Source organism: Salvelinus namaycush, chromosome 21 (assembly GCF_016432855.1).
Source record: "Salvelinus namaycush isolate Seneca chromosome 21, SaNama_1.0, whole genome shotgun sequence".
Taxonomy (NCBI): Eukaryota; Metazoa; Chordata; class Actinopteri; order Salmoniformes; family Salmonidae; genus Salvelinus; species Salvelinus namaycush.
Window position 1 is genome coordinate 45,311,511 of NC_052327.1, and position 60,948 is coordinate 45,372,458.

At 43.0% G+C, this 60,948-nt stretch overlaps 2 protein-coding genes across 4 annotated transcripts; one reads left to right on the forward strand and one right to left on the reverse strand.

Moving 5' to 3' along the window:
- The first annotated feature begins 2,240 nt into the window (after nucleotides 1-2,240).
- si:dkey-103i16.6 (uncharacterized protein LOC557125 homolog) lies at nucleotides 2,241-39,348 on the forward strand. 2 transcript variants are annotated; one of them, XM_039017772.1, is made up of 8 exons: nucleotides 2,241-2,457; nucleotides 35,551-35,788; nucleotides 36,018-36,239; nucleotides 36,349-36,581; nucleotides 36,896-36,996; nucleotides 37,256-37,417; nucleotides 37,709-37,921; nucleotides 38,097-39,348. In XM_039017772.1, exons 2-8 carry the CDS (start codon nucleotides 35,559-35,561, stop codon nucleotides 38,328-38,330), a joined length of 1,395 nt encoding a protein of 464 aa, XP_038873700.1. In that variant the 5' UTR covers nucleotides 2,241-2,457; nucleotides 35,551-35,558; the 3' UTR covers nucleotides 38,331-39,348. The 2 variants fall into 2 exon arrangements, with proteins under 2 accessions (XP_038873700.1, XP_038873699.1); XM_039017771.1 differs by lacking the exon at nucleotides 2,241-2,457 and adding an exon at nucleotides 17,454-17,918.
- Nucleotides 39,349-44,836: 5,488 nt separating this feature from the next.
- ric8b (RIC8 guanine nucleotide exchange factor B) lies at nucleotides 44,837-60,452 on the reverse strand. 2 transcript variants are annotated; one of them, XM_039018223.1, is made up of 10 exons: nucleotides 60,254-60,452; nucleotides 59,316-59,363; nucleotides 58,584-59,204; nucleotides 56,597-56,691; nucleotides 52,005-52,155; nucleotides 51,674-51,772; nucleotides 51,224-51,368; nucleotides 50,927-51,071; nucleotides 50,520-50,639; nucleotides 44,837-45,615 (listed from the first exon to the last, which is right to left on the reverse strand). In XM_039018223.1, the coding sequence occupies exons 1-10, from the start codon at nucleotides 60,335-60,337 to the stop codon at nucleotides 45,507-45,509; spliced, it is 1,617 nt and encodes a 538-aa protein (XP_038874151.1). In that variant the 5' UTR covers nucleotides 60,338-60,452; the 3' UTR covers nucleotides 44,837-45,506. The 2 variants fall into 2 exon arrangements, with proteins under 2 accessions (XP_038874151.1, XP_038874152.1); XM_039018224.1 differs by having other exon boundaries at nucleotides 51,674-51,769; nucleotides 60,254-60,449.
- Nucleotides 60,453-60,948: the final 496 nt, after the last annotated feature.

Consider the following 60,948-nt stretch of genomic DNA (forward strand, 5'->3'; position numbering starts at 1 on the left):
ATCTTAGATTGTAGGATGGCCGGGGTGTTAAGTATATCCCAATTTAGGTCACCTAGCAGTATGAACTCCGACGATAGATGGGGGGCAATCAATTCACATATGGTGTGCTGCTTTCTGTGGTGGTGGGGCAGCCAGCGGAAAATAACGAGTGTAGGGGTTGGTAATGTTCTCTAGTTGCGCCGTGATTGGCTCAGTGTTTTGTCACTCATGGTGAAACTACGTCACCGAAAAATCTACAGGGAGAACTCGAAAATTCAAACATTTTTACATTTACATTTTAAGTCATTTAGCAGACGCTCTTATCCAGAGCGACTTACAAGTACATACATTCATACTTTTTTTTTTTTTTTTTTGTACTCAAACCCCTTGTGTGCTGCCATAGATTTACATTAGAAGTGCCCATCCAATAAGGCTCAATGTCATTGGCCATAGATAAAATGACATCAAATAACATTATACCTACCGTAGCTATCTACCGTAGCTACTTTCAAAATATTAGCTAGCAAGCTAGACAAACAGTCATCGCCATGAATCAAGTCGGCAATCTACTGGCAAATCCTTTTCAATCCTTGTCATATGAAGCAAAATTATAGATAAAACGCATCGGTGCTCATCGGCCATTGGACATAAACATTACACAACAAGTTGGAAATGGCAAATTCAACAAAGAGTGGTTTGGAAGGAATCAGTGGCTAATTGAAAGCATTGCAAAGCAATCACTAGCCTGCTATTCAGTGGAGAGCTGAATAGGATAAACCTTAAAAGGATAAACATTCACATGCAACACCATGGGCCAGGAAAGATTGAATACATTGGCCATGCTGTCAATCCAGCATGACTTCTGCCGTGTTAAAAACAACTGGAAACTCGGAACTGGGAAATCTCAGACTTCAGTGAGTTCAAGACAACTGGGAACTCTGACAAAAAACAGGCTTCGACTGGGAAAATACATTTTGAATGTTATTCCAACTTGGAATTCCATGTCAGGAACTCAGGCCTCTTTCCAGAGCCCCGACCTGAAGATCACTGACGTCATGATCCGACCTTGTTTTTTTTCAGAATTTCCAGTTGTCTTGAAAGCATCATAAATCCAGAGATTGCCAGACATTGATGACAAAGTTTGATGACAAAATTTGCCCACAAGAAGGACTGCGGCGCCACCTTCCTGTTCAAGTGAGCACAGCACAACAAGGTGAGTCCAAAAATGTTTTGTATGCCGCTGCATAAATTATGTAATATGCCAGGGAGATATGTATAATGTAGCTAAGAAAGTAATACTAAGTGTATGTTGTGTAGTAAGCTGTTAGTAGCCCATGTGCCTCACCCTAATAATTTGGTCCCTTTCCCCCTTATAACTTAGCCTACTGTTCTGAGCTTGTGGTGCACATGTAGCCTATAGCCTGTTTTAGACAAATGTAGTCATTGAATATTTTAAGAGCTTTCATTGTCTGCTTATATGCCCCCTTTATTTATCCTACAGTTCTGACTTGGTGTACAGGGACAACACTGTAAGAACAGTCCATGTTCTGAATTCTGTCACTGTACATTTCAAAAGTGCGGAACAAATAGTTATATTGACTACGTCTGTTTTACCTCACTCAATAATGTGTTAATCGAAATGACGGATTGCCTCTTATTCTCATCATTCTCTTATGCCATAGTTTGTAAATTTCAATTGTCAATAAAAACCACATTTGTTTAAAAAGGCAATAAATGAGGCTGAATTAACTGTTTTTGCTGCCAGACAAGGCTCCACTGATAGCCAGGTGTGACTGTGTTAAGGATTCACTCCATGGTGCTGAAAAGAAAGCCCTGCTGTTGGGACAGCTTTATGTAGGCCCTAACAGTTTATGGGCACCGTTTGTCACCTTTATAGTGCAATGAATGTATTGTTTAGTGTTGTGACTTTGCTGGCATGCATATAAAAAATGTTGAGTGTGCCCCAACAAGATTGACATGCTAAAATCGCAGGATAGTAACTTTTAAAAGTGAGATTTTCATTGGACATTTACACTAACATATTTATAAATCCCTAGGCCTTATTCAAAATAGACCATGTTTTGGTACTCAAATGCAAGTAGGCCCACTGTATAATAAATAAAACATCAAAAAGTCTATGCCGTTTCTAAATTTCAGAATTTTGGCGGGAGAGGGCAAACCATTTCAAATCGCATATGCACAGAGAAGGATTTTCCCGCACTGAAAGCTGGAAGTGACGTACTTCCTTCGCGGTAAATGGTGTTGCATGCGACAGATGCCAGCTGAGAAATACAGCAACACAGAAATCTAAACAGGTGCAATTCAAACTTTCTTCGGAGCTGGCCAAGTAGAAGTTGTCACTATGTTGCACGCGTCACAGTCTGCATGTTGATGTAGAACATCCCTTGTTGCGCAACAACTTCAACGCGCGCCTTCCATCCCATCAGCTTTCTAAAGTTCCGCCCTCTGGAAAGACAGGTAATTTTACATGTTTATCGAACATTGCCTTCAGTTTGCGTGTTGATAAAATCATAAAAATGTGCCTACTTCGTAACTTAATTTACATGATTTTGTGCAAGATAAGGAATAACGTTAGTCTCTTACAAAAGCATTGACAGCAGAGCCTACAATCCTGCCTTGAAAGCCTACATGTTGTATTCGACATCTATTCTATTTAGCTAGCCTGTCTGTTTGTTCAGTGTTTTGATAGCCGCAGCCATACTCTTGACCTGGTTACCAATGCACTTTCTATTGACATATCCTCCTGAATTGTTGTTACTTTCTGATCTGTGTATTTTTTACTACCTTGTTGCCCAACGCGTTATTAAGAGACGCTATCTTACCTCTGAAGTTGCTACAGATTTGATTGTGTATGAACAATACTCCACCACCTATTCTGCCTTCCTCTTGTGAGGATTTAGTTGATGACTTTAATAGCAAATTAAGCGCAACCATTAATGCCATAGCTCCAGTAAAGTTGAAAAGGCGCCACATCCAAACGGAGAGCCCCTTGGATGAGTGAGGAAACTAGTCAATTAAAGATACATTTCAGAAAGACAGCAGAAGCAGAGAGAGTCGAAGTTGGTAGGGCCATTATGATATTTTGAGTAACTTGGCATATATAACAAGGCAATTAGAAATGACAGACTGGCTAATTTTTCTAACATGATCACTATTAATCTGAATAATTTGAGAGTGCTCTTCTCGACCATAGATGGCTTGATAAATCCAACCCCTGCAAGCCTATGCAAACTTTCCTCCACATCTAAATGTGATGGGATGACAGCATACTTTTAGAGATAACCAACATTAGGCTGGGTATCAGTCAAGCAAGACCTGATGAGAAGTTTGATATGTGCCCTAGCCTACCACGCAAAGGCACTATAGATTTATTTTCCCTGGTTGACACAGACATGCTCAGGAAAGTGATATCACAATTTAAGCCTTCTACCTGCCTTCTTGATACCACCACCTTCTTCAAAACAGTTTAAATTGCATATCTGAAGAATTGTTACTCACTTCCTGTTCACAGGCACTTTCCCCACTGCACTAAAAACGGCTATGTTGAAACCCCTTCTGATGAAAAGTAATCTAGATTCTTTAGCTCTTAGCAATTGTTGGCCAATCTCCAGCCTTCCATTCTTAAGAAAAGTTCTGGATAAATTGGTTTTCAAACAGCTAAATTATTTTTTAAGTGCCAACTATATTTTGGAAATATTCCAATCTAGTTTTCATGCCCACCACAGCACAGCGACAGCCTTAGTTAAAGTGGTAAATTATCTTGGAGCCAACACAGATGCCAAACAGCTCTCTGTCCTTGTAATCTTAGATTTAAGTGCTGCATTCGACACTGTTGACCATGATGTCCTTCTGGACAGGCTAGAAAGTGGGTTGTTATCTCCGATTCAGTTTTAAATTGGTTTAGGACCTCACAACTTCTTCCAGCTAAATCAAGACAAGACCAAGGTACTTATTATTGGAGCCAAAGCACAGAGAGAGACTCTAGCTGCACATTTTAATTCACGGGCAATAAATATAAAACATCAGATAAAAAACCTAGGTGTAATTATTTATTCGGAACTAAATTTCGAATCACACATTAGGAATGTCACCAAAATAGCTTTTTACCACCTGAGGAACATTGCCACGGCGCGGCCGTTTCTCTCTCAGGCTGTAGCAGAGACCCATGCTTTTATTACAAGCATGCTTGTCTAATGTAATGCTCTCATGTCTGGTCTACCCAGTAAAGCCATTGGTCAACTGCAAAACATACAGAATGCTACAGCACGGGTACTGACCAAGACCAGACGGAGAGTACACGTTACTCCGGTTTTAAGGTCTCTGCACTGGCTGCCTGTGAGTTTTAGAATTAATTTGAAGATTCTTCTATTGGTTTCTAAATTAATCTACGATTGTGCACCCCAATACATGTCAAACATGCTTTTAAGTTGTGTACCCAGTATGTTCCTCAGGTTCTCCGGCACTGGCTTTTAACTATCCCAAAGCCTAGGACCAAGAGGCATGGAGAGGCAGCCTTTAGTTACTATGCCCCCAGCCTCTGGAATAGCCTGCCAGAGATCCTGAGGGGGGATGAAACTGTGGACATATTTAAGAGATCTTAAAATACATATTTTTATGTTTGTTTTTACTTACGGTGCTTTTTAGTTATTCAGTTTGTCAGTCTTAAAAACATTTTTTTATCTTGTTATTTTTTTTGTAGTAAGTGTTTCAGCTTTTATTTTCAATGTTTTTTTAATTTGTTTTTTTCCCCTGTAAAGAACATTGTTGCATTCCAAGTCTATAATGTACTGTCTAAATAAATCTTGATTTGATTTATGACACAACAATCACTTTATTATGTAATAATAATGATACATGGGACTTATATAGCACTTTTCAATTATCCAAAGTCGCTTTACAATATGTAGGCCTACCTTCATTCTAAATCACAATCAAAGTGATTGTTGTGTTATGAAGATACACTACATGACCAAAAGTATGTGGACACCTGCTTGTCGAACATTTAATTTCAAAATCATGATCATTAATATGGAGTTGGTCCCCCCCCTTTGCAGCGATAACAGCCTCCACTCTTCTGGGAAGGCTTTCCACTAGATGTTGGAACATTGCTGCTGGGACTTGCTTCCATTCAGCCACGAGAGCACTAGTGAGGTCGGGCACTGATGTTGGGCGATTACGCTCGGCTCGCAGTCTGTGTTACAATTTATCCCAAAGGTGTTCGATGGGGTTGATGTCAGGGCTCTGTGCAGGCCAGTCAAGTTCTTCCACACCGATCTTGACAAACTATCTCCGTATGGACTTCGCTTTGTGCACAGGGGAATTGTCATGCTGAAACAGGAAAAGGCCTTCCCCAAACTGTTGCCACAAAGTTGGTAGCACAGAATTGTCGAGAATGTCATTGTATGATGTAGCATTAAGATTTCCCTTCACTGGAACTAAGGAGCCTAAACCATGAAAAACAGCCCCAGACCATTATTTCTTCTCCACCAAACTTTAGAGTTGTGCATTTGGGCAGGTAGTGTTCTCCTGGCATCCGCCAAACCCAGATTCGTCCGTCGGACTGCCAGATGGTGAAGCGTGATTAGTCACTCCAGAGAACACGTTTCCACTGCTCCAGAGTCCAATGGAGGCGAGCTTTACAACACTCTAGCCAATGCTTGGCATTGCACATGGCGATCTTATGTTTGTTTGAGGAAACCCATTTCATGAAGCTCCTGATGAACAGTTATTGTGCTGACATTGCTTCCAGAGGCAGTTTGGAACTTGGTAGTGGGTGTTGTAACAGAGGACAGACCATTTTTATGTGCTTCAGCACTTGGTGGTCCCGTTCTGTGAGCTTGTGTGGCCTACCACTTTGTGGCTGAGTCGTTGTTGCTACTAGACGTTTCCACATTACAATAACAGTACTTAAAGTTCACTGGGGCAGCTCTAGCAGGGTAGAAATTTGACAAACTGACTTGAACTGATCCTATGACGGTGCCACATTGAATATCACTGAGCTCTTCAGTAAGGCCATTCTACTGCCAATGTTTGTCTATGGAGATTGCATGGCTGTGTGCTCGATTGTATAAACCTGTCAGCAACGGGTGTCGCTGAAATAGCCAAATCCACTAATTTGAAGGGGTGTCCATACTTTTCTCTCTCTCTGTGTGTGTGTGTGTAATTCCAAAAGAAACGCCATCTTGATTTAGAGTCAGGAATTAACTAATATAATGTAAAACACTACAGATCTGGGTGACCAGGCTAATAGTATTGGGAATCACTGGGAGGATTAGTGATAGCTAGCCCAAGATGTACTCTTAAGGAGCCTAACGTTACCATTGCTCCTTAATGTCCAAGGACCTTATGTTATTTTCAGAGGTAGGCTGGCTCTGGCAGCCAAAACAGCCATATGCATTCTGCAATATGGACGGGAATAACAGTAACCTAATTTTCTTGACAATATTTTACATAAAACATCTTACTGTGCTGTTATTTTTAGTTTTATAAACTCAGTGGAAAACATTCTCTTCATTCAGCGCCACTCTAATCTTGAGGAGCGTTTCTTTAAAACATGCATCCAATCCCCTTGATCCCTTACATAATAGATGTATTTTATATAGTGCTTTTCATACAGAATCTTCTGCTTTTAAAAAACAAACAAAAACATATGAATGAAGCTGGCAGTTCATGGGAGATGGTTTTCCACAGCCAGATAAAATGACTCACCAATAATACTAATGTACAGCAGTGGAGGCTGCTGAGGGGATGACGGCTCATAATAATGGCTGGAACGGGGCGAACGGAATGGCGTCAAACACATGGAAACCATGTGTTTTGTATTTGATACCATTCCACTCATTCCTCTCCAGCTGTTACCAGGAGCCCATCCTCCCCAATTAAGGAGCCACCATCCTCCTGAGTTTAAATCTGCACTAGCCATCTTCATACTCAATATCTGCAGCTTTACTTGTAATATCTTAGGAAGCCAGTAGATGGCAGTGCAGCCTAAGAGCCCAGCCCCTGTTATCAGATATGTGCTTGTTCGACAGTGCAGGCAACTGCTTAATGACTGATCTACAAATCACCTTGCATCATAAATAACAACTTATTATTATTTGTAGAGTCAGTCAGTCACAATTTACATCATGGTTTTGACGCTCTCTAACACTTCCAATGACACCATTCATTCCTATGTAAAAACTCAATAGCGCATTGAAGCCAAATTAAATCTGTTAAAATGGCGTCTCATAGAGACATAACATGCACAGTTAGAGCTACTCCAGGAAGTGACTTTGCAGGGTAGCTCAGTGCTGCCCCTCTCATTGTGTAACTCAAGTTGAAGGCCGACTGTGGGGCCCTGCAGGCTGCCATTAGCAACTAAATGATCCTTAACTTCTGTGTGCAAATTATTATTTATTTTAATTTAATTTTAATTAAATAATTGGTTCAAGGACATAAGTCTGGTGTATAAGAAGCAATTATTGGTAACGTGATTGTCTTAGAATGTTTATTTTACTTAGATGAAGATTGACCATGAAGATTTTTCCATTTACTATAATGGTGGATCCTGTTTTCTGATAACGATGCCTGCAGTACCGCGGTCGACCTTGAACCGCCGTGGCTTCAATGAGAGGGGGCAAGCGTTCTCCACTGGGTAGCAGTAAAACTTCAAGTTCACAGTTCCAACAGTTTACATACCTGTCCAATGAGTAGTATCCAAGGATGTATATAAACCCTGGATTGATGATGCTATGTATTGGCCATTGAGAGGCTTTGAAGCCACCGGTCGACATATTGGCACTAGGGTTGGGCCGATATATGATTAAATCGAATGTCGTGATATTTGACATTGACGATACATCGTGACTCGCAAAACGATATATCATGATGTGAAACATTATACTCTATTTGAACTTTTCAATTCAAAACAGTGCAGTTTTATCAGTTGGCCTGTATCAATATGTTGAAAAGTAAGTCTTAATTAATTTGCTTCTTATGGCTGCAATCCCGTTAACGGGATCGATATGACAACAGCCAGTGAAAGTGCAGGGCGCCAAACAGAGATCTCATAATTAAAATTCCTGAAACATACATGTATCTTATACCATTTTAAAGGTAATCTGTTGTTAATCCCACCAAAGTGTCCGATTTCAAATAGGCTTTTCAACAAAAGCACCACAAACGATTATGTTAGGTCACCGCAAAATCACAGACAAACAGTCATTTTTCCAGCCAAAGACAGGAGTCACAAAAAGCAGAAATAGAAATAAAATGAATCACTAACCTTTGATGATCTTCATCAGATGACACTCATAGGACTTCATGTTACACAATACATATATGTTTTGTTCGATTAAGTTCATATTTATATCCAAAAACCTCAGTTTACATTGGCGCCATGTTAAGAAATGCCTCCAAAATATTCTGAGAAATTGCAGAGAGCCACATCAAATAACATAAATACTCATCATAAACTTTGATGAAAGATACATGTTTTACATAGAATTAAAGATACACTTGTTCTTAATGCAACCGCTGTGTCAGATTTCAAAAAGCTTTACGGCAAAACACAATATTCAATCATCTGAAAACAGCGTTCAGCCACAAAAGCAAGCCATACAGTTACCCGCCAAATTGTGCAGTCAACAAAACTCATAAAAAGCATTATAAATCTTCACTTACCTTTGCTGATCTTCGTCGGAATGCACTCCCAGGACTCCCACTTCCACAAGAAATGTTCGTTTTGTTTGGTAATGTCCATCATTTATGTCCAAATAGCTATTTTTGTTAGCGTGTTTGGTAAACAAATCCAACGTCAGGATGCGCGTTCACTAAAAGCTGACGAAATGTCCAAAAGTTCCATAACAGTCAGTAGAAACATGTCAAACGATGTATTGAATCAATCTTTAGAATGTTTTTAACATAAATCTTGAATAACATTCCAACCGGAGAATTACATTGACTTCAGATGAGCGATGGAACAGAGCTCCCTCTCATGTGAACGCGCATGGTCAGAGCATGGTCAGGTCATGGCAGACCTGACTAATTCCCCTCTCATTCGGCACCCCTTCATAGTAGAGGCATCAGACAAGGTTCTACAGACTGTTGACATCTAGTGGAAGCCGTAGGAAGTGCAAACTCATCCATATCTCGCTGTGAATTCAATAGGATCTTGGTTGAAAATCGACCAGCCTCAGAATTCCCACTTCCTGTTTGGATTTTTTCTCAGGTTTTTGCCTGCCATATGAGTTCTGTTATACTCACAGACATCATTCAAACAGTTTTAGAAACTTCAGAGTGTTTTCTATCCAATACGAATAATAATATGCATATATTAGCAACTGGGACTGAGGAGCAGGCAGTTTACTATGGGCACCTCTGTGCACCTTTCATCCAAGCTACTCAATACTGCCCCTGCAGCCATAAGAAGTTAAATAAGCCTTATGTTTTTCTATACTAAGGTTGTTTAATTAAAATGTGACTATAATATCGTAAATAAGCACAAATTGCAGTCTGTAAGTATCTAGTCATTAACGGTGCGAACCGATTCTGACGGATATCACGATATTTGGAGTAGCATATCATAGAAGAGGTCTCCCCAAATATCACCTCATCCTAATTGGCACACCCCAGAAGGAACAGTCCTCCATGGGAATGAATGGAATTCTACAGCATTTCAATTAAAGGTTTCATGGACAAAGTTACATGTATTTTTTTGGTTGAAGTGGGTACAGTAACATTACTTATCTCAAAAAAAGTATACGTTAAAGGTGCAATAATATTGCAAATTTGCAAGTAACTATTTCACTGTACCGTTTACACCTTCTGTATCCTGTGTATGTGACAAACTTCGATTTTATTGATATAGTGTGTGTGTTTACCAGAGACAGTAATGTTAAGAACAACATATCCTGCATCAAAGTCAGATTAGGATAAAGGCCAAGGACTAGTGTGTATTTTCGCGACTACTTTCACCTCTTTTAGTCTTGAAATCTTTGGTTGTTTACTACATTGCCTTACTCTCTGTTTAGCACATGGCCTCACATGTGAATCCTTAGAGATGGGTGGGGCTAAGGCTTAAGAGGCTGTGAACGATGCTGAATGGGTGTAGACAAAGAAGAGCTCTCCAGTAAGTGTACCAAAACATTCAAGGGCCATTTTCTCCAAAGTGGGGTTACAAGTTGATCACTTTCCCATTGTTCCTCAACTGCAGTGTATGAAATGCCATTTTCTATCTCTGAGTCTGTACTTTTATACAATGTAAAAAATAAAATAAAAACACAATTTCAAATTATATATATAAAAAAAAAAACTTTTTACCCCTTCTCCCCAATTTCGTGATATCCAATTGGTAGTTGCAGTCTTGTACCATCGCTGTAACTCCCTTACGGATCTGTTGCTTTTAAAAAACAAAAAAAAACAAATGAAGGAAGCTGGGAGTTCATGGGAGATGGTTTTCCACAGCCAGATAAAATGACTGTCACACCAATAATACTAATGTACAGCAGTGGAGGCTGCTGAGAGGAGAACGGCTCATAATAATGGCTGGAACGGCGTGAACGGAATGGCATCATTGATACCATTCCACTCATTCCTCTCCAGCCGTTACCAGGAGCCTGTCCTCCCCAATTTAAGGCACCACCATCCTCCTGTGATGTAAACTCATCAAAAAAAGAAACGTCCTCTCACTGTCAACTGTGTTAATTTTCAGCAAACTTAACATGTGTAAATATTTGTATGAACATAACAAGATTTAACAACTGAGACATAAACTGAACAAGTTCCACAGACATGTGACTAACAGAAATTGAATAATGTGTCCCTGAACAAAGGGGGGGGTCAAAATCAAAAGTAACAGTCAGTATCTGGTGTGGCCACCAGCTGCATTAAGTACTGCAGTGCATCACCTCCTCATGCACTGCACCAGATTTGCCAGTTCTTGCTGTGAGATGTTACCCCACTCTTCCACCAAGGCACCTGCAAGTTCCCGGACATTTCTGGGGGTAATGGCCCTAGCCCTCACCCTCCGATCCAACAGGTCCCAAACAAACTCAATTGGGATTGAGATCCGGGCTCTTCGCTGGCCATGGCAGAACACTGACATTCCTGTCTTGCAGGAAATCATGCACAGAACGAGCAGTATGGCTGGTGGCATTGTCATGCTGGAGGGTCATGTCAGGATGAGCCTGCAGGAAGGGTACCACATGAGGGAGGAGGATGTCTTCCCTGTAACATGCAATGACAACAAGCTCAGTCCGATGATGCTGTGACACACCGCCCCAGACCATGACGGACCCTCCACCTCCAAATCGGTCCCGCTCCAGAGTACAGGCCTAAGTGTAACGCTCATTCCTTCGACGATAAACGCGAATCCGACCATCAACCCTGGTGAGACAAAACCACGACTCGTCAGTGAAGAACACTTTTTGCCAGTCCTGTCTGGTCCAGCAACGGTGGGTTTGTGCCCATAGATGACGTTGTTGCCGGTGATGTCTGGTGAGAACAGGCCTACAAGCCCTCAGTCCAGTCTATTGCGGACAGTCTGAGCACTGATGGAGGGATTGTGCGTACCTGGTGTAACTCGGGCAGTTGTTGCCATCCTGTACCTGTCCCGCAGGTGAGATGTTTGGATGTACCGATCCTGTGCAGGTGTTGTTACACGTGGTCTGCCACTGCGAGGACGATCAGCTGTCCATCCTGTCTTCCTGCAGCGCTGTCTTAGGCGTCTCACAGTACGGACATTGCAATTTATTGCCCTGGCTACATCTGTATGCCTCCTTGCAGCATGCCTAAGGCACGTTCACGCAGATGAGCAGGGACCCTGGGCATCTTTCTTTTTGGTGTTTTTCAGAGTCAGTGTCCTAAGTTTTCATAACTGACCTCAATTGCCTACCGTCTAACAGACTGTTAGTGTCTTAACGACCGTTCCACAGGTGCATGTTCATTACTTGTTTATGGTTCATTGAACAATCATGGGAAACAGTGTTTAAACGCTTTACAATGAAGATCTGTGAAGTTATTTGGATTTTGACGAATTGTCTTTGAAAGACAGGGTCCTGAGAAAGGGACGTTTCTTTTTTTTGCTGAGTTTACCTTTGCACTAGCCATCTTCATACTCAATATCTACAGCTTCACCTGTAGAATCTTAGGAAGCCAGTACATGGCAGTGCAGCCTAAGAGCCCAGCCTCTTATCGTCTACGGGCTTATTCGACAGTGCAGGCAACTGCTTAATGACTGATATACAAATCACCTTGCATCATAAATAACAACTCATTGGGAGAGGCGAACGTCGAGAGCCATGCATCCTCTGAAACACGTCCCTTCCAAGCCGCACTGCTTCTTGACACACTGCTCGCTTAACCCAGAAGCCAGCCGCACCAATTTCAGTTTATGACAAAACAAGCAGTTTAGAGAATCATTGAACCATCTAAACCTCTGTGAAATAACTTTTCAATCACCAGCAATATTGTATTTCCAGATGTTTGAAGTTGGTGTACAAAACCGAATGTAAAAGATGCAAAAACAAAACTTAAGAATGGGAAGCATAGACAAAGAGCACATAGAACAGATCTATCGCTTCTTATATTTGCCTTTGATGAGTGACAGATCCTTAACTCACATTTCTATGTGAATTTGGTCAGGTCACCTAAAAAGTTACACTATTCAGCTATTAAAGCTTTTTTTATACATTTTTTATTTGTATGTTTAGCTCATATAATATTTTAAAGTATGCATTAACCTCCACGGAATTGGTGCCCGCCACACTCCTCCCCCCCCACGGGACGACTGAGCTAATGTGATTAGCATGACGCTGTAAGTAACAAGAAAAGTTCCGAGGACATAGACATATCTGATATGGGCAGAAAGCTTAACTTCTTGTTAATATAACTGCACTGTCCAATTTACAGTAGCTATTACAGTGAAAGAATACCATGCTATTGTTTGAGGAGAGTGCACAGTTATGTACTTCAAAATGTATCAATAAACCAATTTGGTACATTTGGGCAGACTTGATACAACATTTTCAATTTAAAGTTTTATTAAGTTTTCTTGTTTTTCAATCAACCAACAAAACACATTCCACATTCACAGATGTGACAGACTTTAAAATGTATTTATTTTTTTAAATATATAATACAAATAAAAAAAATAAAAAGTTATTTATTTATATATATATTTATATATATATATATATATATATATATATACACACAAAGAATAATTATTACAAAATTTTAAATTTAAAACTTGCAGCAGCACTATCAAGGTTCTTATTAGCTATTTCCAGCCTTAGCTGAGACAATGAGCAAATAATCAGTTTTTAGATTTTACAGCACCTTACACAACATGCATCTGCTCATCTCCCTAATCGCCCCATTCACTCTGTCCAATTTGAAATATAGTTGAGTAGTGGAGACCAGAGTCTATCAAACTTGGGCTGTCTCTTGCGGAGGTCATAAGTGAGCTTTTCAAGAGGGAGAAAGTCAACAATCTGGTCAATCCACATTTTAAATGTAGGAGAGGTATTAGAGGCCCACAATAGAATAATACATTTCTTAGCAAAGTATGTAATGGTCATGGTCATAAGAAGATAAATACACGGGGTCATATCAAACTGTACATCTAGTATTTTCTGTGCAGCAGTATGTATAGATTGCCAAAATCTGGCAATCTCTCTACAGCTCCAAAATACATACATATAGGTTCCACTTTCAGAAGTACATCTTTTACAGTTAGGAGAAATGTCTGTTTTCATTCTATGGAGTCTCAAGGGAGTGTAATAATTTGTAATTAGATTCTTTCATTTTTACATTAGTAGAGGAGCAGTATACCTTGTCGCAAACCTCCGCCCATAACTCATCACTGATAGTCAGACCAAGGTCCTTTAACCAGATTATTTTCAAAGGCGTAAAGGAGGAGCCTCCTTTCTCAGAAAGGAGTCTATAGATATAAGATATTTTGCCTTTTAATGGATTGTGCTGTGACAAGAACGGTTTCAACTTCATTCAACTGAGTTCTAAACCTCCTCTTGGAAGTAAATGAGGAAATGACATGTCTAATTTGAAGATATTTAAAATAAAATAAAAAAATTAAAAAAAAAGGGATTTTGGCACATTGAATTCACTGCGGAGCAGTGATCTTGAAAGGATTTCAGTGTAGTGGTCTTCTGATGAAATAGGTCTAAAAAGGTCCTGATTCCTAGAGTATGCCATTCCTAGAGTATGCAAAATCCCTGAGGCATCCCTCAGGGCTTTTGGCAAGTCTGGGTTGCCTACTATAGGTGAGTGAGAACATATTTGGGAGGAAATGCCCAGGTATTTCTTACAGTCCCTCCACGCTAGTAGGGTGCTGTAAATCACAAAGGTTTTGGCTATGTTGCCCACTTCACTAAAGTTATTAATGAATATAATTGAGCTTAGTGGCAATGAACCACAGGATTGGGCTTCTATCTGAATCCACGTTGACTCTTGTCTGTTTGTGATCCATGTTAGCATGTTGCAGATTTGGGCAGACCAGTAGTACAATTGAAGGGAGGGAAGGGCAAGACCACCCTTAGATTCAGGTTTCGATAGAGTGGAGGACTTGATCCTAGGTTTTTTATTGCCCCATATAAATTTGGTGATGCGTTGGTTAGTTGTTTTGAAAATAGAAGCTGGGAGATAGCATGGGAGCATCTGAAATAAATAGTTCAGTCTAGGGAGGATGTTCATACGGATGACATTTATTCTTCCTACTAAGCTAATTGGGAGGGAGATCCAGGTTTGGAGATCGTTCTTGATTCGATCCAGGAGTGGAAGATAATTCTCCTTGAAAAGGCTATTCAGATCTGGTGTTATGAAGATCCCAAGGTATTGAAACCCCTGTGTCTTCCATTGGAATGGACATAGTGTCTTCATAGAGCTGGTGAGTGTAATATTGAGAGGGCAGACAGTGGATTTGTTAAAATTGATCTTATAACCTGAAAACGTGCCATACTGAGCAATTGTGTCTAAAATGGGAGGAAGGGATTTCTCAGGGCTGGATATGTTGAGCAAGACATCATCCGCGTAAAGCGAAATCTTGTGCTGCAGGCCGCCTGCAGGAACACCTATAATACTTGGATTGCTCCTTATCAACTCTGCCAGAGGCTCCGCCCCCAACAAGTAGAGCAGGGGGGACAGCGAGCACCCTTGTCTTGTGCCCCATCCCAAAGGGAATCTGTCAGAGTTCAGTCCGTTAGTAGTCACCATGGCCTTTGGATGAGAGTTTGGTGATTTGATCCATTTAATAAAGTTTGGGCCCATATTGAACTTTTCTAAGACTGAGAACAGAAAGCTCCACTCCATCCTGTTGAACGCCTTCTCAGGATCCAGTGAAGCCAGCAGGACAGGGGTCTTCTGTGCATTTACTTGATCAATAATAGCAAAAAGACGGCGAATGTTATCAGAAGAGTATCTGTCTCTAATAAATCCAGTTTGGTCCGCTTTTATTATTTTGGGAAGAAGAGTGTTTAGTCTTTTGGCGAGCAATTTGGTAATTATTTTGTTGTCAAAATCCAACAAGCTTATGGGCCGGAAGGAGGAGCAGGATAGAGGGTCCTTGTCTTTTTTGAGCAACACTGTAATGCGAGCTGTGTGCATTGAGTCTGGGAGAACTCCGTTTTTGCAAAAATCCTCCAGCATTGGCATGAAAATAGGGCTAAGCTGGGGCCAAAAAGCTTTGTAGAACTCTCTGGGGAATCCATCTGGGCCTGGGGACTTATTAGGTGGCATGGAGGTAATTGCCTCCAGGATCTCCTCAGGAGTGAAGGGGGAGTTGAGATCTTCTTGGTCGGTCTCTGATAGTTTAGGTAGCGATATTCCCTCTAGGAAGGAGTGGAGTTCTGCCTCCGTGTGTTTTCTCTCAGAGGTATATAGTTTGCAGTAAAAATCATGAAAAGTTAAATTGATCTTTTTTGGGTCATATGTGACCTCGTCATCTGCTGTTCGGATAGCCATAATTGTACGCTCTGACTGCTCTTTTTTTAATTGATAAGCAAGCAATCTACTAGGCCTATTGCTATACTCATGGTATTTCTGTTTAGTAAAGAAAACTTTTTTTTAAATCTCCCAAGTATAGTCCAAATTCAGTTTGGCTTTGGCTGCTTTAAGTTGACTCCAGGAGGTGCTGTCTGGGGATTGCTTATGTACTTTTTCACAGCGTTCCAGCTCCCTCTCAAGATCTAGCCTGTGTGCTTCCATTGCTTTTTTCTTAGAGGAAGCATATGCAATTAGATGACCTCTTAATGTGGCTTTAGCAGCGTCCCACATTGTGGCCGGAGAAACAGGAGAATCTTTGTTGTCTTGTGTGTAGTTGTCTATCCATGTAGTTACCAACGTATGGAATGCTTCGTTTGATAGCATGGAGGTGTTGAATTTCCAGCTCTTTGACCTCGGGATGTTTTTGCAGAGGTCAAAGCGGAGGTGGACAAAGGCGTGATCCGAAAGTGCTATGGGTCCGATTGTACACGTGGATGAATTTATGAAACTCTTTGGGATAAAAATGTAATCTATACGGGAGTAGGTGTTATGGACATTAGAGTAGTATGTATAGTCCATAGATGAGCTATTAGTCTCTCTCCAGATATCTATCAGTCCCATCTTTGCAGATCTAGGATTTGTGGTGGGGACTTGAGATGATTTGTCTAGGGTTGGGTTAAGGGTACAATTAAAATCTCCAGCCAGCACTCTAAAGGAAACACAATGCTCATTGAACAGGGTTATCATTGTTGATATGAAAGCAGGAGTATCTGTGTTAAGGGTGTATATGTTTAAGATAGTAATTGGTTGCCCATACATTGACCCAGTTATCAAAATAAATCTCCCCTCCGGATCAGATATGTTTTTGTCAATTATGAATGGAACATTCTTATGGATAAGTATGACTGTACCTCTACTGTTTGATTTGAAAGATGAGAAATACACCTGTCCCACCCAATTTCTGCGTAGTTTGGCATGTTCGGCATCACAGAGGTGTGTCTCTTGTAATAGCGCGGTGTCTGCTTTTTCCTTTTTTTAGAGCACATAGTATCTTTTTCCGTTTTATTGCATGACCTAGACCGTGGCAGTTCCATGTCAATAGATTTAAGGTACTAGTCATCGTCATCGAACAGTAATCGAACTTTAGTGCAAGTCATCTCTGGGTAAAGGTGGATAGTAGTTACAGCTGCGTTCACATAAAAGAAAAATAAATGGTTTACATAAAATAACAATCTCTAAACACCCCAGCCGAGTTCCCAAACAACTCGACATATCCCATTGGATCTATTACCCCCCCCCCGCTCAGTCACAATTCTGTGTTCCAAAAAAAAAAACGGGAACAGTTAGCAACGCACAACGTCTCCCCCTCCCCACCAAAGAAATGCCTCATCCTCTCCGCCCCGCATTGAGTAAATGATAACGTAGCCCCCATCCAGACCACATTAAAAGAGGGAGAAAATAAAATCAATAGCCCAGCCTACATATACCTCCCCCAAGGGACATAGGGAACCACAAGTAATAATAGCAACAACAAAAAAAAGTAAATAAAAGTAGGCTGAAACGTTAGTAGGCCTAGGTTATGCTATAGAGCCTATCCCTCTCAGCTAAAGGAACATAAATGTAGATTAGATGGCTATAATGACATTTAGCGGGGCGGGTGGGTCTTTGGATATCGGCTATATGTTGTCTTACCTCCTTTAGTAATAACAGTAATCGCATTTAGTCATTGGTCCATTTCTCATTGACCGGGATTGTCTTTCAAAAAACGTTTTGCCTCTTCGGGAGTTTTGAAGTGTCGCAGGGCTCCTTGGTGAAGAATCCTGAGCTCGTTTGGGTATTTTAATCCCCTAAAGATGCCTCGATCAATGGAGTATTTCTTCACCTCGTCAAACTCTCGGCGCTTTCGGCATATTCCAGCTGACAGGTACTGGTGTAAGGTGAGTTTGGCGTTTCCCACTGTAATAGTGTTGGTTTTCGCCACCTGTAGGACTCGTTCCTTGTCGGTGAATCTCAGGAAACGTATGGTGATTTGGGCGCGGTGGTTGTCTGGCTGCTGGTGGGGGCATCAGTGCTCGGTGAGCTCTATCGAGTTCTATGGGCCTGTCGGTGGACAGGTGGAGCCACTTGGGAAGTTTGTCTTGCAGGTAGCGGATCAGTGGCATGTTTCCCTCTTCTTTTTCGCCCAGATTTAATAGAACACAATTATTCCTTTGCCCCCTGTTTTCCAGGTCCTCTGTTTTCTGTTCCAGCTGCTCTATTTTTTTTAAACATATGCTATTGTTTCCATGGCGTCTGTTAATAAGTTTTCCGTGGATAGGATTCGCCCCTTCTGCCTCGTCCAGACTGATGAGTTTCATAAGAAAGTCCTTAGTTCTCAAGTACCCAATTCTCATACTTGAGTAAAAGTGAAAGTCACCCAGTAAAATACTACTTGAGTAAAATTTTTCAAGTATTTGGTTTCAAATTCCTTATATTAAGCAGACCAGATGGCACAATTGTTCATGTTTTTCTAATTTTCAGATAGTCAGGGGCACACTCCAATCCTCAGACATCATTCAGAAACATAGCATTTTCTATTTAGTGAGTCTGCCAGATCAGAGGTAGTAGAGATGACCTGGGATGTTCTCTTGATAAGTGTGTGAATTGGACCATTTCTGTCTTGCTAAACATTCAAAATGAGTACTTTTGGGTGTCAGGGAAAATGTATGGAGTAAAAAGTACATCATTTTCTTTAAGAATGTAGTAAAGTAAAAGTAGTCAAAAATATAAATAGTAAAGTACAGATACCCCAAAAAACTACTTAAGTAGTACTTTAAAGTTGTTTTACTTAAGTACTTTACACCACTGCCATCTGCCCTGGCCTGTCTCCCCCTGCCTGGTACAGGTACTCCTGCTGCACTCCCCCCTCTCTCCCGAGCTTTCACCTGTCTCCAGCACACACGCAGTGTTGGGCGAGTGACTTTGAACTTACAATGGCTAGCCCCAAGTTGTTATTTTTCTCTTGTGCCTTATGCTATTTGCCTCATGACTCCTGCGTGCTTTGTTGACTATGAACTTGCTTGTTTACCCAACTGTGGGACAGACTGTTTGTTCCCATACTCAGAACTCTGACTCACTATTGGTTACACGGACTCTTGGTCTCCCAAACTATTCTAACCACCTCTCGCCGGTTTTGTATTCATGTTACCTGATGAAATTGCTGTACAATATGATTTTGTTGCCATCGAATGCACATTCAAATGTTATAAATCAACACTGCAGAGCTCCCCCTGTCTTCTGCCGTGCCCTGATTGTATTACTGCTGATTTATATCTGGAAATGTGCATGTACACCTTTGTCCATCTACTGTTGCTAGCCCCAATTCTGATTTGTGCTCTCATATTTGGGGTGGCAGGTAGCCTAGTGGTTAGAGCGTTGGCCTAGTAACCGAAAGGTTGCAAGATCGAATCCCCGAGCTGACAAGGTAAAAATCTGTTGTTCTGCCTCTGAACAAGGCAGTTAACCCACTTTTCCTAGGCCGTCATTAAAAATAAGAATTTGTTCTTAACTGACTTGCCTAAATAAAGGTAAAAGTAATAAATAAATAATAATAATAAATTAAAAAAATCTGCTTCACTGATTTCTGCTCTTATATAAAAGCCTGGGTTTTCTGCACGTTAACACTAGAAGCTTATTACCTAAAATGGATCAATTGAAAGTGTGGGTTCACAGCTCCAATCCAGATGTCTTGGTCATTACTGAGACGTGGTTAAGAAAGAGTGTTTTGAACACCTGATGTTAACCTTTCTGGTTATAACCTTTTTAGGCAAGACTGATCTTCCAAAGGTGGTGGAGTCGCAATCTTTACCAAGGAACACCTTCAGTGCTCGGTTGTCTCCACCAAGTCTGTTCCCAAACAATTCGATTTGCTGGTTTTACGCATTGAACTTTCAAGTAACTCTTTGTTGACTGTTGCTGGGTGTTATTGGCCACCTTCAGCACCGGCCTGTACCTTATATGCCCTAAGCTCTCTCCTGGCCCCTTATACGAAGTCTGAATTTGGCCTGCTAGGTGACCTAAACTGGGACATGCTTAAACCACCTGACCAAGTCCTAAAGAAATTAGACTCCCTAAATCTTTCTCAGATTATTACCAATCCCACAAGATATGACTCCAAACACCCAGAAAAGGCTAGTCTTCTTGATGTTATCCTTACAAATAATCTTGATAGGTATTAGTCTGGTGTTTTCTGTAATGACCTTAGTGATCACTGTTTTACAGCCTGTGTTCGTAATGGGTGCTCAGTGAAACAACCTGTCCTGATTTGTCATAGACGCTTGCTAAAAAACTTTAATGACCTGGCCTCTGGAAATTGGTATAGCATCAGCATCAGCTTTTTTGATATTTTCAGTGGTATTGTTAACAAATATGTGCCCATAAAGAAAATGAGAATTAAAAACCTGTTCAGTCCCTGGTTCGACTGGGATCTGGCAGTTACTCCACCTCAATAATTTTATTTGGCAAATCGCTAGACCATATGCATACTCAGGCTGACTGGCTCTCGTTCAGGCAAATTGGAAATAAGTGCACTCAGGCTATACTGAAGGCCAAAATTAGTTACTTTAAGGAGCAGTTCTCTCTCTGTGGGTCTAACCCCAAGAAGTTCTGGAAATACGGTTAAAGACCTGGAGAGTAAACCCTCCTACTCACAGCTACCCATGTCCCTTAATGTTGACGATGTGGTTGTTACTGACAAGAAGCACATGGCTGAGCTCTTTAATCACCACATAATTAAGTCAACATTCCTATTTGACTCTGCCATGCCTCCTTGCCTGTCCAACATTTCCTCATCTCCCACCCCTTCTAATGTTACTATCCCCAATGCTCCTCCCTCTTTTTCCCCTGCCCGGCTACAAAGTTTCTCCCTGCAGGTGGTCACTGAGTCCGAAGTGCTAAAGGAGCTCCTTAAACTTGACACACAAAAAACTTGATCCGTTCTTCTTTAAGGTTGCTGCACCTGTCATCTCTAAACCCATCTCTGACCTTTTTAACCTGTCTCTCCTCTCTGGGGAGGTTCCCATTGCTTGGAAGGCAGCCACGGTGCATCCTTTTATTTGAAGGGGGAGATCAAGCTGATCCTAACTGTTATAGGCCAATTTCTATTTTGCCCTGTTTATCAAAAGTGTTGGAAAAACTTGTCAATAATCAACTGACTGGCATTCTTGGCATCTATAGTGTTCTCTCGGGAATGCAATCTGGTTTCCGCTCAGGTTATGGATGTGTCACTGCAACTTTAAAGGTCCTCAATGATGTCACCATTGCCCTTGATTCTAAGCAATGTTGTGCTGCTATTTTTATTGACTTGGCCAAAGCTTTTGATATGGTAGACCATTCCATTCTTGTGGGCCGGCTAAGGAGAATTGGTGTCTCTGAGGGGTCTTTGGCCTGGTTTGCTAACTACCTCTGAGAGTGCAGTGTATAAAGTCAGAACATCTGCTGTCTCAGCCACTGCCTGTCACCAGAGGAGTACCCCAAGGCTCGATCCTATGTCCCATGCTCTTCTCAATTCACATCAACAACATAGCTCAAGCATTACACGGAACCCAAACCGGCTGCGCGCGTGCGCCATCGTGCATAAATGTATTTTGTCCCCCTACAACAAACGCGATCACGACACGCAGGTTAAAATATCAAAACAAACTCTGAACCAATGACATTAATTTGGGGACAGGTCGAAAAGCATTAAACATGTATGGAAATTTAGCTAGTAGCTTGCACCTGCTAGCTAACGTTAATTTGTCCTATTTAGCTAGCTTGCTGTTGCTAGCTAATTTGTCCTGGGATATAAACATTGAGTTGTTATTTTACCTGAAATGCACAAGGTCTTCTACTCCGACAATTAATCCACACATAAAACGGCCAACCGAATCGTTTCTAGTCATCTCTCCTCCTTCCAGGCTTTTTCATATTTGAACTTATATGGTGATCGGCATCTACACTTCATAGTATTACCACGACAACCGGCAAAACAGTTCGTCTTTCAATCACCCACGTGGGTATAACCAATGAGGAGATGGCACATGGGTATCTGCTTCTATAAACCAATGAGGAGATTGGAGAGGCAGGACTTGCAGCGCGATCTGCGTCAGAAATAGAAAGAAGTTTTATTTTAACCCTTGGCATCGCAGACGCTCGTTGGCATGCGCGAGCAGTGTGGGTGCAATAATTGAATAACATGGATTTCTAAATTTTATTTTGCGACGCTCGCTCATGCGACGTGTCCGGTTTGGTCAGCATGTTAGGAAGCTCTCTCATCCATTTATATGCAGATGATATTCTTATACTCAGCTGGCCCCTCCCCGGATTTTGTGTTAAACGCTCTACAACAAAGCTTTCTTAGTATCCAACAAGCTTTCTCTGCCCTTAACCTTTGTTTTGGAGGTGTTCAGAACAAGGTTATGCGGTTTGTTAAGAAGAAAGCCCCTCTCCCCACCGGTGTGATTACTACCTCTGAGGGTTTAGAGCTTGAGGTAGTCACCTCATCATACAAGTACTTGGGAGTATGGCTAGATGGTGGGATTCTGGCTCCCGAGTGGCGCAGCGGTCTAAGGCACTGCATCTCAGTGCAAGAGGCATCACTACAGACCCTGGTTCGATTCCAGGCTGTATCACAACCGGCCGTGATTGGGAGTCCCATAGGGTGGTGCACAATTGGCCCAGCATTGTCCGGGTTAGGGTTTGGCTGGGTAGGCTGTCATTGTAAATAAGAATTTGTTCTTAACTGACATGCCTAGTTAAATAAAAAAATATTTTAGAAAAATGGTACACTGTCCTTCTTCCAGCACATATCAACGCTGCAGGCTAAGGTTAAATCTAGATTTGATTTCCTCTATGGTAATCGCTCCTCTTTCACCCCAGCTGCCAAACTAACCCTGATTCAGATGACCATCCTATCCATGCTAGATTACAGAGACGTAATTTATAGATCGGCAGCTAAGGGTGCTCTCGAGCGGCTAGATGTTCTTTACCATTCGACCATCAGATTTGCCACCAATGCTCCTTATAAGACACAATACTGCACTCTATACTCCTCTGTAAACTGGTCATCGCTGTATACCCGTCACAAGACCCACTGGTTGATGCTTATTTATAGAAACCTCTTAGAATTTGTTATTAACTGACTTGCCTAGTTATATAAAAAATAGTGTATATTTAAGTCATTGGTAGTATCCAGTAGCCTATGATTTGAAGCTAGTGTGATTTAGATTTGGTGGTAGTTTGAGCATTTTTAAAAATATTTTCCAAAGGAGTTTACCATATTGAATATTGAGACGAGCATAAACAGATGACAAATGACAATCTTACTTAATCTTACACTTTGAACCTCCATTTCCTCTGTCCAATTTCATTAAGGTTTGAGTGTTGCCTACATTTTACTGCTCTTTTCTGTCATTTAACTACAGAGAGGAAGAAAATGCATGCTTTGAATTATTCTGCTGGCAGTACTTCATTAGAATAAGTAACTGGACAAGAGTCATTAGTTGTAGTCATTTGTGTTGACTTGGAAATCACACTACTCAGCAACAAGGCTCTACCCCCCCCCCGTCTCTCTCTCTCACTTGCTCTCTCTTTGAGCAAACAATATATACCCAACACAAATTAGTTGCTTTGTGCCAATTGAGAATCCAACAAAGATGTAACACTAAGTGAAATGTCATTAGTGCAGGGGTGGGGGGAAAGAACAGACACTTTTGCCTCTTCAGAAGTCTTCAAGAGGTCTCCATGGTGACAGAGCTGCCTGTCAATTCCAATCCTTGCCATAGAGGGGCAGCATTGATCAACAGGTGGACCAAGGGGAAAAGTGGACTTTGGCAGCAAGCAGAGAGTTAATGCTTTTAAGTTAAACGTTTTACTGCCTGTCACTTTGTCTCAGATTGTGTATCAGACTGAGTAGCTGTTAAAACCCACCAGGATTTTGCAGGGTTCACTCTCTCTCAGCAACTGTAGCCTTGGGGTTATTAAAGACACATCAGCTCCAAATGGTGTCCATGGTAGAACACGGTGTTCAGCTCCAGCATTGGTACTAGTTAGTGTGCCACTTCTTTTTCACATAAGCCTAATTCTTCTCTTGGGACCTCTTGCAGAGTAGCGGGTGAAGGCTATGTTGAGGAGAGGTGTGTGTGGTGGGATTCTGGATGGATCTACAGGAGATGTTAGTCTCTCTCTGAGTTGTAAAATGATAATAGAGCTGGGCTGTTTTGGGGGGGTGAGGCAGGGTAAGGGTGGTTAGCAGAGTTGAGGAACAGCTCTAATTAGATTACTGTAACCCCCATACGTGGGGCCACCTCACACCTGGTGGTCCTTGCACCCCATCCCAACGCTGAGGCAGTGCCAGGGCACTGGGGAGAGGATTTGGACTGCGGGGACTGAGCTTTTGGTTGGCGAGAGGTGGGAGAGCTGCCCCAACTCAAAGGCCATGTCGAGGGGAGGGCTCTCAAATCCTCTCTAAATCTTTTGTCATTTATACAGGGATTTATTTGTCATTAAAGAACAATCATGGTATCAGAACAGCATCAAGTAGCATAATTGCGTTTAAGAATAGTTTTTTTATTATAGAAAAAAATACAAACCCTCTCTGGCCATTCATTGTTGCACTGGGTATTGATATATTTTCCAAACTGGGGCTATATATTTCCCACAAATGTTGTATGGGACTTGCACATACATTGATATTAAGAGGTGTTATGGATGGTTACATCCACTGAATATGGTGAATTGGACTTCACCAACTGCACTTGTGCTGCCAGTCAGGCCCATAGTAAACTAATTGCAATACATTTGTCAACACAAGTCGCTGAACGAAGATTCCCCCTCTCTCTCTCTTCTGTTGACTTAACTCTGTGTATTTCTCCCAGTAGCTAGCTACCGACAGCTTCTGTCAGGCTGCTCATTCCATTACTGAGAGGCCGTTGCTAGCCTCCTCACCATGGTTTCCTCCAACCCCGGCGACCATGTTGGTTTTTGCCCTCCCCTTTGGAGTTAAGCCCCCATGTTCAGGCTTGTTAAGTCTCTCTTTAGTGCAAGACAACTTTCTCCCCCCTCACTCACAATGGAGCTGACCTCTGGAGCACATATCAGCTGGACATTACCCTTCCACTGCAGCGGTTGTTTTCTGCTCTTCTTTAGCATTTATTAGGCTAACCTGTGCTAAAGTGGGAGGAGAAATAGGAGGAAGACCCTAAAAATTGTCAGACTCTAGACTGTTCTCTCTGCTACTGCACAGCAAGCAGTACCGGAGAGCCAAGTCTGGGACCAAAAGGCTCCTTAACAGCTTCTACCCCCAAGTCATAATACTGCTGAAAAGTGAATCAAATGGCTACCAGGACTATTTACATTGACCCCCTTATTTTATTTGTATTTATTCTTATTTTTTGCACTGACTCTCTTGCACAAGCTTGATGTACACTCACTGAACTCTAACCACTCTGTCACACATACTACACTGACACTCCAACACGCACACATATTGATGACGCACATGCATATTGATGACACACACATTCCTTCAATCTTCACATACGCTTCTGCTACTCTCTGTTTATCTATGCATAGTCACTTTACCCCTACCTTTATCCCTACCTGTACAGTGCATTCGGAAAGTATTCAGACCCCTTCACTTTTTCCACATTTTGTTACGTTACAGCCTTATTCTAAAATGAGTTCAATTGTTTGTTTTATCCTTATCAATCTACACACAATACCCCATAATGACAAAGCAAAAATAGGTTTCTTGAGTTTTTTGCAAATTTATTCAAAATAAAAAAACATCAAATTTACAGTATGCAGACCCTTACTCAGTACTTTGTTGAAGCACCTTTGGCAGCGATTTCAACTTCGAGACTTCTTGGGTATGACGCTACAAGCTTGGCACACCTGTATTTGGGGACTTTCTCCCATTCTTCTCTGCAGATTCTCTCAAGGTCTCAGGTTGGACGGGAAGCGTCACTGCTCAGCTATATTCAGGTCTCCAGAGATGTTCGATCGGGTTCAAGTCTGTGCTCTGGCTGGGCCACTCAAGGACATTCAGAGACTTGTCCCGAAACCACTCCTGCGTTGTCTTGGCTGTGTGCTTAGGGTCATTGTCCTTTTGGAAGGTGAATCTTCACTCCCAGTCTAAAGCCGTGTGGGCTCTGGAGAAGAATTTCATCAAGGATCTCTCTGTACTTTGTTCCGTTCATCTTTCTCTCGATCCTGAATAGTCTCCCAGTCCCTACCGCTGAAAAACATCCCCACAGCATGATGCTGCCACCACCATGCTTCACCACAGGGGTGGTGCCAGGTTTCTTCCAGACGTGACGCTTGGCATTCAGGCCAACGAGTTACATCTTGATTTTGTCAGACCAGAGAATCTTGTTTCTCATGGTCTGAGAGTCCTTTTAGCAAACTCCAAACGGGCTGTCGTGCCTTTTTTACTGAGGAGGGACTTCTGTCTGGTCACTCTACCATAAAGGCCTGATTGGTGGAGTGCTGCAGAGATGGTTATCCTTCTGGAAGGTTCTCTCATCTCCACAGAGGACATCTGGAGCTCTGTCAGAGTGACCATTGGGTTCTTGGTCACCTCCCTGACCAAGGCCCTTCTCCCCCGATTGCTCAGTTTGGCCGGGTGGCCAGCTCTAGGAAGAGTTTTGGTGATTCCAAACTTCTTCCATTTAAGACTGATGGAGGCCACTGTGTTCTTGGGAGCTTCAATGCTGCAGAAATGTTTTGGTACCCTAAATTATAAAATACGATCTTAGTGTTGGGCTTTCACAAGGCAACTCAAATCAAATGTTATTGTTCACCTACACATATTTAGCAGATGTTATTGCGGGTGTAGCGAAATGCTTGATTGTTCAGGACAACCCAGGGTATAACGCCATGTCATCTTGTAACTACATCAAACATAGTGATCATAAACGTTGACACTAGAGGTCGACCGATTATGATTTTTCAACGCCGATACTGATTTATTGGAGGACCAAAAAAAGCCGATACCGATTAATCTGACAATTTTTTTTATATATATATATATTTGTAATAATGACAAATACAACAATACTGAATGAACACTTTTATTTTAACTTAATATAATACATAAATAAAATCAATTTATTCTCAAATAAATAATGAAACCTGTTCAATTTGGTTAAAATAATGCAAAAACACAGTGTTGGAGAAGAAAGTAAAAGTGCAATATGTGCCATGTAAAAAAGCTATCGTTTAAGTTCCTTGCTCAGAACATGAGAACATATGAAAGCTGGTGGTTCCTTTTAACATGAGTCTTCACTATTCCCAGTTAAGAAGTTTTGGGTTGCAGTTATTATAGGAATTATAGGACTATTTCTCTCTATACCATTTGTATTTCATATACCTTTGACTATTGGATGTTCTTATAGGCACTATAGTATTGCCAGCCTAATTTCGGGAGTTGATAGGCTTGAAGTCATAAACAGCGCTGTCCTTCAAGCATTGCGAATAGCTGCTGGTAAACGCAGGAAAGTGCTGTTTGAATGAATGCTTACGAGCCTGCTGCTGCCTACCACCGCTCAATCAGACTGCTCTATTAAATCATAGACTTAATTATAATATAATAAACACACAGAAATACGAGCCTTAGGTCATTAATATGGTAAAATCCGGAAACTGAAATATGGAACCGTTCTGTATTTTATCAAACGGGTGGCGTCCCGAAGTCTAAATATTGCTGTTACATTGCACAACCTTCAATGTTATGTCATAATTATGTAAAAATCTGTCAAATTACGGTCTTTGTTAGGAAGAAATGGTCTTCACACAGTTCGCAACGAGCCAGGCGGCCCAAACTGCTGCATATACCCAGACTCTGCTTGCACAGAACGCAAGAGAAGTGACACAATTTCCTTAGTTAATATTGCCTGCTAACATTAATTTCTTTTAACTAAATATGCAGATTAAAAAATATATACTTGTGTATTGATTTTAAGAAAGGCATTGATGTTTACGGTTAGGTACATTGGTGCAACGATTGCGCTTTTGTTAAATCATCACCTGTTTGGCGAAGTAGGCTGTGATTCGATGATAAATCAATTATATGCAACGCAGGACAAGCTAGTTAAACTAGTAATATCATGAACCATGTGTAATTAACTAGTGATTATGTTAAGTTTGATTCTTTTTTTTGTTGTAAATTAAGTTTAATGACGGCTCGCATCTTACCTTGGCTCCTTGTTGCACTCGCGTAACAGGTGGTCAGCCTGCCACGCAGTCTCCTCGTGGATTGCAATGTAATCGGCGTCCACAAATGCAGATTTACGGATTGTTATGAAAACTTGAAATCGGCCCTAATAAATCGGCCATAATCAGTCCACCTCTAGTTGACACTATATATGACATGAGATTTATGATATGGAAATGTGAAGTGCAGATTTTGGACTCACGGGTGTTTTGCTTGCTTGTATGACATCAAAGTGGCGGCAGGTTCTTGTTGCGCGAGGTGCTCAAGTTCAGAATGTCTGTTGGTCACCGCTTCACAGCGCTGTATGAGTTTTGACTGAGACCCTGAGCTCTGACTTGATGTATAGCATGTTACTGTACAGCCACTGTTTCTATTTGGGTGCTTATCAGTGCCCAGATCTGCCATTTTCAACCTGTATACTGTTGCGAGTGTAAAGGGCTACCTATTGAATGGATAGGCTATTCATTAAATAGTTACGAATGGCCTAGTTAAGGATTTTCATGAATTAAGCTCATACGATCACACTATCTATACATGTTTTCTGCTTGCTAAATTCGCTTACCTATTCATCCTGGTCCTCTTCTAGAGCAGGATCATGTGGTTTTAGATCAGCTATCAGGCATGTTGAGGTGAGTTATGGTTCTAATTAACCCCTTTTTCTGTTCACAAGGTTGCTATGTGTGGGACAAGACCAATGAAACATTCAGTCCACTGCTTCATTTGTCCTCAATCATTCCACCCAAAAGAAGCCTGCCCTTCATTATGACTCTGGAATGGTCCTTTGCACAAAATGGGCAAACAACATCAGGACACACACACTCTCGTTGCTGTTTCTTGCTTGCTGCATTAACTCTCACTTGAAGACGACTGTTATACGGTTGCTCATGCCAGGAGAGGACTAGCCAGTAACCCTGCACCATCTGTGTGGGACCTTAATAACCACTGCAGTGATTTATTGGTCCAACTCAGCAGTGTCTTTCTGGAGGGACCAAATACCTCCCACCTGTGTTTTTTAATAGAACTGCAGGAACATGCATGAAAGCAGTGGTGATGTGGGGGCTTCAGCCTTTCAGGACAAGATAGCACTGGTCTGGTGGTTAAAAAGATTAAATGTCTGAAAACGAGCTCATAGTTTTCTTGGCTAAAAAATATGATCTGAAAGTCAAGTTGCTGTTCCTTTTTGATACGTTTGTCTTAAAGAGTTAAAGTTATGCTACAGATGTTTTATATCATTTTAGCCAGTAGTTTTGAAAGTGGCGTTCACAAGTCTAAACGGGTCCCTGAAAATTCTGTACGTCATCCATTTCGTATGATATCTTACATCCTGAAAAAAAGATATCTGTTACCAATTCCAATTGTACAACATGTTAAGAATTTGTAAGTGCTTAAGATCCCGTTCAATATCTTTAAGAGTAGGCCTATTTTTTTCTTCAAGAACACCAGCCATAGGTTGGCGACAATATTTTCTTTCTACCATGTCGATGCTAGCTACCCACCAGAGATACTTAGAACATCTTCCCCTTCCATCAGTCAGTAGCCTAAATGTTTTTATAGCTTTGTTGTGTATTGCATCATTGTCATGTGAACTGCTTACATTGAGACCCCCCATGTCACCACCTCCTGAGGTCGATAAGGAGCCCTAGTGAAAAGCCTGGTCTTATCTCCTGCACATGCTCTGACGCTGGCCCTGCTTTATGGGTAGTAGCTCCTTTGTCTCCTCTCTTTCTCTCTCTCTCCCCTGATCACTCTCACTCACTCACTGCCAATGCAAGTTCTTTGAAGGCCCAGAAAAGGTTTGGAAAAGACACACACACCCTCCTTTCTGTTCTCTTCTCCTTCATTCCCTCCATATCATTTCTCTGCACCCCCTCTCCTTTTCTCCTCTGTTTGAGGGGGTCTGGAAGGGGCATCCTCCTTTCTCTCCCAGCTGGGTTTGTTGACACACAGTCAATCTAGGGTTCTCTTTCACCCCTGTCCACCACCCTGCTTTTTACCCTCGCCCCCCCTCACTCCACCTCTACTCACCCCTCTCTTCTCTCTCAGAACATGAAAGCTGCCACAGCTGTGGACTGTATTAGCATAGCCGCTGAAGAGGGATGGTGCTAAATATATTACAGCCATTACCTTTTGTTTGAGCGTGACAGTTTTTAAAACATTTCAGCTTTTCACTGGGCCATGGGAGGGAGCACAAAGGAGCGCCACTATGATTCTATTGAACCTGATTTTTAAATATGGGTCAGAAAGCTAGCGTAATTCAGAAGGGGGGGGGGTTCAGAGCGTGTAAAGCTGTGTGAAACCTGTTGGAGCTAAAAAAAAAACAATTCAGTCGTTTGTTATACAGTACCAGTCAAAAGTTTGAACACACCTACTCATTCAAGGGTTTTTCTTTATTTGTACTATTTTCTACATTGTAGAATAATAGTAAAGACATCAAAACTATGAAATAACACATGTGGAATCATGTAGTAACCAAAAAAGTGTTAAACAAATCTAAAAATATTTTAGATTCTTCAAAGTAGCCACCCTTTGCCTTGACAGCTTTGCACACTCTTGGCATTCTCTCAACCAGCTTCACCTGGAATGCTTTTCCAAAAGTCTTGAAGGAGTTCCCACATATGCTGAGTACTTGTTGGCTGCTTTTTCTTCACTCTGCGGTCCAACTCATCCCAAACCATCTCAATTGGGTTGAGGTCAGGTGATTGTGGAGGCCAGGCATATGATGCAGCACTCCATCACTCTCCTTGGTCAAATAGCCCTTACACAGCCTGGAGGTGAGTTGGGTAATTGTCCTGTTGAAAAACAAATGATAGTCCCACTAAGCGCAAACCAGATGGGATGGCGTATTGCTGCAAAATGCTGTGGTAGCCATGTTGGTTAAGTGTACCTTGAATTCTAAATAAATCACTGACAGTGTCAGCAGCAAAGCAGCCCACACTATCACACCTCCTCCTCCATGCTTCACGCTGGGAACCACACATGTGGAGATCATCCGTTCACCTACTCTGCGTCTCACAAAGACATGGAGGTTGGATCCAAAAATGTCAAATCAGACCAAAGGACAGATTTCCACCGGTCTAATGTCCAAGGCTCGTGTTTTTTTGTTTTTGGTCTCTTCTTCTTATTAGTCTCCTTTTAGTAGTGATTTCTTTGCAGCAATTCGACCATGAAGGCCTGATTCACACAGTCTCCTCTGAACAGTTGATGTTATGTTTCTGTTACTTGAACTCTGTGAAGCATTTATTTGGGCTGCAATTTGAGGCTTATAACTCTAATGAACTTATCCTCTGCTCCAGAGGTAGCTCTGGGTCTTCCTTTCCTGTGGTGGTCCTCATGAGAGCCAGTTTCATCATAGAGCTTGATGGTTTACCTGTTTAAATAAAATGGCGCCGGAGGAGATGGCCACCGTTTTACGGTCTCCTAACCAATTGTCCTATTATGTTTGTTTTTTCTCGCGATATTTGTAAATTATTTTGTACATAATGTTTCTGCAACCATATCTTACGGAAGAAAAGAGCTTCTGGATATCAGGAAAGAGATCACTCACCTCGGATTAGACAAAGATTTCTTCAACAACAACAACAAGCAGGACTCGATATTCTCCAAACACCCCACAGGGCAGACATCCCAATTATTCGCAAAAGGAAGCGACGCAGAGGACGAAGAGCCGGATGGCCTTGTCCGGACCCGCATAAGATAACTAGGAAAGCTGCCGTTACCGTCAATATTACTCGCTAACGTGCAATCATTGGACAATAAACTAGACGAGGTACGATCACGAATATCCTACCAACGGAACATCAAAAACTGTAATATCCTATGCTTCACGGAATCGTGGCTGAATGACGACATGGATATTCAGCTAGCGGGATACACACTGCACCGGCAGGATAGATCAGCACACTCCGGTAAGACGAGGGGGGGGGTATGTGCATATTTGTAAACAGCTGGTGCACGAAATCTAAGGAATTCTCTAGATTCTGCTCGCCTGAAGTAGAGTATATTGTGATAAACTGCAAGTCACACTACTTGCCTAGAGAGTTCTCAGCTATACTTTTCGTGGCTGTTTAGTTACCACCACAGACAGATGCTGGCACTAAGACCGCACTCAGTCAGCTGGAGAAGGAAATAAGCAAACAGGAAATCACTCACCCAGAGGCGGCGCTCCTAGCGGCCGGAGACTTTAATGCAGGGAAACTTAAATCAGTTCTACCAAATCTCTATCAACATGTTAAATGTGCAACCAGAGGGAAAAAAATTCTAGATCACCTGTACTCCACACACAGAGACGCGTACAAAGCTCTCCCTCGCCCTCCATTTGGTAAATCCGACCACAACTCTATCCTCTTGATTCCTGCTTACAAGCAAAAATTAAAGCAGGAAGCACCAGTGACTCGGTCTATAAAAAACTTGTCAGATGAAGCAGATGCTAAACTACAGGACTGCTTTGCTATCACAGACTGGAACATGTTCCGGGATTCTTCCGATGACATTGAGGAATACACCACATCAGTCACTGGCTTTATCAATAAGTGCATTGAGGATGTCGTCCCCACAGTGACTGTACGTACATACACCAACCAGAAGCCATGGATTACAGGCAACATTCGCACTGAGCTAAAGGGTAGAGCTGCCGCTTTCAAGGTGCGGGACTCTAACCCGGAAGTTTACAAGAAATCCCGCTATGCCCTGCGACGAACCATCGAACAGGCAAAGCGTCAATACAGGGCTAAGATTGAATCATACTACACCGGCTCCGACGCTCGTTGGATGTGGCAGGGCTTGCAAACTATTACAGACTACAAAGGGAAGCACAGCCGCGAGCTGCCCAGTGACACAAGCCTACCAGACGAGCTAAATCACTTCTATGCTCACTTTGAGGCAAGCAACACGGAGGCATGCATGAGAGCATCAGCTGTTCCGGACGACTGTGTGGTCACGCTCTCCGTAGCCGACGTGAGTAAGACCTTTATACAGGTCAACATACACAAGGCTGCGGGACGGATTACCAGGACGTGTGCTCGGGCATGTGCTGACCAACTGGCAAGTGTCTTCACTGACATTTTCAACATGTCCCTGATTGAGTCTGTAATACCAACATGCTTCAAGCAGACCACCATAGTCCCTGTGCCCAAGAACACAAAGGCAACCTGCCTAAATGACTACAGACCCGTAGCACTCACGTCCGTAGCCATGAAGTGCTTTGAAAGGCTGGTAATGGCTCACATCAACACCATTATCCCAGAAACCCTAGACCCACTCCAATTTGCATACCGCCCAAACAGATCCACAGATGATGCAATCTCTATTGCACTCCACACTGCCCTTTTCCCACCTGGACAAAAGGAACACCTATGTGAGAATGCTGTTCATTGACTACAGCTCAGCGTTCAACACCATAGTACCCTCAAAGCTCATCACCAAGATAAGGAACCTGGGATTAAACACCTCCCTCTGCAACTGGATCCTGGACTTCCTAACAGACTGCCCCCAGGTGATGAGGGTAGGTAGCAACACATCTGCCACGCTGATCCTCAACACTGGAGCTCCCCAGGGATGCATGCTCAGTCCCCTCCTGTACTCCCTGTTCACCCACAACTGCATGGCCAGGCACGACTCCAACACCATCATTAAGTTTGCTGATGACACAACAGTGGTAGGCCTGATCACCGACAACAACGAGACAGCCTATAGGGAGGAGGTCAGAGACCTGTCCGGGTGGTGCCAGAATAACAACCTATCCCTCAACGTAACCAAGACTAAGGAGAGGATTGTGGACTACAGGAAAAGGAGCACCGAGCACGTCCCCATTCTCATCGACGGGGCTGTAGGTTGAGAGCTTCAAATTCCTTGGTGTCCACATCAACAACAAACTAGATTGGTCCAAACACACCAAGACAGTCGTGAAGAGGGCATGACAAAGCCTATTCCCCCTCAGGAAACTAAAAAGATTTGGCATGGGTCCTGAGATCCTCAAAAGGTTCTACAGCTGCAACATCAAGAGCATCTTGACCGGCTGCATCACTGCCTGGTACGGCAATTGCTCGGCCTCCGACCGCAAGGCACTACAGAGGGTAGTGTGTACGGCCCAGTACATCACTGGGGCAAAGCTGCCTGCCATCCAGGACCTCTACACCAGGCGGTGTCAGAGGAAGGCCCTAAAAATTGTCAAAGACCCCAGCCACCCCAGTCATAGACTGTTCTCTCTACTACCGCATGGCAAGCGGTACCGGAGTGCCAAGTCTAGGACAAAAAGGCTTCTCAACAGTTTTTATCCCCAAGCCATAAGACTCCTGAACAGGTAACCAAATGTTTACCCGGACTATTTGCATTGTGTGCCCCCCCCCCCCCCCCCCCCCCCAACCCCTCTCTTACGCTGCTGCTACTCTCTGTTTATCTTATATGCATAGTCACTTTAACTATACATTCATGTACATACTACCTAAATTGGCCTGACCAACAGGTGTCTGTATATAGCCTTGCTACTCTTTTTTCAAATGTTTTATTTCTTTACTTACCTACACACACATACACACACGCATACCTTTTTTTTCCGCACCATTGGTTAGAGCCTGTAAGTAAGCATTTCACTGTAAGGTCTACACCTGTTGTATTCGGCGCACGTGACATAAACTTTGATTAGATTTTTGCGACTGCACTTTAAGAACTTACAAAGTTCTTAATGTTCTGCATTGACTGACTTTAAAAGTAATGATGGACTGTCGTTTCTCTTTGCTTATTTGAGCTGTTCTTGCCATATTATGGACTTGGTCTTTTACCAAATAGGGCTATCTTCTGTATACCACCCCTACCTTGTCACAACACAACTGATTGGCTCAAACGCATAAAGAAGGGAAGAAATTACACTATTTAACTTTTAACAAGGAATACCTGCTAATTGAAATGCATTCCAGGTGACTACCTCATGATTCTGGATTAGAGAATGCCAAGATTGTGCAAAGCTGTCAAGGCAAAGGGTGGCTACTTTGAAGAATCTTAAATAAAACATATTTTGATTTGTTTAACACTTTTCTTTGGTTATTACATGATTCCATAGTTACAATTTAGAAAATATTACAATTTAAGAAAACCTTTAATAGAAAAAAGGAATCAATGGATTAAGAAATACGTAACATTTAAAATAAGTGGCTGAACAAACAAGTGCATGATATTTCACCTAAATTCAGATTTTTTTCCCCCTAATTTCCAAACAAATGTTTTTCATCCAACACATGTCATAGTGGTAAAGACTATTTGATTTTCAGATGAAAATGTGAGCTAGCTTCTGACTGAAGTATCAAGAGACTGACATTTGGATGGTCCTGTATTTCCATTGGCAGGTGGAAATATGAGCAAGGCCAGATCCAGCTGGGACAAGAGGGCCCCCCAGGGGCCTGCCCTCACCAGGGTGACCCGTAGCTCCACCCCCCAGGCCTGGCACACAGAGCCACCCCAACCCCAGGACTCTGGGCCTGGCCCACATGGGACCCAGCAGAGGAAGCAGACAGACTCAGCCCTACCCCTGGCCCAGGACCTCAGTCAAATGAGTGTGAGTGGACAGGACACCTCACTACCACGGTAATTCCAGTTACATCAGTCATGAAGAATATTTTCAGTAATCCAGTTGGATGGATACTTGTACTTCTTGCATTTGGGAAGAACTGAATTGAAGATGTATTCTGCTCTCTATTCCATTTCACAGCAAATATCTTTTGTAAATTTGAGAACATCAAAAGATTGGAGATTGTGGGGTCACAGATGTGACAATAAGATTGAATAATGATTTTCTAACTTTGTGTTGTTTCAGGAAAGGGAGGGTGTCTAAGGGCAGCAGTGGCCCCATCCAGGGGGGCCTGTCGTCCTCTGGCTCTAAGCCCACACAGAGCTACCCCTCTAGGCCGGCAATGAATCCCTCTCCCCGGGGAGGCCTGGCTGCTGTGTCTCGACTGGTGAAACTGGGCCGCTGTAAGAACGTGGTGGTGGTGGCCGGCGCAGGCATCAGTACGGCCAGCGGTATCCCAGACTTTAGGTGGGGTTGTGGGTGCAAGTCCTATGGGTTCTAGAGTATACTTGCTCACTTTTTCTCGCTCTCGTTTTTGTCTCACTACAATTTGTGTTTCTATCCTCCCTCCCACTAGGACCCCGGGCACAGGGCTGTACGCCAACTTGGCCAAGTACAACATTCCCTACCCGGAGGCCATCTTCAACATCGAGTACTTCTCCAATGACCCTCGGCCCTTCTTCTCTCTCGCCAAGGAGTTGTACCCAGGCAGCCACCGACCGAACTACATCCACTACTTCATCCACATGCTGCACCACAAGGGCCTGCTGCTCCGCATGTACACCCAGAACATTGACGGCCTGGAGAAGAGTGGGTGTGGGGGGAGGGACTGGGTGGGTCTTTTGGGAAAGTGAATCTGCTCATGTCTAAGTTTATAAGGACATTAGCTATATTTGAAGTCTACTTGTCCTTCAATAAAATGTGTGGTAGAAAACAGAAAAAAAGCACAGGGTTTCAGCGCTGCACAGAATTTCAGCATGCCATTCATAGTGACAGAACAGGGGCAGGGAAAACTTAAATAGGCAGTATCATCTCAAACAACTGACATTAAAGATGTGAGAAAGGACATCACAATCCATGTTAGTGAATGTCATTGACACTGACTCATCCTCTCCCCTTAACAGTAAGTGGCATCCCAGACGAGAAGCTGGTGGAGGCTCATGGGAGTTTTGCAACTTCTTCCTGTCACCTGTGCTACACCTCATTCCCTGCCCAGGAGGCCAAGGTAAACCGGGACAAAGGTCACCAGCCCATGCCAATCACAGGTGGTCAGCAAAATATCAGTAATGAAAATAACTTAATTCACAAAACCCACAAAGAGATGGCAATAATAAGCCACCAGTTTGTAACACAGATGAATACATGGACTTGAATCAGGGTTTGCATTTAAGAATATTAAAGACATTCAAATGCAGGAGCTAAACAGCCTAAAGTAGTCCTGGTAAATCTTTGACCAACTTCTCTTGGATGATTGTCTCTTCCAGAGTGCCATAATGAGTGACAAGGTCCCGGTCTGTACATTCTGCCAGGCCACGGTCAAACCGGACATAGTGTTCTTTGGAGAGGACCTTCCTGAGAAGTACTTCCTGCATTCTAAAGACTTCCCTAAAGCTGACCTGCTCATCATCATGGGCACGTCTTTACAGGTGAACCTCAAAACTGTTAAGCGGGTGCAGAAATGTTATATTGGATACTAACACAGTACCGCACCACACGGCCAACTACTCCACCCTATTTGTCACTTGAGTTCAGTTGCCTAAAAGTGTTAGTTCACTTTTTATTTTAGCTGATCTTAACCAGATTACAAACTTAAACAGTTGTGATGAAACAACAACACCATAAGACTTGAAAATAAGCACAAAATATTGAACCCAATGTCACAACATCAGCGTTCTTTCTATGGATCTGACTCTCTCACATCGTGTGGTTTCTGCCAGATCGAGCCCTTTGCCAGCCTGGTGAACACAGTGAGGTCCACGGTTCCGCGGCTGCTCCTGAACCGGGACGCAGTGGGTCCCTTTCAGAAGGTGCCCCTGAGGAGGGGCGACTACATAGAGCTGGGGGACCTGGTGGACACGGTCAGGAGGTTTGCTGAATTCCTAGGGTGGCATTCCGAGATCCAAGACCTGATGACCAGTCAGGAAAATGGGGTATGTACAATGCAACACTTTCTCTATATATTCAGATTAGGCCAGTGTTATTTCTAGTGGCATCTGCTTAAAATATAGGCTGTTTGGACTACCTTGCTCTCTCTTGGTTTGTCATGGGCTTAGATTAGTATTTTTATGTGTTGTGAATAAAACTGGTTGTGTCATTTCTCTGCAGACCATCCCTACTCTGGTAAGCAGTGTTCCAGTAAGCAATGTTTCATCAGGAAGGGGCCGAGAAGGGCCCACCCAGATTAAAGCCACTGGCCTGGGGAGGAGAGGGGCGTCGGAGCCCCGAGGAAGGTTGCCCCCTAAGTCCAGGCCAGGGGCCCGGGGCCCCACCAACGGCAGCAGTGAGAGCGACTCCGAGTCAGACAGCAAGAGCATAGTTTCATCCAGCCCAAGTAAATGAAACTGAACATGTCCCCTGTGCCCCCCCCCAAAAAATACACTCATTTCAATTGGTCGAGGAAATACTGGAAAAAGTTTGTATGAATGTTTCAAATCAATGCAAATTGACATTTTCAGCACATAAGTGAACCTCCTTGTTGTCTGAAATGGCAACGAGGATTCGGGGGTTTGTCTAAATGGGGTGGGGGGGTGTAAATGGGTATTCAGGCTTGGGGGAGGAGGGCAGGAACTTGGGCTTACGCCCAGCTCGTAGAGGACAGTGGTAAATTACCATGGGAGACGTGACCTCCCGAGTTTGCGGTGTCCCGCTGTGTGTGTTTTCAATCTGCTCATGTCTAAGTTTATAAGGACATTAGCTATATTTGAAGTCTACTTGTCCTTCAATAAAATGTGTGGTAGAAAACAGAAAAAAAGCACAGGGTTTCAGCGCTGCACAGAATTTCAGCATGCCATTCATAGTGACAGAACAGGGGCAGGGAAAACTTAAACAGGCAGTATTTGGGGGCTCCATCCAAAACTCATAAATGTCTCTGCCCCTCAACAAAGGAGTCAAGGACCCAATATCTGTGTATGTGCGCATTTGAAACGTATGCAGCGTTTGCTCTGAGAGACAGGTTCCATGCTCTGTCAATGTTGGCCTAATGCAACTATTCCATTTTGCACAAACTCATTGCACACTGTTCTCCACAGGTCAATTGTACACCCCACTGGGATTCAACACTTCACATTTTGAATTAAAGACCGTTGAGCACTTGTATTTTCAAGACAAAACTTAAATGACCTAATGATCCCTTTTTAAATGTTATGGTCTAGTAGGGCAGTTTCCTTCTTCATCATCCTCATGAAAGGTTCAGAAATGTACAATTTCGCCAGGATAAGGATTGTCCTTTAAATTCATATTTGTGGTTTTAACTGTATACTTCATGTATTCCTTTTGGTTAGATTTATTTTGGACAGGACGGTATTATATTAATTGTACAAAAAAACACATATTTAATAATAAATTAAACTTAGCCTTGCGTTTGTCTTCTGTGTTATATTCCACTAAAAATGCAAAGTCCTATCATGTCTATTTCTGTGATTGGTACATAAAATGTGGTGTTAAAAATATACAATTCAGGATTGTTCATATTTAATAACTTTGAAAGAGGCCTGACATTTTTTTACATATAAAAAAAGCCACATTAAATATACATACTCATTTTTTCCTTCCAAATGGGAACCCAAGTGATCGTGTGTGTGCTCCATTGTTTTTTTGTGCGGAGGACAACTGACATTGCCTGACGACTCAAAATGAATTCTTCCGCTGCGCTATCGTTCGCTGCATACTTCAGTCTGAGACTGCCATCATTGAAGTTGTTTGTAGTGACATCAACATTTTAGGGGTATTGTACAAAAAGTTATTGATTGGATCATCTCTAACCAATCAGAGTAGTAAAGCCAATGACACATTTTCAAACCTCTGCTTTACCCACGTGTGTTCTCACGCTGACCCAACCCAATCGGTTTCTGGGACCAATCAGAAAGTTCTCCTAAAAACATCTTGGAGGTACTCGTGGTGCTTTCAAAACTGGGAACTGAAAAATTATGTCAGTGTTCTTCAGGTCAGAAAGTCTGAGCTCTAGAAAGATGCCAGTTTCCAACTTGGAATTCCAAGTTGGATGACCGCTCAACAAAAAAAAATCTTTTTTCACTCGGAAGTCAGCGATTTGAGTTCCCAGTTGTTTTGAACACAGCATCAGATCGAGACTCATGGCGGAGAAGAAACTAAATGTCTGTGATCGTGGCGTAGTGTTTGGCAGCAGAAAGGAGTTTGGTTAGCCAGGCAACAACTGACAGGGAGTATAGTTACAATATTATTTAAATTCATGTTCTAGCTAGAGTGAGCAGGTAATAGTGGTCATTTGCCAAGTAAAACAATTTTTAAATCTCTGTTCTCATTAACTGAATTATTACAGAGTGAGAATAGCTATGTAATTTAACACTTTCTTTCCTCATGAGCCCTGTTTACACCTGGTGCCAACATTGGTCCGGTGTCCTTTCCCACATTTTTAGAACAGTATAGACAAAACAAAAAATGATTGTGATCAAATCATTCCGACCACCTCCGGAGGTAGCCGGGACTGATTGGTGGATGAAAGCTCAGTGAGCAGATCTTCGTGAAAGGTCAGTAGGTGAGAGTGAAATAAAGAAAACGCTTGCAGACAGGTAGATTGGAGGGTGTTAAAATGTGGGTTGCAACACAAGGTTCCCAGTTCAAATCCAAATGCGTTTTTTGTTTAACAGCCTACCCAGCATACACACAAGTATGTGGACACCCCTTCAAATTTGGCTATTTCAGCCACACTCATTGCTGACAGGTGTATAAAATCAAGCACACAGCCATGCAATCTCCATAGACAAACATTGGCAGTAGAATGGCCTTACTGAAGAGCTGTGACTTTCAACACTGCACTGTCATAGGATGCCACCAGTCTAATAAGTTAGTGTCAAATTTCTGCCCTGCTAGAGCTATCCCGGTAAACTGCAAGTGCTGTTATTGTGAATTGGAAACATCTAGGAGCAACAACAGCTCAGCCGCTAAGTGGTAGGCCACACAAGCTCACAGAACGGGACCGCCGAGTACTGTAGCGCGTTTGTCCTCTATTGCAACACTCACTGAGTTAAACTGCCTCTGGAAGCAACATCAGCACAAGAACTGGTCGTCGGGAGCTTCATGAAATGGGTTTCCATGGCCGAGCAGCCTAAGATCACCATGCGCAATGTCGGCTGGAGTGGTGTAAAGCTCACCGCCATTGGACTCTGTAGCAGTGAAAACGCGTTCTCTGGAGTGATGAATCTGGGTTTGGCGGATGCCAGGAGAACGTTACCTGCCCGAGGGAAGGTGGGCCAACTAAAGTTTGGTGGAGGAATAATACTGGTCTGGCGGCTGTCTTTTATGGTTCAGCTAGGCCCCTTAGTTCCAGTGAAGGGAAATCTTAAATTACATTCTAGACGATTCTGTGCTACCAACTTTGTGGCAACAGTTTGGGGAAGGCTCTTTCCTGCTTCAGCATGACAATGCACAAAGTCAGGTCCATACGGAGATGGTTTGTCGATCAGAGTGGAAGAACTTGACTGGCCGGCTCAGAGCCCTGACATCAATCCCATCGAACACCTTTAGGATGAATTAGAACGCCGACTGCAAGCCAGGCCTAATCGCCCAACATCAGTGCCCGACCTCACTAATGCTCTTGTGGCTGAATGGAAGCAAGTCCCCGCAGCAATGTTCCAATATCTAGTGAAAAGCCTTCCAGAAGAGTGGAGGCTGTTATAGCAGTAAAGGGGAGACCAACTCAATGTCTCATTCCATAATCATGAATGTAGTGTACTTACTACATATCTAGGGCTCTATTCAATCTATATTGTGGAAGTTAAAGACAATGTTCCCACACTCGTGGAGGCTGCATATGTTGGCTCAATCGAAAATGACCTTTACATTTCTAGCGCGTAAAGGCGTCTGCATGCTTCTGATCTGAAACAGTTCGTGCATATTTGACGACATTGTTCATCCACATTTTTTCTTGAGGTAGCCTAAATTCACATCCCTTTGTCGGTGATTGGTCAACAGTAGGGATTCTTCAGTTGCCATTCAACTAGACTACTTGTTTTTTCACTTGAAATACTGAACATAACATTAGTTTGATGTAAAATTGAGTGACTAAGATCTCCTAGGCAAAAACGTCAAAATGAATAACATGAGTCATTTTAGATTAATTCAGACTATTGAGGACATATATACTGGCTACGGCATCTCAAGAGGGACAAACAGTACTATTGTGAAGGTCTTTTGGGAATATGCGAGGCACAGGCGCTCACTTTGCCTTGTCGAGTTCCGCTAGGAGCAAACCGAACCTAGTATGCACATGCCTCAACTCTTTATCAATACAGATTGAATAGAGCCCATAATCTGACTTTGGTGGCATTCTTGCCCGACGACATTGCAGATGCCTGCCAGATCTCACAATGCTTGGATAGGTGTTTAACATAGATAACCACGTCACATGATAGGAATTTGGTGCCAGACCGCAAAGTCGATGAGGTGGCGCAAAACCTTTGGTTGATGCAATGCTTGTAGTCAATTACTGACTGAACAGCTATATATATATATATAAGAAAAAAATAAAAAGTGGTGCCCTCCCCTTGCTAGTGTAGTGGACTAGGCACTGGAATAGGGACCAGATGATCACAGATTTTAATCTTGCTGATGCCCTTTAACTAAATGGTGATATATTTATAGCCCTTCCATTAAAATGTGGTTTTCTTGAACTGAAAAAGATAATCCAGTTCAAATCAGAATGTGGATGAAATCAGAACACGTTAGCACCAGGTATAAAGGAAGCTAAAGGAATACTCTCCTTCACACATGCCATGACTGCCAGATAAAATCGAAGGGACACACTTGAGACAGCGGTACTGTGCACTAACCAAAGAACCATACCTCAACCATCCCATTTTCTTCAAATGGAGAGATGGTCAACAATGTTATAAACCCAACCTGTACAGAAGGCCTATGCATCTATTCGATATGCAGCAATATATAATATTCAAGGAAATGTAACTCAGTATCTATATACACCAGTAGATTATACATATATAAATCAATGGCATCTTCAAAATAGAAAAATCATACAGATTAACACCATGCAGATTTTGGCAAATGAAAAGTTACATTTAGAAAACAGTCATTTTAACACACATTTCTGAATGTCAAGAGTCCAATGGGTAAGGCAGAAACCATCCAAATACCAAATCGGCCACCATAGGAAATTGGAATATGTTGCAGTTTTTCCCTTTAGCTTTGACTATTCCTTGGGTCTTGAGTGTGCTTATGAAGTAAATTACACACTTGAAGAAATTGCAACATCTAAAGTTTAGGTTTAAAATAAACAGTATACAGCTGTGATACATGTCCACTGATATAAAATAATAATAATTCCTTTGCCTGGACTGTTTCAGAAGCATACATATAGGACCGGTGGCTAAATTACTGCCCGACTTCATGCATCTCATTATTTCTCTCCATTGACTTCAGACACTCCGATGGACAGTACCAGTCAAAGATTTGGACACACCTACTTATTCAAGGGTTTTTCTTCATTTTTACTATTTTCTACATTGTAGAATAATACTGAAGACATCAGAACTATGAAATAACACATGTGGAATCATGTAGTAACCCCAAAAAAGTTTGGAACAAATCCAAATATATTTTAGATTCTTCAAAAAGCAGCCACCATTTGCCTTGACAGCTTTGCACAATCTTGGCATTCTCTAAACCAGCTTCATGAGGTAGTCACCAGGAATGCATTTCAATTAACAGGTGTGCCTTGTTAAAAAGTTAATTTGTGGAATTTCTTTCCTCCTTAATGCGTTTGAGCCAATCAGTTGTTGTTACAAGGTACAGAAGATAGCCCTATTTGGTAAGACCAAGCCCATATTATGGCAAGAAAAACTCATAAGAGAAAACGACAGTCCATCATTACTTTACCACATCAACGTCAGTCAATGCAGAACATTTCAAGAACTTTGAAAGTTCTTCTAGTGCAGTCGCAAAAACCATAAAGCGCTATGATGAAACTGGCTCTCATGAGGACCACCACAGGAAAGGAAGACCCAGAGTTACCTCTGCTGCAAAGGATAAGTTCATTAGAGAGTTACCAGCCTCTCTTCTTTGCAGCCCAAATAAATGCTTCACAGGAGTTCAAGTAACAGACACGTATCAACATCAACTGTTCAGAGGAGACTGCGTGAATCAGGCCTTCGTGGTTGAATTGCTGCAAAGAAACCACTACTAAAGGACACCAATAAGAAAAAGAGACTTGCTTGGGCCAAGAAACACGAGCAACGGAGATTAGACCGAGTCCAAATTTGAGATTCTTGGTTCCTACCATCATGTCTTTGTGAGACGCAAAGAAGGTGAATGGATTATCTCCGCATGTGTGGTTCCCACCGTGAAGCATGGATGAGCAGGTGCGATGGTGTGGGGGGGCTTTGCTGGTGACACTGTTGTGATTTATTTAGAATTCAAGGCACACTTAACCAGCATGGCTACCACAGCATTCTGCAGCGATACGCCATTCCAGCTGGTTTGCGCTTAGTGGGACTATCATTTGTTTTTCAACAGGACAATGACCCAAAACACAGCCTGGAAGTGTAAGGGCTATTTGACCCAGAAGGAAAGTGATGGAGTGCTGCATCTGATATGACCTGGCCTCCACAATCACCCGACCTCAACCCAATTGAGATGTTTTGGGATGAGTTGAACCACAGAGTTAAGGAAAAGCAGCCAACAAGTGCTCAGCATATGTGGGAACTCCTTCAAGACTGTTGGAAAAGCATTCCAGGTGCAGCTGGTTGAGAGAATGCCAAGAGTGCAAAGGGTGGCTACTTTGAAGAATCTCAAATATATTTTGATTTGTTTAACACTTTTTTGGTTACTAAATGATTCCATGTGTTATTTCATAGTTTTGATGTCTTCTATTATTCTACAATGTAGAAAATATTAAAAATAAAGAAAAAACTTTTGACTGGTACTGTAAAACCAGTGGCTACTACTCTGATCATCGTAGCACTAGATGTTACAAAAAAAAGAAAAAAGACTTCTCATCCTTATAAATATTGACACTTTCAACATATAAAATACAAAACCAACATAATTATATCTAAGGAATGATTTCTTATCCAAGTACAATTTGGTCAAACCCCACCCCGGCTACCATGCTTTCAGTGATTCACATCTATACAGTTTACAGTACAATTTGATTAAGAGCTAATCTTCCATTCTATCAAATTTGAGAACACTGAGCAGAGAAATGGTACATCAAATAAACATACATTTAAGTAGTAACAATGGTGTGGTCGGAACATGTGCTCGACCTTAATCCTGTCCTTTCCTGTGTCGTATCAAGTCAGGCATAAGTCAGCTTTAGAGAACAGAACAGCCTATGGGGCAAGGCCCCTTCAGTCTGACAGACAGACAAAGACAGACAGACAGACAGGGGTGTGAGGAAAGGCCGGGGCAAGGTCCCGTCAGTCTGACAGACAGAAGAAGACAGACAGACAGGGGTGTGAGGAAAGGGGAACTGTGTTGGACACAGCCTATTATAGGTATATGGGGTCTGGGGTGGTAGTGGCTCTAGTCTGAGTCTGAGCTGCAGCTGTCAGTCGTGGGCTGTCTCAGAGCCTCCTCTAGGGGCGCCAGTGAGCCATCCCGCCTCACCCCCATGGGCCTAATCAGCTGCTGCCTGTGGAGCACAGAAAAAAACATTTCAAACACTATTCTCTAGGCACCAAATGGAAGAAAACAGTAGCAGGCTGGGACTACCTGAAGTTGAGGTTATAAATTGAACACGACGGTGATTAGAAACATGTTTGGGTCCATTTGCGGGGTCATAAGAATATGATATTCACAACACAGTTTGGAAACCACTGCAGGAGAAAACAAATAGTCACTGTGGAGCTGATTGTTGGTTAGAAGTGTAACTGAGGGGGAGTGCAGAGAAAACAGTCTCACTAGTCACTCATAGCTGAAAAGAGGATGCAGTTTATGCAGCTTAGCTACTACATAACAAATACAGCAAAAATCTGCTGCTGTATGTAAAGGCCAGTCTTCTTAAAATGAAAAGTAAAACTCTTAAAACAAGAGTTATGGAACCATACAAAGACACTTACAGGAAATTGGGACATTCCACAAATATATACATGTTTAGTCATTCAGCAGATGCTTAGTCCCAGGTGTGGATTCAGAAATCATCCTCTTCCACATGACACAATGGAGTGTCCAACGCCCACTTGTTTAATTTGGTGGACCAATCTGTTGCCAAAATCCACCTGTGCTGCTTTGAACCCCAACACCCTTTGTGTTAAGTATTCTGCACTTTCTAAACAGGCCCATTGTTGAGTGGTGGTGGTACATCTTTTCTCTTACATCCGGCACTCAAGAACCCTGGATGACGACTCTTCCCTCCTTAATTCACTCAAACACACACTCTCTCTCACACACACACACACACACACACTTGTTGGTCATCTCTCCTTCCCCCCTCTTCTGCGGATCAGTTTAATTACAGGATCAGTGCTCTGTCTGAACTCCTCAAAGCCACACCAGGCCCTCTATCCTAATCCAATTATATCTGCACTGTGTGCCACCAGCTCCCTCTCAGATGTGATATCAGTCACAGAATTAGCCAATCAAAGCCTTAAAACCAAGGCCCCATTTGCACTATTCAAACACAAATGAACATATCATTCCTGGTTCCTCCCTCAAAAAACAGAGTAAAGCTCAGGAGGACTATGATAAAGAAGTCTTGGTAAGACAGGGAGGTGAGCCAAGTAATATTTGTAATATATAGTAATATATACTAAACCTACATTTTAGGTTTAGCCTACTTCCGAAACACAGACGCACTGAAAACAGTAACACAACCAAATGGTTCCCAAGAACACTTCAGCATCTCTCAGACAGAATTCTATTGGCGAACGTACAATCAATAGAGAATAAACTGGACAAGCTCCGTTCGAGACTATCCTATCAACAGAACCTGAATAACTGTAATATCCTATGTTTCTTGGAGTAGTGGCTGAACAAGGACATAGAAAATATACATCTATCTGATTTTTATATGCATCGTTGAGACCAAACGGCAGCTTCGGGTAAGGTTAAGGGGGAGGTGTGTGGGTTTATTTGTTAACAACAGCCGCTGTGCAAACTCTAATCTTAATGAAGTCGCAAGGTTTTGCTTGCCTGAGTTATAATACCTCAAGATAAACTGCAGACCATACTATTTACCAATAGTTTTTGTAGCTGTCTATTTACCACCACAAACCGATGTTGACACTAAGATCGCACTCAACGAGCTGTATAGGGCCATATGCAAACAAGAAAATGCACATCCAGAGGCAGCAGTGATTTTAACGCAGGGAAACTGATATCTGTCTTACCTAATTTTTAATAGCATGTCACCTGTGCAACTAGAGGCAAAAACAAACTAGATCACCTTTACTTTACACACATAAATGGATACAAAGCTCTCCCTCGCCCTCCATTTGGCAAATCTGTCCATAACTCTATCCTCCAGATTCCTGCTTACAAGCTAAAACTCAAACAGGAAGTATCAGTGACGCGCTCAATACGGAAGTGGTTCGATGAAAGTGGATGCTAAACTACAGGAATGTTTTGCTAGCACGGACTGGAATATGTTCCAGGATTCATCCGATAACATTGAGGAGTTTACCACAGTCACCGGCTTCAATAATAAGTGCATTGACGATGTCCTCCCCACAGTGAGCGTACGTACGTACGTACATACATACATACATACATACATACGTACATATCCCAACCAGAAGCCATGGATTGCATGCGCTAAAGGGTAGAACTTCTGCTTTCAAGGATTGGGACACTAATCTGGATGCTTATAATAAATCCCGCTATGACCTCCGACGAGCCACCAAACAGTCAAAACATCAATACAGGACTAAGATCGAATACTACTACACCGGCTCAGATGCTCGTCGGATGTGGCAGGGGTTGCAAACTATCACGGATTACAAAGGGAAACCTAGCCGGGTGCTGCTCAGTGACGCGAGCCTACCAGACAAGATAAATTCCTTCTATGCTCGCTTCGAGGCAAGCAACACAGAACCATGCCTGAGATCACCAGCTTTCCTGGCGACTGATCTGGCACCGTAGTCAAGGCCACAGGGTTTACAGACAGATTACCAGGACATGTATTCAAAACATGCGCTGACCAGCTGGCAAGTGTCTTCACTGACATATTCAACCTCTCCCTGACCCAGTCTGTAATACCTACATGTTTCAAGCAGACCACCATAGTCCCTGTAGCAATGAAATGCTTTGAAAGGCTGGTCATGGCTCACAACACCATCATCTAAGACCCACTCCTATTCACATACCGCCCCAACAGATCCACAGATTGCACAACCTCGATTGTCCACACTGCCCACTCCCAACTGGTTAAGAGGAACACCTACATGAGAACGCTTATCATTGACTATAGATCAGCATTCAACACCATAGTGCCCCCCAAGCTCATCAGTAAGCTCGGGACCCTGGGACTGAACACCTCCCTCTGCAACTGGATGCTGGACTTTCTGACTGGCCGGCTCCAGGTGGTGAGGGTAGGCAACAACACATTCGCCACGCTGGCCCTCAACACGGGGGCCCCTCAGGGGTGAGTGCTTAGTCCCCTCCTGTACTCCCAGTTCACCCACGACTTTGTGGCCTCGCACGACTCCAACACCATAATTAAGTTAGCTGATGATCACCAACAGTGACGAGACAGCCTATAGGGAGGTGGTCATTGACCTGGCAGGGTGGTGCCTGGACAACAACCTCTCCCTCAAGATGAGCAAGGCAAAGGAGATGATCATGGACTACAGGAAAAGGAGGGCCGAATACGCTGAAGTGGAGCGGGTCGAGGGTTTCAAGTTCCTTGGTGTCCACCTCACCAACAAACTATCATGGTCCAAACACACCAAGAAAGTTGGGTCCCCAGATCCTCAAATAGTTCAACAGCTAGCTGATGATCACCGACAGTGATGAGACAGCCTATAGGGAGGTGGTCATTGACCTGGCAGGGTGGTGCCAGGACAACAATCTCTCCCTCAACGTCATCAAGACAAAAGGAGCTGATTGTGGACTACAAGAAACAGATGAATGAGCACGCCCCAATCCACAACGACAGGGCTGTAGTGGTGTGGTTCGAGAGCATCAAGTTCCTCTGTGTCCACATCACTAAGGAATTATCATGGTCCATATAAACCAACACAGTCGCAAAGAAGGCACGACAACGCCTCAAAGTTCTACAGCTGCACTATTGAGAGCATCTTGACGGGCTGCATCGCCCCTTGGTATTGCAACTGCTTGGCATCCGACCGCAAGGCGCTATAGAGGGTAGTGTGTACAGTCCAGTAAATCACTGGGGCCAAGCTCCCTGCCATCCAGGACCCATGGTGCATCACGTCCTGTTCCCCACTCTGCACTGAGGACATAGACCAGCAGTTGTAACTATGAGGGAGGGTGCGTGTGTAGGGGGTCAGACTCTGAGCATGTGCTAATTGTAGGAGCAGTTAAGCAGCAACAGAAAGCACATTCTTACGGGGCCATGAGCCATCTCCTGAGAGCCCATCGTGGGATGTTGGGTAGGTAGGGCAGTGGCTGGCGACTGTGGGTGCATCCCAAATGGCACCCTAATCCCTATATAGTATTAGCCCTGGTCAAAAGTAGTGCACTATATAGGGAATAGGGTGCCATTTGGGATGCACCCTGTCATGAACCTCTCCCTCTTCGCTATGTCTCCTTGACACCGATCGAAACACAGCAGAATAGAGATACAAGAGGAGGATGGATCTGGCTTTAGAGGAAAGGAATCTGCCTCTTGTAGACAGGCACACGCGTCTCATTACGACTCAACCCCCACTCTGCGGCTGAACAATGACAATGTCAGCTTTTCTTGTGCCTGTAAATGTATTCAGCCCTCCACCCCCATGCCTCCCTCTATAATTGTACCTATGTCTCAGTCCCACTCCCCTGTCAGTTAGCAGACAATGTTTGGCTCCTGGGCTGAATGAGAAAGCTGAATAAAGGGAGGTAGACACGTATATGTTATTATAAACCCTGACAAAGCGCCACATAAAGGAGTAGAAAGGAGCCGATGGCTGCCGACCCCACTGTGTGGTCTAATTAGGACGCTAATTAATGGCGTGCTGGTAATGATGCTGCAGCGACATGCCGACGGCTTCCACCGACTCCAGCTGAATGCAGGGACAGAGGCGGCGTTAAGGCCGGGGCCTAATTGCGCACCAGGGCTAACGGCAGGAGATTCTTTCTCTAATGAACTGGTTGGTAGGGAGCGCACTCAGTGTCGCTCAGCCTCTCATCCGCATCATTCTTTGACTAGCGCTAGGTTCTGTTCGCTAAGGAAAGGTCAGTGTGAATGAAGACCGCAGACGTTCAGGTTTAGGGGGATAAATAATAAGCCATAGGGGATCATTCAAACAGGATACACAGCTGTATAGTCCAGAGAGGTTAATCATCTGGCATAGAGTGTTACAATGAGTTACTATGGCAAACATAGCGGTTGTTGTTGCATTCATACATGATGAGGTTGTATGGTGGTTGGCTTACCTTGACAACTTGTCGAACATGTTGACTAGTTCCTGGGCCTCGTACTCTTTCTGCTCCTCAGTCATCTCTTCTATGGGGTTAGGCAAGGGTTCCTCCACGTGGCCCGTGATGGGGTTGATGCTGAGACAGACAGAGAGACAACAGAACAGATAAGACAGAGGGAAGACTTCGGTGATTATGACCCAATGCTAGGCTGTCCTGAATGTTTTAGATCGAGTGTATCACAGAAGGGGTGTCATGTAAAAGTGATTGATGATACACCACTTGGCCCTATGGATTATGCTGTAGTTAAAAGTAAAATCAATATACTGGTCACTTCAATGACACACCCTAAAGCCAACCCAACATTTCATCCCTACATTTAGCAATTCAAATCAATGCATACGTGTCTATGGTCCTATACTCACAAAGGTTTAGCCGATTTGTACTCTTCAGTGTCGGAGTCTTCGTCATCTGAATACTTTGTCTCTCCTCGCCCCCCTGCCAGCAGGCCTCGAGCCACCAGGAGTCCTGCTGCGTTACCATACCCTGTGTACTTCAACAGGTTGTCCACTGGAAGAATAGAGGGGGGCAGGGGATCAGTACAACACTACAGTATGTAGGACTCATACATCAGGGTTGCATTGACATTAACACATTTCAGTGTGAAACTCAACTTTGCCAACTCATACAGCGTGCTCCATCTCCCTCTTTCGCTCTCTCACCGTTCTCTTTGCAGAGGACAAATAGGAACTCTGCTGCGCTCTGCTTCACACCCATGTCCACGTGGGTCATGAGACGCACCAGCTTGTTCCTGACGGTGGACCCGATCTCCGGCCGGACCTTGACCTCCTTCAGAGGGGGCAGCACCTGGAAACACACACAGCCAATGGCGGCTGAGCCACAATGAAAACTAACACGGTAGTACACTAGACTTCTGAACGGAGTGATCCGGCCAGCGCATGATGCGTCACAGCTGGATTTAGTTAGAAGACATGTTTTAACAATATCATCATGAGATGTCACCAAGATCTGTCATCAATATGCATTTTATATCCCACTCAAGAAGAGGTTTTAAAGATCTTAAATTTGGCATCACTTTATGTGTCAGGATCAGGACAGATTACAAAATACACAGAAAGTGCGTTTGTCCGAAACCACTCCCACTCCAGTACCTGTGTCTTGATGTATCTGCGGATCTCCCTGTGGTACCTGGAGCCCTCGGTCAGCAGGCTGAGAACTGGGGTCAGCCCCTCTTTGTAGTTGGCGCCCTGCTTGGAATGGGGCACACATGAGGCGTGTGACGACAAGCATTCCCACAGAGGCACTGTAGCAGAGGTGTGGTTCATAGAAATGCTAATTATTCAGGAATTAAAGCAATTCTATTTCTATGGTGTGTGGACAGCTACTAATAGGATGGCCAGGATTTCCACATCTTTTAATTTGCTGACCGCAATGTAGTCGATCTCAAATAGGCAACAATGTCTCTGGTCCACCTGTTCTTACCTTGTCTATCCTCTTCTCCATGAAGTCCAGTAGCACCTGCACAATGTCCATGTTCTTCCCGCTGTACTCCTCCTGGCCCCCCTGGACGGGCAAATCAATCAGCACATCCAGACAAGACACAGGCAGGTTACTAAGCAAATTGATCGCGTGGCTGGAGGAGAAGGAAGAAGGAAGGAAAGTGGTTTTAATGTACTGGTTATTATGACTGGTCATTTAGAAATGGTTACCCAATTCCTCAGTATAAACAGACTAGTACTAAAGGTCTACTCTGGAGTCTGGACAATGGGCTAAACCCCCGTGACCAGAGGGATACAACAACAGAATCCATAGGGCCACGGGGTGTATCATCAATCACTTCTACATGACACTCCTTAAGTGCCACTATCTAGCCAAACATTCTCGTATATCCTTCTAAAGAAAGCTTTGTCATTAATTCCCATCAACGAGATGTCCAGATAAGACAATGCCATATACAGTGGGGCAAAAAAGTATTTAGTCAGCCACCAATTGTGCAAGTTCTCCCACTTAAAAAGATGAGAGAGGCCTGTAATTTTCATCATAGGTACACTTCAACTATGACAGACAAAATGAGGGGAAGAAAATCCAGAAAATCACATTGTAGGATTTTTAATGAATTTATTTGCAAATTATGGTGGAAAATAAGTATTTGGTCAATAACAAAAGTTTTTCAATACTTTCTTATATACACTTTGTTGACAATGACAGAGGTCAAACGTTTTCTGTAAGTCTTCACAAGGTTTTCACACACTGTTGCTGGTATTTTGGCCCATTCCTCCATGCAGATCTCCTCTAGAGCAGTGATGTTTTGGGGCTGTTGCTGGGCAACACGGACTTTCAACTCCCTCCAAAGATTTTCTATGGGTTTGAGATCTGGAGACTGGCTAGGCCACTAAAGGACCTTGAAATGCTTCTTACGAAGCCACTCCTTCGTTGCCCGGGCGGTGTGTTTGGGATCATTGTCATGCTGAAAGACCCAGCCACATGTCATCTTCAATGCCCTTGCTGATGGTAGGCTTTGTTACTTTGGTCCCAGCTCTCTGCAGGTCATTCACTAGGTCCCCCCGTGTGGTTCTGGGATTTTTGCTCACCGTTCTTGTGATCATTTTGACCCCACGGGGTGAGATCTTGCGTGGAGCCCCAGATCGAGGGAGATTATCAGAAAAATCTTTGGAGGGAGTTGAAAGTCCGTGTTGCCCAGCAACAGCCCCAAAACATCACTGCTCTAGAGGAGATCTGCATGGAGGAATGGGCCAAAATACCAGCAACAGTGTGTGAAAACCTTGTGAAGACTTACAGAAAACGTTTGACCTCTGTCACTGCCAACAAAGGGTATATAACAAAGTATTGAGATAAACTTTTGTTATTGACCAAATACTTATTTTCCACCATAATTTGCAAATAAATTCATTAAAAATCCTACAATGTGATTTTCTGGATTTTTTTTCTCATTTTGTCTGTCATAGTTGAAGTGTACCTATGATGAAAATTACAGGCCTCTCTCATCTTTTTAAGTTGGAGAACTTGCACAATTGGTGGCTGACTAAATACTTTTTTGCCCCACTGTACACTGAGTTTACAAAACATTAAAAACACCTGCACTTTCCATGACATAGACTGACCAGGTGAATGCTATGATCTCTTATTGATGTTACTTGTTAAATCCACTTCAAATCAGTGTAGATTAAGGACAGGAGACAGGTTAAAGAAAGATTTTTAAGCCTTGAGACAATTGAGACATGGATTGTGTATGTGTGCCATTCAGAGGGAGAAGTGGCAAGACAAAATATTTAAGTGCCGAACGGGGTATGGTAGTATGTGCCAGGCGCACCGGTTTGTGTCAAGAACTGCAACGCTGCTGGGTTTTCACACAACAGTTTCCTGTGTGTATCAAGAATTGTCCACCACCCAAAGGACCTCCAGCCAACTTGACAAAACTGTGGGGAGAATTGGAGTCAACATGGGCCAGCATCCATGTGGAACGCTTTCGACACCTTGCAGAGTCCATGCCCCGACGAATTGAGGCTGTTCTGAGGGCAAAAGGGGGGTGGGGGGTTGCAACTCAATATTAGGCAGGTGTTCTTAATGTTTTGTACACTCAGCGTACATTACTTCTAAAAACAGTCTTGGTTTAAAGTTTATACTTTCTCATGAACTGGATTCTGTCACTGTTGACTACAGAGAGTAATCATTGGATGGTAATTAATTAGCCTAATTCGCACAAACCATCGGATGAATGTGTACTTTATTTTAACCTTTATTTCACCTCTCTTGGGTAGGGGGCAGTATATTCACGTCTGGATGATAAGCGTGCCCAAAGTAAACTGCCTGTTACTCAGGCCCAGAAGCTGGGATATGCATATAATTGGTAGATTTGGATAGAAAACACTAAAACTGTTAAAATAAAGTCTGTGAGTATAACAGAACTGATATGGCAGGCGAAAAGATGAGGACAAACCCCCCCCCCCCCCAAAAAAAATTCAGCCTACCACTATTTTCAATGGCTGTCACTTATATTATAAGGCGAAGTCCTCCCATATTGCAGTTCCTAGGGCTTCCACTAGATGTCAACAGTCTTTAGAAAGAGTTTCAGGCTGGTTTTTGGAAAAATTAGCCATAAATTGTAGTTTTTCTAGGTGGCTCCCATTTCGGCTGTAGTGTTTCTAAGCGCGTGAATGAGAGCGCGTTCTTTGGTATTTTTCTCCGGTAAAGACAATAACGATTCTCCGTCTTAAATTTGATCGTTTATTTACGTATTAGAGTACTTAAGGTTTCATTATAAACGTTGTTTGACTTGTTTGGAAAGGTTTATTAGTAATGTTTGGGATTCATTTTGTATGCATTTTGATGGAGGGAAACTGGGTGGATTATTGACTGAAGCGCACCAGCTAAACTGAGTTTTTATGGATATAAAGAAGGACATTATCGAACAAAAGGACCATTTGTGATGTAACTGGGACCTTTTGGAGTGCCAACAGAAGAAGATCAAAGGTAAGGCATTTTTTCTATCGCTATTTCTGACTTTTGTGTCGCACCTGCCTGGTTGAAATATGTTTTTCATGGTTTTGTATGCGGGGCGCTGTCCTCAGATAATCGCATGGTGTGCTTTCGCCATAAAGCCTTTTTGAAATCTGACACAGCGGCTGGGTTAACAAGAAGTTAAGCTTTATTTTGATGTATTACACTTGTGATTTTATGAAAGTATTTATAATTCTGTAGTTTGAATTTCGCGCTCTGCAATTTCACCGGATGTTGGCCAGGTGGGACGCTACCGTCCCACCTGCCCATAAGAAGTTAACCTCTTGACGCTAGGGGTCAGATTTGTTTTTAAATAACGTTCCCAAGGTAAACGGACTATTTCTCAGGTCCAGATCGTAGAATATGCATATAATTTACAGATTCGGATAGAAAACACTCCAAAGTTTCCAAAACTGTCAAAATATTGTCTGTGAGTATAACAAAACTGATTCTGCAGGCGAAAACCTGAGAAAATCTAACCCGTACGTGATTTTTTTAAATTTCTATCTGTGTTTCCTTGCCCGTCTTTTTTCCATTTAAAGTGGTATCAACCAGATTCCTTTTCCAATGGCTTCCTCAGGCTGTGACCAGGCTTTAGACATAGTTTCAGGCTTTTTTTGGAAAAATGAGCGAGATTTTTCAAAAGTAGTCAGGTGTCCTATGATTAGTTCCTGCGTGCGAGAGGGGTAGCTCTCCATTTTCTTTCTCTCTTTTATTGAATAGGTTACGGCCGAAATATTATAGATTATGTTTGTTAAAAACAACCTGAGGATTGATTATAAAAAACATTTGACATGTTTCTACGAACATTACGGATACTTTTTGGAATTTTCGTCGAACGGAACGAGGCTTTGGTTTTCTGAACATAACGCGCAACCCAAATGGCGTTTTTTTGTTATAAAAGTAATATTTATCGAACAAAAATAACATTTATTGTGTAACGGAGTCTCGTGAGTGCAAACATCCGAAGATTATCAAAGGTAAGCGATTAATTCTATTGCTTTTCTGACCATGCTAATTTGGGGCTAACTGTTCTAGCATTGATTGATACACTCACAAAAGCTTGGATTTCTTTCGCTGTAAAGCATATTTTCAAAATCTGACACGATAGGTGGATTAACAACAAGCTAAGCTGTGTTTTGGTATATTTCACTTGTGATTGCATGATTATAAATATTTTTAGTAATATTTTGCGCCCTGCAATTCAGCGGTTGTTTAGGAAAATGATCCCGCTAAAGGGATCCGTAGCGCAGAGAAGTTAACCAGGTAAGACCCATTGGAGGTTAAAAACCTATTTTGTGAGGGCGACCTGGCAAGAAGGCAAAACAGGAAAATAGCAGCGTATACATAAAATATTACAAGAAAAAAAATACACACAAGACAAGTTAGATACATTTGAAGATTAGAAACAACTGCAGCTATCACAAAACAGTGTTGTCAATCAGTCTTAAAAACAGGCAAGGATACTAACTCCCCTAACTTTAATATATTTTGATACTTTAAGGATGCAGTTCAGCTCTGTTGTGTGGAGAGCAATGAGCAGAAGGGTTTCCAACCTGTGTGCTTCCTCTGTTTTGTCCTCTGTCTGAGTCTTTAGCATCAATAGATGGCGCATGATGGCGGTGATGAGGCGGAGCTGGTGGTCACCATCCTATCAAATGAAGGATGTACAACAGCATGATCCTCACAGAAGCATTTCACTGGTTAAAACAAAAGGAGGGGAGGGTCTAAGCAAGTAGGGGTAAGCATGATAAAATTTGCTGTGGCAGAAGTGGGTAGGGGTCATCTCAAAAAGAAGAAAAAAAAGAGCGAAAGAGACTTACTATGGAGATTGAGGTCAGACCTAAAACCTGACTCACAGGCTTTCCATGCCATGCAAATGAGCATGTGGGATTGACTTTTGAGGTGAACACAGGGCTATTCTGATTAACGCTGAGGTGGGAGAGACTCAACAAGATGTCAGCTACAATGGTGAGAGGCAAGCATTGAGAAAATGTATTTGGACAAATTGAAGCACAATACGAGCTAGCAGTTAAAGCAGACAGCTCTCCTAACCAGCCTGAATTAGAGAACTATTCTCAAATAAATAACCATCAAAGACACGATTAGCATGTCATATCACTGAGACATTCATTACCAGATCCAACAGATTCATATCTTGATTTAGCAGGGGGACGTGTCCCTCTTCATTCTGTGATGCTATAGGTTGAGCGAATGCTGAATGGGCTGAGTGACATAAGAATTTCACTAGCCCCCAATGGCTAATCGAGAAAGTTGTGAAGGTGCCAAAGTGGCTTAAGCGAGGTCAGATCGCTGATAAACCTCATATTGCTGCATAGGTTTAGTTAGGGCTTTCCATTAAGGGATAGAGAAGCTGTCCGTTCCCATGAGCTAACATCAACAGTCACTCAACAAAGCCAAGTCTTGTTGATACACTATTGTTAAATAGTAGCCTTCAACCAAAGCATGCAAAGTTTGGTGGCTTCAATGCTGAATTAGAAATATTCACAGGGGAGATGTAAAGGAGATGTGTCCACAGCCAGGGCGATGCAATGCATTTATGTTCATGCAGTATCTCTAAACACATGCACTGTGCTCATGGCTGCAGTGTCTAGCCTTCTGTGAGCTCTGAATACACACATACACACAGTTGATTAGGTACACCCATCTAGTACCGGCTCGGACCCACCTTTGCCTCCAGACCAGCCTGAATTCTTTGGGCATGGATTGTACAAGGTGTCAGAAACGTTTGTTGCTCAATTGGTATCAAGGGACCTAAAATGTGCGTGGTAAACATTCCAACACCAGTACACCACCGCCACAGCCTGTACCAAATCCTGACTCTGCCATCAGCATGACGCAACAGGAACCAGCATTCGTCAGACAAGGCATTGTTTTTCCACTCAATTGTCCAGTGTTGGTGATCGCGTTCCCACTGGAGCCGCTTCTTCTTGTTTTTAGCTAATAGGAGTAGAACCCGGTGTGGTCATCTGCTGCAATAACCCATCTGTGACGAGGATCGACGAGTTGTGCGTTCCAAGATGCCGTTCTGCACACCACTGTACTGCACCATTATTTGTCTGTTTGTGGTTTGTTAGCTTGCACGATTCTTGCCATTGTCCTTCGACCTCTCATCAACAAGCTGTTTTCACCCACAGGACTGCTGCTGACTGGATGTTTTTTGTTTGTCGCATGATTCTCTGTAAACCCTAGACAGTGTCATGCGTGAAAAGCCCAGAGGGCGTCCGTTTCTGAGACACTGGATCCGCCGCACCTGGACCGACGATCATACCACACTCAAAGTCACTTGCGTCACTTGTTTGGCCCATTCTAATGTTTAATCGAACAGTAACTGAATGCCTCGATGCCCGTCTGTCTGCTTTACATAGCAAGCCACGGCCACGTGATCCATTTTCGTGAACCTAATAAACTGTCCGGTGAGTATACATTACAAATACTGAGTACATATCCTCTTTATAAAGGAAACAACTCCAAAGCAGAAAAACAATGTTTAACAGACAATGAGTAACCGTGTAAACTCACCTCGTCGCTAGTGTCAGACAGCGTGAGGTTGAACAGGGCTTTCAGGGCCTCCATGGCCCTCTCGTTGTCTTCAGCAGGGATGGGCAGGGCCTGGGAGTCCGGAGGGGCCGCCTCGTAGGGGCCCACCCAGCGTACATCCAGGGTACACTCCAGCACCTCTTTGAGGAGCCCCACGGCACGCAGCTCCCTCCGGAGTGCCCCCCGGACGTCTGGTCGGAGCGCAGAGAGCAGGAAGAGCAGGCGCAGAGAGAACAGGCCCACCTCGTGGCGCCCAGTGCGGGCGGCGTGCAGGCGGGCACACAGACCCCGTGCCAGCTGCACGTCGGCGCCCACCTGCTGCGCCGCTGCGCTGTTGAACACCACGTTACACAGGCACTTGAGGGCCTCCACCACTACCCTCTCTTTTTCCTCTATCTGGACCTCCCCCTGCAGGCTGTCACCCCCTTCCGCTCCCCCCCGCAACCGTGCCAGCCCGGCCAGGACCAGCATGCCCTCCTGGGTTCCCACAGGGCCCAGGACCCGCTTGTCTCGGGACAGAATGCGGAGGGTCTCCAGGCAGGTACTCTGACAGCGGGGCCCAACCTGCCTCCCCAGCACAGTCAGTAGGCCCTGACACAGCCTCTGCATAGGGAGAGAGAGACTGTTGGTTCACCATCAAACACACAAGGGAGCAGAAGCATCAGGCTATAAGTGAAAGTAAAGCATCAGACAATGCAAAGAGCGTTTACTTACACTTCGTAGATCCTCCCCTTTTGGGTCAAAGGTGAATGTTAGATTATTCTGAAAATACAAAACAATGCCCAATGAGACAAAAGTCAAATGCATATTCCTTTGCTAAATGTGCTTTGTCACCTTCATCTATGCAACAGTGCATGAAGAAAGTAGCATATTCTCAAGTAATGTTATCTGGGGAAAAAAATGCTTCTAAAATACAGTAACAGATAAGCAAAAGAGGCTGCTGGTCGTTGATAACTAGAGATGTGCAAACTGATCAGAACTACGAGTGCATTACCTATAAGAGATCGTAATGCAAATTATATCCTATCAGACACTCTCAGTCAGAGGATGGTGGTAAGAGCTATAGGAGGATGGGCTGTTTGTAATGGCTGGAATATAATAAATTGGAACAGTCTAAAGTGGTTTCCATTTATTCCATTCCAGCCATTACAATGAGCCCATCCTCCTATAGCTCCTTCCATCAGCATCCTCTGTTCTGGGTATAAGTGACAGCCAACCGCGTTGGCTACCAAGCTCAAGTCACAGCAGGAAGCGCTGCAATAGCTGTTACCAAATGGGAGCTAGATACACAAAATATAATTAAACTGTAAAGTTAACTAGCTACCAAATAACATTAAGCATGCTGTCATTGCATGCACACATGGTTAGCAAGAGATACCCTGCAATATTTGGACAACACCACCCAACCAACTAGCAGCAACCAAGCCATGATGAAAATATGCTAATCACTTCCTGCAACACAGCAATGGGCATTAAACGCGTTGATTCCATGCAAAGAGGGGAAATGCAAGTTCTAGCTAGACATATCGTTTTAGTACTCATTTTAGCAGCTATGATTCTGTAAATGTTTTTAGATGGCTAGCTAGCAAGTTAAATTAGCTAGCTAATGACTTTGTTTTGGTAGACGTCAAAGCGAGGAGAATCCCACCCACCTCTCCGTTGTACTGGTGCAAAAGCCTTTCAATGTCCTCTTCATTGTCAGTTTCAAGCTGCAACAGGATACTGTTTAAATCCATTATTCAAATATTTCGATGACAATTCAATAATTGTAACGTTAGAGTAAGTTTCTGAACAAATGACACCCTATTTCTCTCTATTCATCTGACACAGCTGGCTCATAGAGATAGATAGAGGACTCATGTTTATATCTGTGCCACAATAGCGTATGTGACAGCATGGGTAGGACATTGACAAGTATGGTTAAATGCATACTGTGTCTGAATCTGTGTCTGGACTGTGTCTGAAAGTGGGCGTTGCAAAAAAAGTGGGTGGATCAACAGTGGTGGGTGTAATGTAACATCAGGGCTCTGTTATTGGTTAGACCGTCCATAGCCAAGGGCACTGCCGGTCAGCTTAATGTTTACATAGCAGGTTAAGAGAGCTAATGTAGCAGGTTAGGATAATTAACGTGGCAGGTTAGGAGAACTAATGCAGGATGTTAGCTAAATTAAAGTGGCAGGTTAGGAGAATGAGGATAAGTTTAGGAAATCAAATCAAATTGTATTTGTCACTTGCGCCAAGTGGCACAGCAGTCCAATACTGCATCTCAGTGCTAGAGGCGTCACTACAGACCCTGGTTCGATTCCAGGCTGTATCACAACCGGCCGTTATTGGGAGTCCCATAGGG

Bases quoted from the DNA above. Each gene is read 5' to 3' on its own strand.
- si:dkey-103i16.6 (XM_039017772.1), top strand. From the start codon at position 35,559: ATGAGCAAGGCCAGATCCAGCTGGGACAAGAGGGCCCCCCAGGGGCCT. The intron at 35,789-36,017 runs GTAATTCCAGTT...GTGTTGTTTCAG, and splicing joins CAGGACACCTCACTACCACG to GAAAGGGAGGGTGTCTAAGG. The intron at 36,582-36,895 runs GTGGGTGTGGGG...TCCCCTTAACAG, and splicing joins CATTGACGGCCTGGAGAAGA to TAAGTGGCATCCCAGACGAG.
- ric8b (XM_039018223.1), bottom strand. From the start codon at position 60,337: ATGGATTTAAACAGTATCCTGTTGCAGCTTGAAACTGACAATGAAGAG. The intron at 51,072-51,223 runs GTGAGAGAGCGA...CTATTCTTCCAG, and splicing joins TGTCCTCTGCAAAGAGAACG to TGGACAACCTGTTGAAGTAC. The intron at 50,640-50,926 runs GTGAGTATAGGA...TGTCTGTCTCAG, and splicing joins TACAAATCGGCTAAACCTTT to CATCAACCCCATCACGGGCC.